Source organism: Microcaecilia unicolor, chromosome 5 (genome assembly GCF_901765095.1).
Source record: "Microcaecilia unicolor chromosome 5, aMicUni1.1, whole genome shotgun sequence".
Lineage (NCBI taxonomy): Eukaryota > Metazoa > Chordata > Amphibia > Gymnophiona > Siphonopidae > Microcaecilia > Microcaecilia unicolor.
The window spans coordinates 80,271,374-80,343,462 of NC_044035.1; the positions used below are offsets into that span (position 1 = coordinate 80,271,374).

Below are 72,089 nucleotides of genomic sequence, written 5' to 3' on the forward strand. Positions count from 1 at the left end.
CAAGAATATTGCCTCCTCCCTCAAAACACCCAGGGAAAACCTGCTACAGTACAAAGAAAACAAAGCCACAGACAGAATCCCTCCGGTAGTGACATACAACCCAGAGCTGGAAAAACTGAGGAAAATCATAAGAGACCTACCGCCTCTACTCCAGGAGGATGAATTACTGAAAGAGATATTCCCATCCCCACCAGTGCTGGTCTTCCGACAACCACCCAACTTAAAACACAAACTAATCAGAAGTAAACTCCCAACACAGACTGAAAAGGAAGACCAAGGCACATTCCCCTGTAATATATCCAGCTGCAAGCTATGCCAAAACATCTCACAGGACCCCACAGTCATTCACAAAGGAAAAATATTCAACATAAAGGAATCTTTCACTTCCGCATCTTCCAATGTGGTATATATCATTCAGTGTAAAAAATGTAACGAAGGATGCTATATTGGGGAAACAGGTCAGATGCTTAAGACAAGATTTAATTTACATAGACGTCACATGAAGAACGCTGGTGCCAGTCAGACCCCCCACCCCTGTGGGCCAACACTTTACAAGACCAGGACACTGTACCAGTGATTTCATAGTAAGAATCCTGAAAGGTAACTTTAAAACAATACAGGAATGTAAGACCTTTGAAGTCAGAATGATTGAATATTTTGACACCAGACAGGACTTAACAAGGATCTGGGTTTTCTAGCCCATTATAGACCATAAAGTTGTATTTCTCTGTTTATCACCCTCCTCTCTCCTATCCACACCCATCCTGTTAGACTATCAATGCAATGCTTTGATGTTCCCATGCATACCTCTTACCCACCCCCACCCTGTTAGACTGTCAATGAAATGCTTGGATGTTTCACTTATAAATATACTGTCATCTACCACATTTGCTTATTTCCGATCTGACGAAGGGCAACCTTTGAAAGCTAATCAAAAATGTATTAAGTTATGTCCAATAAAAAAGGTATCATCTTATTTTCTTTTCCATGTTTTATTTTGTTTGATTTCTATTGATAACCTTTAAGAGTGGACTAACACGGCTACCACACCTCTCTACTTAAAAAAAAGACACAAAACCATTTCTGTTCTAGGTGTGGAAAGGTCTCTGAAAATTGTTTCACAGTGCTTGCCATTCACAGACTTAATTCCCCTCTAAAATCTTTCTGATATTCTAGCCTGTCTCTACCTCCCTTGACTGTCTCTGTATCGTATTTTCTCTTCACTCATGCTCTACTCCACTCCAGTGTCATCCTAAATTCCCCTCTCTGCTCTAGTCTCTCATTCTTACCCTTACATCTCTCCTCTTCCCTGCTCATACCATTTTATCATTTCTTTTTGCTGTGTGAAATAAAACAAATATTATAAAATGAAATTCTCCTGGTCTCTCTCCCTATGGTCTCTAGTCCTTTTCACATCTCTTACATCATCTGTTGCCCTGTGAAAACACTTCCGAGTGGAGAAGAATCATCCCAAGAAGCAGTAGGCTGAGAATCAAGGAAGCAAGGGTTCAAATCTCACCGACACTCCTTGTGTTCTTGGGCAAGTCACTTCATCTCCCATTGTCTTATCATCACTGTATAGTGCTGCATATATTCAGTAGCACTATAAAAAAATTATGTGTTATTAGAAGCAATCTCCAGTCACTCCTGTATCAATGTGGTAGTAGAAAACAATGCCGGCTGATGTAGGCTGGCACTATCTTGTTGTATAGCAGTTATCCATTAATGTGCCAGTCTTAGGTCAGCCGATGCCATTTTCCACTTATGTACCAATAGAGCAGGGGCGACTGGGGATTACTTCTGTTCTGTGAAGATTCTTCACCTGTCAACAGCTGGGTAAGAGGATTGGGTGAAGGATGGGAGCTATGAGTAGAGGGCCCAAGATGTGTTCTTGTATATTATTCATACTGGGGGGTGGGGGGAGGTCAGGCTTATTCTGAAAACAAAAATAAAAAAATTGCATTTCTTTGAGCACTCTTTGATTCATTTTAAAACCAAAAAAGGAAATAAACATGAGTTTTTGTTAAATTCTTTCCAGTAAAAGCACACCTGTACTACCATATATAGCTTTGCCTCACTTTCTCCCAGTTGTCCCGCAGAATGCAGTCCTACCTTCAGTTCCAATTCTAAGGGCCACCACAATGGCACCACCTCTATGGACTGCCTCTGCTTTTCTTCGGACTCTCCAATCTTTAAGATCTCCAACTCTGCCCTCCCTCACTCTAGGATCTGCCATCTGTTATTTTTGTCCTTTTGAATATCTTGCTATCTAAAATAATATCAAGCTAATCACTCCATCTTGTACTATGCCTGTTTTCTTATATTTTCAGATTTCTTGGCCACTTGATAAGGCACAAATACATGAACTGAGGTTTGGCAACCCCAAATAATATATTATGGGTACTGGGGCCAAGTACATTTTGTACCCATGGGAAAGATATTTGTTCTTTTATCTTACTGATCTTTCACACAAAGCATATAATTAGACAGGATACTTACAGGTTATAATTTTCAAGAAGATACTATGTCGTTTTATGATTTAACTCGCTGCAAAGCAGAGTGAAAGTGAGAAGGGGGGTGAGGGATCCTCTGTTTTATGAGTTTATTTGAGCAGTGCTTTCACTGGGACTTTTTTCTTTTTAGACTCTCACTTATACCTAAACAAGAAAGTGCCAGCAGAGTTTGAACTCTGATTTTAAACCCAATAACCCACAACTTAAAAAAAAACTGAGGGAGAACAATTGCTGAGGAATAGGGTAGATAAGGTACACGCAGGGGCCAATAGATACAGAATTTATAGTTCTACTGAAAAGTTCAAAGCCATATCAGAAACCAAGCATTTTAGAAAGGGCATTCAATTCAGAATACGGCCACCCAGGTCGGTACGTTGCCTTACAGTCTAAAATATATGAGAAATGGACATCTATATGCTGGTGATGCTCAGCAAGAGTATTCATTTTACAAACAAACATCCAAATTAGGAACAGGCCAGAACAAGAGACATGGACATCATAGGAACATCCATGTTATAAAATGGCCATATAGGCATTGATATGGAATGGAGGAGTAGCTTAATGGTTAGAGGTACAGGCTGAGAACCAGAGGACCCTGGTTCAAATACCACTTCAGCTCTTTGGCCACTTTAAGATTGTCACATAAAATCACCCCCAAGTCCCACTCTTCTTTCATGCACAGAAGTACTTCACCCCAATATGGTACCACTCCCTCAGGCTTCTGCAGCCCAAGTGCATGACCCTGAATTTCTTAGCATTGAATCTTAACTGCCAATTTCTAGACCATTCTTCAGCTTCATTATATTCCTACCCCATGCTATCCCTATTACAGAGTTTGGTATTATCTGCTAAGAGGAAATTTTACCAGACGCTCCTTCTACAATATCACTAACATAGATGTTAGAAAGATCCATCCCATGAACCGATTCTGAAGCATGCCACTGGTAACATCCTTTTCCTCAGAGTGAATTCCATTCATTACTACCCTCTGTCACTTTCCACTTAAACAGGTTCTAACTCAGTCACTTCAGGGCCCAAACCAAGGGAATACAGTTTAAATTATCATTTACCTATGCAGAACTGTGTCAATACCTTTGCTAAATACACCACATCTAGCACTCCCCCTAAGTCTCATTTTCACCCAAACAAATTAATCAGATTTGTCTGCCATGACCTACCTCTAGTAAAACCATGCTCCTCGAGTCCTGAAATCCACTTGATTCCAGAAGCCTCATTATAATCTGTTTTAGAAGCATTTTCATTAATTTACTCCTCACAGAGGTCAGACTAACCAGGCTGTAGTTTCCAACTTCCTCCTTATATCCCACTTTTATAGAGAAGGACCACATCTGCTTTCTCCAGTTCTCCAGGACCACTCCCAACTCTAAAGAAGCATTGAAAAGGTCAGACAGTGAAACCACCAGAACTTCTCTAAGTTCCTTTAGTACCCTCGGATGTATTCCATGTGGCCCCATTCCTTTGTCTACCTTTAGTTTAACTAGCTTTCCGCTAACAAAGTTTTCTGAAAATCAGTCAAGGTCTACTTCACTTCCATTCCTTTCAGCATTGTCTTCTGCAGTTCTACTCCCAGCCCTTCATCTATGAACACAGAACAGAAATATTTGTTAAGCAGTTCCATTTTAACCGTATCAACTTCTGTATATTGTTCTCCTTCACCTTTTAGCTTCACAATGCCACCTTGCACTTCCTTCTTTCGATTACATATCTAAAAATGTCTTAGCCAATAAGGTAAAGTTGGGGGACATTTTTTCTTCCATTTGCATAGTTGCTTTCAGACTTCTTTACCAGCTGCTCTTAGCTTTTCTAGGTATTGTAGCCCGTCTCTCTTTCTGGGATGTCTTACAATTTACAAAGGCTAACCTCTTATCCCCTACCTTTGCAGCTACTACTTTTGAGAACCAAAGCGATCATTTAGCATTTAATGATAACCAGATGGTATTGTTCAATATTGATATTCTCTAGGCTCCCAAGGAACACACCATGTCGGCGAGCCCAGCGCCACATCCGGACAGCTTCCTGACACAGAGGGCGTGATCCAGTGCCCCCCCCCCCCCTTGTTGGTGTAATACACTGCAACCTGGTTGTCTGTTTGAATGAGCAAAATTTGGTGAGACAGCCGATCTCTGAAAGCCTTTAGAGCATTCCAGATCACCAGGAGTTCCAGAAGGTTGATCTGAAGGCCTGTTTCCTGGACGTACCAGGCTCCTTGAGTGTGAAGCTCCCCAACCCAGGAGAGATGCATCCATTGTCAGAACCTTTTGAGGCTGAGGAATTTGGAATGGATCGAATACTCCACAACAGAGACTGAACAAGCTCTGGAGACACTTGGATGACATCTCTAGATCTCCCATAGCTTGGCACCACTGGGAGGCTAGGGTCCATTGGACTAATCTGATCTGAAGGCATGTCATGGGTGTCACAAACTGTGGAAGCCATGTCGCCTAATAGCCTCAACATCTGCCGAGATGTGACCTGCTGACATGCTCAAACCTAAGAGGCCAGAGCAACTAGAGTGTCCGCTCTCAGTTCTGGGAGAAAGACCCGACCCTTATGTGTATCAAGCAGGGCTCCAATGAATTCCAATTGCTGGGCAGGGTGAAGATAGGACTTGGGGTAGTTTAAAAAGAACCCTAGTAGCTCTAGAACCTGAATAGTCCTCCACATGGACTCCCAATCACCGTCCGCATACATGCTCACCAGCCAATCGTTGAGGTAAGGCAATATATGCACCCCCAGCCTGTGTAGAGACGCTGCATTTGGTAAAGACCCTTTGTGCTGAGGCCCAAAGGCAACACGAAGTACTGGAAGTGATGTGTTCCCAACCAAAATCAAAGATACTTCCATCGGGATGTGTGTATATGCACCCTTTAAGTCCAGAGCGCATGGCCAATCGTGCTTCTGAATCATGGGAAGACCAGTGCCCAGGGAAACCATCCTCAACTTTTCTTTGACCAGGAATTTTTTCATGGCCCTTAGGTCTAGGATCGGACACATCCCCCCCCCCCCCCCCCCCCCCCCCGTCTTCTTTTGCATGAGGAAGTACCTGGAATAGAATCCCTGTCCTTCTTCCCCTGGAACGGGCTCAACTGCATGGGCCATCAGAAGGACAGAGAGTTCCACTGCAAGTATCTGCTTGTGCTGAGAACTAAAGTAATGAGCTCTCGGTGGGCAATTTGGAGGTTTTGTAGGGCGTATTTGAGGCAGACTATTTGGAGAACCCACCGGTCGGTTATAAGGGGCCATTTTTCGTAGAAAAACTTCATCCTCCCTCCGACCAGTAGGTCATCTGGTACAGACAATGACAGCGACTATCCTCTGCTGGAGCCAGTCAAAAGCTCTACCTTGCTTTGACTGGGGAACAGCAGGGGCCTTAGGCGCACACTGTTGACTAGAACGAGTGAGCTGGGGTTCAGCCTGAGCAGACTGGCAACAGGAGATGGTGTACCTACGTCTCTGGGAGTAGCAGCCGCCCCTCCTCAACTTGCCAAAAGACCTCCTAGCTGAGGAGGCTGATGCAGAAGGCACCTGAATGGAGAGAGAAGAGATGGTATCAGTGTGCTTCCCGATTTGGTCAGCAACCTCCTCAACTTTCTCTTCAAAAAGGTTATCTCCCCAGCATGGGGCATCCGCCAACCTCTGCTGAACCGAAGGTTCCAAGTCAGAAATACGCAGCGATGAGAGTCTGCGCATGTCAAAGGTGCCGTGAGGCGCCCATGGCCAAGAATTTACGACACGCCTTCTGCTGCTTGGTCAACTGGCGTACTGACTCGGCCTACTCCAGTGGGAGAGAGTCTGCCAACTCCAACAGCTTGTGCATCAAGTCCCGCAAGTACATACTTGTAAAGAACTGGTAAGATTGTACACGAGACACAAGCATTGAGGCCTGAAACATCTTCCTCCCAGGAGTCCACGGTCCTAGCTTCTCATTCTTGGGACACCGAGGCATAGTCTCTAGAACTCCTGGCTCTCTTGAGAGCATATTCCAACACCATGGAATTGTGAGGCAACCAGGGTCTATCAAAACCAGGTCTGCTGTGGATCCGATATATCGTGCTGATCTTCTTGGGCAGGAAAGGGACCGACAGAGGGGACTCCCAATTCCTACTGAGGACTTCCTTAAGTACCTCGTGGAGAGGGACAGTCACAGCCTCCCTAGGAGGAAACTCGTAGTCCAGGACCTTGAGCCATTTCCCTTACAAAAGAGGGGAATGAAAGGCTCTCCTGAGACTTTCTCCTTTCAAGCAGAGGGGAGGGTTCAGAGGGGATGCCATAGGACTCATCCTCAAAAAAAGTACCTTGGATCCTCCTCTGACTCCCATAAGTGTTCCTCTTCGGTGTCAAACTCCTCATGGGAGGTTTGAGACCAAGCCTGCTTTAACTCAGACAAAGATTCCTCCACTGACGTCGAGGGGGTACCAATTTGGGCAGCACTAGCGTTGGAGGCTGCACCGCAGGCTGAGGGCCAAGCAGGGCCACAATGGACGGCAAGGTAGGCGCAAGCATCCTCGATATCAATGCACACGGTCATCCAGCAGCTCAGGAAGCAAGGCCCAGATATGCTCATCGAGGGCCGACACTTGAGGAAAAAGACTGGGGTGCCGGCTCCAAGACAGGCTGCAGAACTGATGGGGCTGAGACAGGAGTTGGGTCCTGACTGCTAGGGGACCGACGCATCGGTACCTCCTGAATAGAGGGAGAATGATCCTCTTGGCGCCAATGCTTCTTGGGTGCCGAATCCCTTGACATACCTGAGCTCCTGGCACAATGTGTCGAGGACGACCAATGCCAATGCTTCTTTGCCTTCACCTGGAGCTTGGCATCGAGACTTCTCGGTGCCAATGAGGACGACGCTGAATCCTTATGTCGCCTTGGGGTCGAGTCAGACACTGGCTGGTCCTGGTAGCCCTGTCCAGCAGTTGGCATTGAGACAGGTAGAGGCCCACTTGACGCATTTAGTGCTCCCAGTGTTCTTGGGTCTCGAAGCAGCCATGTGGACCGATGCTCACAATGCAGTCTTTGACATCAATGCTGACACCACTGACCTTGATGCTGAGGACTGGGACCTGGATCTCTGGACAGCCGAGTCCTCTTCTTCATCTGAAGACAAAAGGACACAGTTAGCAGGGGTATGATCAGGCCCCAAACACTGAAGACACCAAGAATGGGTCTCTTTACCACAGATGGTCCGATTGCACCAGGTACAGTACTTAAAGTCACTGGGAACTTTAGAGGACATGGACAGAAAAAACGTCCGTAGCCAAATCAAAAGATGTGATGGTGCCTGAAAAAACAGGACAAGGCACCAGAAAAAAGGCAAGGGAAGAACCAGGCCGAAGTCAAGGCCTAAACACGGCCTAAGACACAAAAAAAATAAAGAAAACTTAAACTGGGCAAAAAGGAACTAAGAGTATGGGAAGAGGGGAACCGAGACCGGACAGCCTGAAAAAGCAGTGATAATCGCAAAAAGGAACAAAAAATACCCCACAAAGTACATAAGTATTGCCATACTAGGACAGACCAAAGGTCCATCAAGCCCAGCATCCTGTTTCCAACAGTGGCCAATCCAGGTTACAAATACCTGGCAAGATCCCAAAAAGTACAAAACATTTTATGCTGCTTATAACAGAAATAAGAAGTAGATTTCCCCCAAGTCCATTTTAATAATGGTCTATGGACTTTACTTTAGGAAGCCATCCAAACCTTTTTTAAACCCTGCTAAGCTAACCACCTTTACATTCTCTGGCAACAAATTTCAGAGTTTAATTACACGTTGAGTGAAGAAAGGTTTTCTCCAATTCGTTTTAAATGTACTACTTTGTAGCTTCATCGCATGCCCCCTAGTCCTAGTATTTTGGGAAAGCATAAACAGACGCTTCACATCTACCCGTTCAACTCCACTCATTATTTTATAGACCTCTATCATATCACCCCTCAGCTGTGTTTTCTTCAAACTGAAGAGCCATAGCCGCGTTAGCCTTTCCTAGTAGGGAAGTCGTCCCACCCCCATCATCATTTTTATCATCCTTCTCTGCACCTTTTCTAATTCCACTACATCTTTTTTGAGATGTGGTGACCAGAACTGAACACAATATTCGAGGTACGGTCACACCATGGAGCGATACAAAGACATTATAACATCTTCATTTTTGTTTTCCATTCCATTCCTAATAATACCTAACATTCTATTTGCTTTCTTAGCCACCGCAGCACACTGAGCAGAAGGTTTCAACGTATTATCGACGACACCTAGATCCCTTTCTTGGTCGGTGACGCCTAATGTGGAATGCATTACGTAGCTATAATTCGGGTTCCTCTTTCCCACATGCATCACTTTGCACTTGCTCACATTTGACGTCATCTGCCATTTAGACGCCCAGTTCCCAGTCTTGTAAGGTCCTCTTGTAATTTTTCACAATCCTCTCGCGATTTAACAACTTTGAATAACTGAGTTGCCAGCAAATTTAATTACCTGACTAGTTACTCCCATCTCTAGGTCATTTATAAATATGTTAAAAAGCAGCGGTCCCAGCACAGACCCCTGGGGAACCTAACTACCCTTCCTCATTGAGTATACTTACCATTTAACCCTACTCTCTGTTTTCTATCTTTTAATCAGTTTTTAATCCACAGTAGGGCACTACTTCCTATCCTATGACTCTCAGGAGTCGCAACTGCCATTTTGACACGCCACCCCCCCCCCCCCCCCCCCCCCCCCCGCTCTGTTTTCTCTCTTTTAACCAGTTTTTAATCCACAATAGAACACTACCTCCTATCCCATGACTCACCAGTTTCCTCTGGAGTATTTCATGAGGTACTTTGTCAAACGCCTTTTGAAAATCCAGATAAACAATATCAACTGGCTCACCTTTATTCACATGTTTGTTCACCCCTTCAAAGAAATGTAATAGATTTGTGAGGCAAGATTCCCTTCACAAATCCATATTGGCTTTGTCTCATTAATCCATGCTTTTGAATATGCTCTGTAATTTTGTTCTTTATAATAGTCTCTACCATTCTCCCCGGCACCGACGTTAGGCTCATTGGTCTATAATGTCTCAGATCTCCTCTGGAACTTTTTTTAAAAATTGGCATTACATTGGCCACCCTCCAATCTTCTGGTACCACACTTGATTTTAAAGATAAATTACATGTTACTAACAATAGTTCAACAAGTTCAGTTTTCAATTCTATCAGTACTCTGGGATGAATATCATCCGGTCCAGAAGATTTGCTTCTGAGAGAAGATGACATCTCTGTGGAGGTAGCACTGCAGTTGACCTGAATTAGGTGTGAATTAAGGTGTGAGGAAGTAGAATAGTTGTTAAGGTTATTAAGGGCAATTTGATTACTGGGCTAGCTTCAAAGGGTTTGTTTGAAATATAGTCTCCTTAGAATCCAGAGAGGAAAGGTTCCACTTAACTTTCTTTCTGAGAAGTTCTGAGAGAAGAGGACATCTCTGTGGGTAAGTGACATTATTTTATTCTGAGCTTGGTAACTTAGGGTTTAAAAGAGGAATTGTAGGATATTGATAAACATAGTTAGAATTTTAAAATTAAAAAAAAAAAAGCAAGCAAACTTTATTAGCTAGTCTCCATACCCCTTTCCCCATAGTTTTAAAACTTGATGTTTCTGATACTGCCAAAAGCTTCTCCTCAACATGGTAGAAAAACAACTGGGGTAACTGTTCTCTCACGGTGGGCGGGAAGGCATTCGTGCATGCGCGGTGGAGCTTGACTTGCGCTCTACACAAAGCTCTGTTAGCTTGTCATAAGCTCCGGACCAGGCAACACACGACCGTATTACCAAGTGTGAGAATTAATGGCCTGCTTGTCCTCGGAGATAGGATGCTTCCACTCAGAGATAGGATGCTTCCACTCATTGGCAGGCAACCAGCAGGATTTCAAGAAATGAACACTGATTTTTCAGAAATACGGAAAAATCATGTTAAGGTGAATAAGAGGCACTACGGGATGTGGAAACAGAGTAGACAAATAACCCAAGCTAATGAGAAAAGGCAAACTGCAGTGATCTAGCAACTGTGTAGAAAGGCAAAACCTCTCAGTTCTGTCTTGCACAAAGAACATGAAAGAAAGTTCAGTTTTTGAGAACATTTATTATTCAGCAATAAATAAGAAAATGCTCATAATATTTATTTAAAAAAAACCCTAGCTTACTGTGCAAACTAAACATTTGAAACAGTATTTCAAGATTAACTTCAAAAGTTGGTGGTGACTGGAAAGTAGAAACACCTTGTTTCTATATTTCATTATGGCTTGCTTTCCTTAAGCTCGTGCACCACTTGCGAACAGCAGTGCCAGCCGTACTGACTACTACACAGAGAGCTCCACCCACTGTCCACCAGGTTGGTGAATGATGAAGGAAAAGAAATTGAAATATAAATGCAAAAACCACGTCCATAGTTTTCATTATAGCCACAGGCCCAGCCTTTTCTATCTGTAAAGCTTTGGTCAGAAAAATCTGACCTCCTAAACCAAACACTGATATAAACATTAGGAACCATCTATCTATTCCACAGGAAGGTAACCTCCATTCCCTGATCACAAAGAGGGTTATGATACACTCAATGAGTCCAATGATGGCATAATACCAAATAGATAACAAATAGTGCACCGATTTTCCCATCTTTCTCAGTACAACCATGGTTGATGCTGCACCCACAGCACTTGCCACTGCTGCTAATGTTCCTTTCAGATGGTTTGTATAGTCTCCTTCAATGCCTTCAAGGTGTGATCCAAACAGAAATGGTGGCCTTGCAATAAGCACCACTCCTGTAATAGTACAAGCCATAAACCCAAGGTCCCAGATAGAGCACATCTCCTTGAGAAATATGCAAGCCAAGATGGTCGTAAAGACTGGACTGCTGAAGGTTATCACAGTAGCGTCCGCAAGAGGCATCACCTGTACAGCATAATAGAGCAGAATCATTGCACTAGAGCCAAGAAATCCCCTGAGGAAAAGGAAAATTCGCTGCCCTTTTGGTCCCAAAAATCCAGTTCTGAAAATAGAGGAAAAATGTGTCATTCTCAGTAAAGAACATGAGATTACAGAATCTACCAAAATGAGGCTTTTTATTGCAGTTTATTTATGAAAGAAATGCTAGCTAGACAGGTTAATGGTCAACAAGGTTTCTGGTGCTTTAGACTTAAGAGATTGAAAGATGAAGTAAATCTTGTACACATGAGGACTAATGGCTGATGTAACCTGTGAAAACAGTAATGCATGAGCGATACTAAACTGATGAGCAATAGGGCTCTATAAAGAAAAAGGCTGAATGTACAAGCAGCATTGCAATTTTGAAGGTTATGAAGATGATTAAAAATCAATACAAATTAAACAGAATAAAATATCAGCATGGTTTCAAGTCAACAACTGCTTGACACCTGTATTCATTTTACTGAAGGTATGCAGATACTGCATTATGCCAGAATTCTGTAATGGAACCTTGGCGCCAAGTGCCTTTATAGAATAGGGTTTCACAACATAGAACTGGGGTGCCTAAAAAGGAAGCACCACTTATAGACTTGCCTCCTTAGTGGACTAAAACAATTTCCATGCATCTGCCCTTAAAGTAACAGTCTCAAAGGTACATATACAAAACTGTGCACTATGTAGGAATTTCACTTGCTATTTTTCACCTATGCAACTGCTGGGTATAAAACAGTATGGAAAATCCAGCATATGCCCACACAAAAACCTTCCTTTTATAAGTAGGTTATCTACATACAAATAGTTAATGAGCTGCTTTGTATAATATAAATTTACACTGCAGTTCATTAGCTATTAATCTAAATAAAATTTCACACACACAAAACTACACATTAAATTTTACTCAGTATGAAGGCAAAAACCTTTCACTTCAGAGTGAAAAAAATTTCTGTCACCACAGCTCCTAGTCTGTACTATTAATGAACTGGTGGAATGGATAATGGTGGCTGTTCCCGCCCTGTGTTATGGAAGGAACTATAAAAGACCAAGCTAATCTAGGGCTTGGAGAGGTTTTGTGAGAGTCACTTGCCTGGTTGAGTGAGCTGCTGGGGCTCAGGAGCAGCTGAGAAGCAGCAAGTTGCTGTTCTCTTCATTCTTGGAACGGCTCTGAATAAGAGGGTGTATTTTCCCAGACTGGAATGGCCTACACAGTAGGAGAAGAGCTGAGAGAAGAACAGCCATTAGAAAGGTCTGGGGAGAAGTAAATCCTATATTCTGGAGCTAAATGTGTGGTTGTGTGGATGTTGCCAATGCAAGCGCTACGGTTTACTAGACCATGTGATGATTTTCCAAGAGTTTCTGAGCAGTGATGGTGTCCATTTTGCAAGGAAGGGATGACATGTCTTCAGTAACAGACTAGCTAAAGTACTAAAGAGGGCTTTAAACTAAATTTGCTAGGGATGGGTGAGAAAAGCCCCAAAGTAATTAATAATTCTCAGGAAGGTACGACATCAAATACCCTTATAGAAAAGGGAAAAAAAAGTAACATCTGGAGAGCGTTCTATACCAATGCCCGTAGTATAGGAAACTAATTTCTAGATCTAGAGGCTGCAATGATAAAAGCCGACTTGGATTTAGGGGCAGTCACAGAGATGTGGTTCAAAGAGAGCCACGAGTAGGATATAGCTGTACCTGGCTATAATCTATTCAGTAAGGACAGGGTAGGAAAAAAGGGCGGAGGAGTGGCATTATATGTTAAGAATAATATTAAAGTGACAGAACTGCAGGACGTATGGGGTAAGGAAGAAGCTCTATGGGTTAAACTGTCAAGAGGGAAAGGAAAATGTATTTACAATGGTGTAATATACAGGTCACCTTCACAGTCAGAAGAAATGGACAGAGACTTAATTGAAGACATTCACAAAATTGCTAGGAAAGGGGAATTACTGGCAATTTTAGCATGCCGGACGTTGATTGCTTCTAGATGACCGCGCAGCAGAGACGCCCCAAAGAGATCTTGGATTCTCTACAGAAGAATTATTTCAGCAGTGGATAATGGAACCGATGTGGGATAGAGCTATCCTAGACCTGGTGCTCACAAATGGGGAGAATGTTTCTGATGTTACGGTGAGAGATCATATGCATCTAGTGATCGCTGAATGGTGTGGTTAAGACAAAAGAAGGAGAGGGCTTATTCCAGACTGAAGGTCCTAGATTTCAAAAGAACTAACTTTGCCGAGATGGGGGAATTTCTCAGGAAAGAGTTAGTTGGATGGGAACAGCTGAAGGAAGTAGAAAAGCAATGGGCAAAACTGAAAGGAGCTATTTAAAGGCAACAAATTTTTATGTTAAAAAATTACATAAAAGAAAGAAGAAAAGGCCGCTCTGGTTCTCGAACATAGTAGCTAAAAAGGTAAGGGAAAGATGGTTAGCCTTCTTACGTTACAAGACAACTCAGGCAAAAATACCTGAAAAAGCTAAGAGAAGCTGGAAAAGCTGTCAGGAATGCGAAGAAGCAAATGGAAGAAAAGACAGCTGATACAGTAAAACTGAAGGACAAGACATTTTTCAGATATATAAATTACAGGAGGAAGTGCAATAATAGCATTGTGAAGATCAAAGATGAGGGGAGGAATATGTAGAAGCTGATAAGGATAAAGCTGAACTGTTTAACAATTATTTCTATTCTGTGTTCACGGATGAAAGGCCGGGGGTAGAACCGCAGAAAATAAATGCAAATGGGGGTGGATGTATGGTAGACCGGGTCTGATTCTCAGAAGACTGTGTTTGTGAGGAGCTAGCTAAAAGTAGACAAAGCGATGGGGCCTGATGGGATATATCCAAGGGTGCTCAAGGAACTCAAAGAGGTTCTAGAAACTCTGTCTGACATCTTCAATGCTTCCACAGAGTCTGGAGTGGTGCTGGAGGACCGGAGAAGAGCAGATGTGGTCCCTCTGCACAAGAGTGAAAGCAGGAGGTTGGAAATTACAGACCTGTCACTCTGACCTCAGTAGTGAGCAAAGTAATGGAAATGCTTCTAAAGCGGAGGATTGTGAGGTTTCTAGACTCAAATGGATAGCAGGACCCAAAGCAGCATGGCTTCACTAGAGGCAGGTCATATCAGACAAACCTGATTGATTTCTTTGACTGGGTGACCAAACAGATGGACTTGGGAGTTGCGCTAGATGTAGTGGACTTGGATTTTAGCAAAGTCTTTGACATGGTTCCGCACAGGCGGCTGATAAATAAACTGAGTGCCCTCAGTATGGGACCTAAAGTGACTGACTGGGTTAAAAATTGGTTAAATGGAAAAAGACAGAGGGTAGTGATAAATGGAGCTTGCTCCAAGGAAAGGGATGTTATCAGCGGTGTACCACAGGGGTTGATCCTCAGGCTGGCTCTCTAACATCTTTGTGAGAGATAGTGCAGAAAGACCATCTGGTAAGGTTTGTCTCTTTACAGATGATACCAAAATATGTAAGAGAGTGTGGATGGCATGAGGAAGGATCTAGTGAAGCTTGAAGAATGGTCCGATAATTGGCAACTAAGATTTAATGCCAAGAAAAGCAGGGTCATACACTTGGGTTACAAGAATCCAGGGGAGTGGTACAATATAGGGGGTGAAGAGCTTCTATATACGAAAGAAGAGCAGGACTTTGGGAGTGATGGTGTCTGATTACCTTAAGGTCTCCAAACAGGTAGAAAAAGCAATGGTCATAGCCAGGAGGATGCTTGGCTGCATAAGGAGAGGGATGACCATCAGGGAAAAAAAAAAAAGAGGTGATAGTGCCCTTATATAAGTCTATATATAGTGCAATTCTGGAGACCACACCTACAGAAGGATATAAACAGGATGGGAGTCGATCCAGAGGGCATCTACAAAATTGGTAAGCAGTCTCGATCATAAACCATATAGGGACAGGCTTAGGAACCTTAACATGTATACGCTGGAAGAGAGACGGGAGAGAGGGGATATGATAGAGACATTTAAATACCTCAGTGGCGTTAATGTACAGGAAGTGAACCTTTTTCAAATGAAGGAAAACTCTGGAATGAGGGGGCATACCATGAAATTAGAGGAAACAAGCTTAGGAGGAATCTAAGAAAATACTCTTTCACGGAAAGGGTGGTGAATGTGTGGAATGGCCTCCCGGTAGAGGTCGTGCAGACAAGGACTGTGTCAGAATTTAAGAAAGTGTGGGACAGGCATGTGGGATCCCTTAGGAAAGGAATAGTTAGTGGTTACTGAGGATGGGCAGACTGGTTGGACCACTTGGCTCTTATCTGCTGTCATGTTTCTAAGGAGAAATTAGGTCTTACCTGATAATTTTCTTTCCATTAGTCCTTCCTACTATTCCAGAATCTGTGGGATGTGTGTGTCCATCAACCAGCAGGTGGAGAGAGAGAGCTGAAAATTGAGCTGAAACATCTCTCTTAGCATCCAGTTCCTCAGTATTTACATAGACAAGCAGTAAGGATAAACTTAGAACAAACCTTAAACAACTCACAAACCTAACACTAACCAGATGAACATAAGTGGACCTCTCTCATCGCTGGACAACTTGTAGAGAAAAGATATGCAGGAAGCATCATGCAAGGTGATGATGCAAAGTAACGGGTTAAATAAAGACTAAACATCTCAGAAACCTTGGGCAGGCCTCTGGAATAGTGAGAAGGACTAATGGAGAGAAAATTATCAGTTAAGACCTAATTTCTCCTTCTATTACATACTTCTCACTATTCCAGAATCTGTGGTATGTATAAAAGTAGTCCCTAGAGTGAATGGTATCCTGGTGCCACCGCCCTGAGGACTGAAGCCCCATAACTGGCTTCCGAGCACAGCACAACATCCACCCTGTAGTGTATCATGAATTGCCTAGTCATCCGCCTGGGGCTAACCCTGTGATCACATGGAGGATCTTCCCCAGCACCTGCCACTTATGCTCTACACTAGCACCCTCCTACCATCGACTGGGTCACAACCACCTCTGGGCGAGTCTCCCGCTTTCAAATTATCCCCGTGATTTCTAGGTTACTGGAGGCCACACTCCCAGGGGTCCCACAGTTCCCAGAAAGCACCAACAGACCCAAAACCACCAGGATTCTTAGTCCACACAAGCACAGTGAACAATTATGTTTATTTTCATAAAATATTTAACAGTGAACTATAAAGCAGATGGAGAAAATGGCACACAGTAGTTTATATCTAAGCATTTTATCACTAAATGAATAGTGCCTGGCAAGTACAGGAAATATAGCTGCTCACCAGGTACAGAATATAACTGATCACAGGGTCTCAAGCAGAGGGGTCTTTCTCCCTCTAGTTCCAAACTGAGACTAATTACCTCACAGTTAGGCGGGGGAAAAAAACTGCCACTCCTGGTACAGCTTTAAAAAAAATAAAAAAAAATGCCATCTGCTGGCCAACCAGGAGAAACGTATCAACAAAACAACCAGGAGAAAAACATGTCATCAGCAAAACAATTCATAGGCTCAGAAACCAACTGTTTTGCCACAGCTTGGCAAAGGGATGCAGCGCTGACCACGTTTTTTGCCTTTTTTTTTTTTTAAATGTTACATTTGTACCCCGCGCTTTCCCACTCCTGGCAGGCTCAATGCGGCTTACATGGGGCAATGGAGGGTTAAGTGACTTGCCCAGAGTCACAAGGAGCCTTGCAAATATCCACCAGAGACAGTAAGGTAGTTTCCACCCAGAATGAATCCGCAAGGCCTGAGGAGCTTGCTTCCCCACAAGCAAATAAACAGACATAATAGTCTCCTTCAGTCATCTAGCAATTGTGGGCTTGGAAGTCATGAGGCTAAGCCTCTGCTTACCAAAAAGCACAGTCTAATTTGTGAAATGCATTTGTGACTCTATGCAACTTGAGAAGCTTTGTCGTCACTGCAAAAGGAAGAAAGCTCCACAGATTGGTTGAGATGAAATGTTGATACCACCTTCAGAAGAAAGGAAGAACTGTCTACAGGGAGACCCCTGCCTCTGAAAAAAGGAGAAAGGGATCCCGACAAGAGAGAGAATGAAGCTCTTAAACCCTATGTGCCGATGCAACAGCCACCAAGAACTCCATCACAGCCTTCTGGAGTGGCTCAAAGGGATGCTTCTGAAGAGCCTGAAGGACTAAATTAAGGTTCCACTCTGGACAACGCCTACGAAATGGAGGCTGTAAGTGGCCTGCTCCCCACAAGAATCTAATAATATCCAGGTGAGACGCAAGAGACATCTTATGTAGTTGGCCTTTGAAACAAGCCAAGCCACAACCTAAATTTTTTAGAGAACCCAAACGCCAATCCTTTCTGAAGACCTACCTGGAGAAACACTAGGATGTGTGCGATCTGAGCAGAGAAAGGAGAATGTCCATGCTCAGAACACAAGTCCACATTCTCTGCATTCTCTCATAAGCAAGCAAGGTAGTAATGACCAAATCACAATAACTTTTTTGTCTTAACCAAGCCTTTTCAATGGCCAAGCTGTAGGAACCAGAGGGGCATGGATCCTCCATGTGCACTGGACCTTGCTTCAGACGGAGGATGCCCGTCCAGCAGCTGAATCAGGTCCACATACCAAAGTCAATCCTGCTCTATGAGAATTATTCAACCCCAGTGCAATGTGATCCTTTTAAACATGTGACCTACAATGAGCCAAGGAGGGAAGACATACAGTAGATGTCCACTATCAGGTGAAAACCCTGGCTGGATGGCTCCCATTCTCCTGGGTCCAAGGAGTGCCTACTGATAAAGTTCACCTTCACATTCAAGGACTCAGCAATATGAGCTGCCAAGAAGCAGAGATTTTTCTCCGCCTAACTCACGAGGGAGGCTGCATCCACCGCCATCGGACAACTACGAGTCCCATCTTGCTTGATCATATAAAAGTCACTGCACCAAGAAAACTTGGACGGGGACCCTCACCAGAAAGGGAGTTAAGGCACTTAAGGCATTCTGCACTGCCCTAAGCTCCAAGCGATTTATCGACCACTGAGACTCCTATTCTATCCAGGTGCCATTTGCCAAATGGAACTTGTAATGAGCTCCCCAACCTGACTTGATGATGTCTGTCGTCACCACCTCTCATTATATTATCAGAAATGGAGCTCAGACGGTCAAATTCCTGGGCAAAAACACACAGCAAGCATCCAAGGAAGATGAAAGTTATACTTCTGTGACATTGAAGACCAGCGGCTGAGAAGAAACTCCTGGAATGGCTGCATAGGAGCCCTTGCCCATAGCACCACTTCCATCACCACTATCACTGACCCCAGACCTTGAGCCTGCCTTGACTGAGAAGAATGAACCTGTTGAACCAGCTTCGACCTCCTGTATTCCGTGAGGAAGATCCTCTCTCCCTTGCTGTGTAGAATTAGAGAATGACACGGGGCGGGAACCCACAGTAACCGTGGGGATGGGGACGGGGACAGAGCCCATGAGGATGGGGACAAACTTTGTCCCCATGTCACTTTCCACTTTGAAGCCTGTTAATGGACTGGACTGTTATTTATGTTTGATTGATGCAGACGACAATATATATATATATTTTTTTTAAAAAGCAAACATGCTGGCCACAGCTAGCAAAATTTGCGTATCTTCTAATAAGACATCTTCTATTGCAGGAGGAACTGTGGAAGACAGGAGAGCTAGACTGAGTCCTGAAATTGTTGATGACTTCTTATTCATCCACAGATTAAAAAATCATAGCAGTGCTTCATAGGGCATATTTCTCCCCTCTAGGGCATACAGAAAAGGTTGGATTAGGATTCCTTGGGGTAGTAGAAATCAGCTATTGTTGGGGTTGGAAGAATAGAGGGTGGTGGTGGTGGGAGGGATTATAGTTGCTCATTGTTATTATTGTTTTCTAGTTGTAATTTATACACAACAGTTGCACAGCATATTGCTCCTTTTTATACTTTAAATAAAAAGATTTAAATATAAAATTGTAAGTGTTCAAGGCTTCTGCAAATGAGAACAGAGCACACAGGGGCGGGGACAGAACATAAAGTGATGGGGCGGGGACGGAGATGGGGCCTGTGGGGGCGGGGTGGGAATGGAGACAGAACCCACAGGGACGGGGCATAGAATAGAATGCAGAATAGAATGCAGAATAGAATGCCCAGGTACTCCAGCATCTACGATGCAGTTAGTCTGCTCTTTTCAAAATTGATTGCTCAACTCAATGGCTGCAGAAGACGAACAACTTTCATCGAGCTAAGGGTGAACTCTGATTCCCTGGTGCCGAAGGAAGGCCGCCACCACCACCATAACCCTTGGTAAACGTTCTTGGCGCTATGGCAAGACCAAAGGGCAAAGCACTGAACTGGAAGTGACGGCTCAGCACCGCAAAACGTACAAACCTCTGATGCGGCATTCATATCAGTATATCTAAATACGCCTCGAGATTGAGGGTGGTGAGAAATTGTCCTGTTTGAACCGAGACTATGACTGCTCTTAGTGTTTCCATGCAAAAATGGGACACTCGGAGGCAGCGGTTTAGACCTTTGAAATCTAAGACAATACAAAAGGTGCCTTCCTTCTGTGGGGCAATGAAGTAGATGGCGTATCTGTCTTCTCCCTGCTTGGCTTGGGGAACTGGAACAATGGCCCAGAGTGCCAGCAAGGGATCTACAATGGCCTGAATCTCAACTGCATTGGTTCCCTTTTGACAAGGAGACTGAAAGAAGAGAGGAATGACCGAGAGAGAGAACTCCACCTTGCAACCTTCTGTAAGAATATCTAGAACCCACTGGTCTAACTTGATTTTGGCCTTCACCTCCAAAAACTCCTGAAGATGTCCTCCCACCGGAGGAAGAGAAGAATGGACCAGCCTCGCATCATTGTGAAGCTCGGGAGGCATTAGATGCTGTAGCTGACTGAGAGGAAGACTTTCTGTCCGCACAAAAGGAAGACTGGAATGCCTGAAAGCATATAGTCTGACCATATCGCTGACAACCAGGCTGGTACCATCTGCTGTCTCGAAATCAAAAGCCCCCTGAAGATGGACGACCAGAGGTCTCCAACTTATCCTCCAACAACTGCTGTGGCTTAGTTTCCCCCAGTTCTTTCATCAAGTTACTGAGATCTTCTCCAAATAGCCACTTGCCCCAAAAAGGCAGATTAGCTAGATGTGACTTTGACATTGCATCCACTGCCCAGTACCACAGGCAGAGTTGCCGATATGCCGCGACAACCAAAGACATACTGCAGGCCGTAACCTGTAACATGTCTAAATAGTATACGCCAAGTAGGCCAACCCCATTTCAAGATGGGCATTATAGCTCCTGTCTTGTGGTGAAGACTGCTAATGCCACTTCAGGCTTGCTCTAGCCACAAACGAGCTGCACACTGTCGCTTGAAGGCCCAAAGAGGCCACTTCAAAGGCTTGCTTCAGCGAGCCTTCTAGCTTCCTATCCTGTGGGTCATTTAGGGCAATCCCCCTTCCAACAGCAAGGAGATGGGTTTTTTTTGTCACTGCCGTAACCCTAGTCCAGCCTGGGAAGTTGGCTCTTCCCACTCTCAGCCCTGTGTCTGGTGAGACCCATTCTGCTGTAATCAGGTCTTGAAAGTCTGGATGCATCAGTAAGGCCTTAGGACCTCTAAACCCACTCATGATCGAAGATGAAACTCCTGACACAAAAGCAGAATGCTCCTCAATGGAAAGCACTGCCAATGCCTCAGAAATAAGACTACTGAGCTCCTCTTTATTTAACAACCTTAGTACTTTCGGGTCATCTCCCTCCTCTAATGGCTCCTTCAATGATGGCTCCTCTGAATATACCAAGGCCACATCAGATAAGGAGGGAGATGCACAGACAGACCTCCAGGAGTGGGCAGATGAGGCTAAACAAGATCACTTAGGAGTCAGAGGGGCAGCAGGGCAAGAAACTGAAGTACCTTGCAGCAACTCTGACTGTCCCTACTTTAGAAAGTAAGCCTGGTGTACAAGCAATATAAACTCCATTCCCGTGCTTTCCTGCATCAAACTGTTCACTGGCCCTGACAGAGAGCCTAAAGTCCCCAGCATATTCGGATGCTGTGCCAAATCTGAAGACGTGCTGCTGCTGACCATTTCTCCCAAAGGATTCCCAGCTTTCATGCACTGTAATGCTCCAACGCCGACCGGTAGGTCCCACAGCAGGAAAGCCAATTAACTGTCTCCACGGGATTCGCCATTACAGACAGGCACAACACAGTCCCAAGTGGTGAGTCAGGATCCTTCCCCTGCACAAAGTAGAACTTGCAGCCCTCCAAGCAGTTCCAAGTCAAACTTTAGTTGGACTTACCATGCCAGTTGCTCCTCCCTAGCTCACTGTCTCCACAAGTCTTACCCCAGATGAGAAAGAATCTGGACCGATACTCTGTCCCACGCTCTCCAGTAAACCTCTTTCCTTCTCCTTTCTTCTTCTTTTTTTTTTTTTTTAAAGGTTGTTGTGCTAGAAAAGGAGAGCTCCACGGGAATCAGGAGAGAGGTGAAGGGAGGGAACAAGTAAATTTGCGGGGCACCAGAGACAGGAATCTGAAGACCTCCATATATGACTCTACAGACTCAAGCCACCTGCAAAGCTCAACTGGGGACCAGTAGACCAAGGACCAGGAGCAAATCACTCAGAACCAGAGGCTGAAAAGTGTGTCCATCATCCATCTGCTGGAAATAGCAAATACTGAGGAGCTAGACAGGTTGCCAAGACAGAAATGTCTCAACTCAGTGTTCAGTTCTCCATTTCCATCTTCTGGTTGATGGACATATCTATCCCACAGGTTCTGGAATTATGGGAAGCTACATAATGGAAGTAGACTGTGGCATGTATCCTAGATGGTACCCAGTACAGGGTTGCCTGAGGCATGCAAGCCATATAGAATTATTGTGTACCTATGGAAGGCTGTGAGACCTATAGGGTGAATCCTATCAACAACCTTGGACATTCCCACCTAATCTGCTGGGCACTGGGACAGTGGTCCATCTTAAGCAGCTAGGATGAGACAATTTAATAATTTTGGTGTAATTTTGATTATTGGGACTTTGAAATTTCTGAGCTTCAGTTCCAGGGTTTGCGGGCATAATGAATTAATGTTTAGACCATGGCCCACAGCAGAAGGCACAGTGGGTGTTTATCTTAAGTACACAAAGATTTTGAGGAGGAATGTGTTTTGCTTGTTTTTCCAGAGGGAACAGTGAGGGAGTCTGGGGTACCACCCAACGGCCTGAGAGAAGAGAAAGCTGAGGATCCAGGAGGTAGCCTGCCTGACAAGAAAACTTAGAACAAGCTGCTAATTTAAAAGAGGAATTTCTGCTGTCCTTTTAGTTTGTAAACCATTTTTTAACTCAGCATTTCTTTTATTATAAAGCAAAATAGTGGAGCATGCTACCAAACTAATTATAAGGTCTTTCATAAATTGATAAAAACCTGGTTATTTCAAAAGCTTGTGTTGTGTTCAATTATTAGTAGTTTTATACTAATTCTTGGGTATGCCCTGTTTAATTTGTGGTATGTGCAGGTTATAAATATTTACTGTAATATAATATAGTGCACCTAGGAAAAAAAACAAGCAGATAATTATGAACTACGTTTTGGACTGAGGGACACAGTTGTTTTGGTGTATTGCCAGCGAAGGCCTTGGGGTAAACTGCCTGCCTGTGCCCACCAGGATCCCCCTTTAACCTAAAGTTGCCCTTATGGAATGGAAAATGCATAGACCCACGGGACCAGGGCTACATTTGTGAAATGTGTTCTACAGTGCAAATGAGTGTGGGTTATCACATATAATGTGCACTATTTGGGGTGAAGGTTATTGAAGGTGCTAGCAAGCCAAGTGCCATTTATGGAGTCTTCCATTTTGCAGTACCTCAGCCTTTTGAAAAATCTTTCAACAACCTATTGATGTTTAATGTGGATACAGCGCTACCACTGCACCTTGTCTCCCATTTCCAGGTTCTGCATATTTACGTTATAACCTCTTCGCCTCCCTTTTAAGACTAAGTTAAAAAGCTGATTTTTTTTTATTGTGCAAATTACTTACTTGAAGTATATTAATCCAGGCAGAATAAATAGCATTTGGAAGATACATCGGATTGCACTGATTTCCACTGAATGAATGTCTTCAATTTTTTTGACTAATAACGAGCCCACTGAGAAAGAGAGGGCAGAGAGTAGGGTGTAAAACAGCCCAAGACCTGGGCAGTTGCATTTCTTCACTGTTTCTGAAATAAAAATTGCATTTCAGTTGGGGAAATTATATTGCTTCAAATAAGTTCTGCTACCTTCGTTCTGTAACCACATTATCTGCTTTGTACTACTGAACAATTATTGTTCAGGCATTGATTTCCTCATGCTCAGCTGGAACTAGCCTCTGCTAAGGCTACAATGTCAAGAGACTTCATTCACAACTGCCTAGGGATTTTCCCTCACCTTTTAACCCCCCTCTCCCCAAGCCCCAACATTGCAGCTGTCTCTGGCCTGTAGTCACACACAGTTCATGGTCTTTCCTCAGTAAAGTTCTTTCTTCTGGGATGTTAGCTATTTCCACTTCTTGTCAAGGCTGTAGAGTTAGTACACCAAATCTTTCACTCAGACACCTCTATTTTTCTACTGTCCGACTCGCACTCCTACTATGTTTCGTAAGTCTAAGAGAAATTTAATTACAGAAACATAGGATATTTCTTTATGCACAACATTAGGACTAACAGACCACTAAATATATTTGATGCTTGAACAAAGAACCTGAACAAATACATGTAAGTATAAAATATAACTTTACCATATATTATGTTGTAAGATTTTATTTTGAAGCTAAATCGAAGTAAGTACAATTTTACTAACTTCACCGTTCTGCTTCTGATTTAACAAAACTGCTGTTACTACTACTACTACCTTCTCTTCTGTAGTGCTCGACATATATAGTGCTGTACATAAAGATGTAAGAGACCGTCCCTACTCAACAGAGCTTACAAACCATTCCAGACAAACAGGGCACATAAGGAATTAAGAAGTTGCATTTATTATAGGAATGATTAAAACAATTGACTTTGTTCCTTGGACTGGGTTCTTTTCAAAGCTCTAGTCTATTCCTGGGCAATTTACTCTACATCCAACAATAGCATTCCTTTACTCATCAGCCCACCTAAAGCACACACAGCAGGTCACTCCTCTGTAGTCACAGCTGCTATGTGATTTCCTATTTTGTTAATACCATCATCTCTTATCCATTCCAGTCTACTCTTCTCTTTTCTACCACAACATAAACCATCATTTCTTCCTCAATTGCTTCTGTCTTCTTTTTCCTAAATTTTCAGTCTGATGGGTAATGCTCTCAGCTTGTCACCTATGAATGCCCTGGGTACTTTCTTAAACCTCTGCTCTAGCTCACTGGACTAACCCTCTCTGCCTCTCACCAACAGTCCAATATGTCTTTCTCTTGTCTGTCACCATCCTCTGACTACATTCAAACACAGAAAACATGAAGCTATTTAAAAAAAAAAAAAAAAGATCTCTTTTCTACAAAGGTCACTAACATTAAAAACCAAGGAGTTGATACTGAGTAGGACTTCCTCCAGGTAGGAATAGCTTCTATGGTTAAGTCCCGCAAAGCCTATACCCATATTTTCAGCGTCATTATCTAGTCAATAATGCTGAATATACAGACAGAGCGCCTCAGTATCATCTGGGAGCTGCAAGTTACCCAATTTGCTGTGATATTCAGTCCGCTAACCAGGTAACTATCTGGACAACATTAGGACACCACAAAGCTGTCCTCATTTTATCCAGTTACCGGTCTGGATATTGCTGGTATCCGTTTAACTGTCGGCAACCAACTTAGACCCAAATATTCAACACAGGTTGACATTCAGTACCAGCTCTGAATATTTGGATATAAAATCACTGACCACTACAGGATGAATGTCAGGGGACTGATTTCCACTTTCAGTCCCACCCTTCCTCCTGTCTCTATGTTCCAATGTGCTATACTTTTCTTCCCTTTAGTCAGAGAATGGAAGAAAAGATGTGGTAAATCAGACTTTTGGGACTAATTTTATAACACATTTTACCATGTGTAAAGCATGTTAACACACGCAGAAAGGTAAAATTATGTATAATCATACCTGATAATTTTCTTTCCATTAATCATAGCTGATCAATCCATAGACTGGTGGGTTGTGTCCATCTACCAGCAGGTGGAGATAGAGAGCAAACTTTTGCCTCCCTATATGTGGTCATGTGCTGCCGGAAACTCCTCAGTATGTCGATATCAAAGCTCCATCCGCAGGACTCAGCACTTAGAGAATTACACCCACGAAGGGACACTCTGCCCAGCTCACCACCGCCGAAACGGGGGAGGGGAATTAACCCAGCTCATCCCCACACAAGTGGGGGAGGGGAATCCGTCCAGCTCATCCCCGCGGAGCGGGGGAGGGACACCACACCCGCCGATGCGGGGGGATCTGGCTTATCCTGCAACCGCAACCGCGGGAGGAGCTGACTGACCCTAACACCGCCGAAGCGGGAGGGGTACAAAGCTGCCCTACAGCCGCACGAAGCGGGAGGGAGTGCCGGCAGAATTTATGTCTCAATCCAGCCCCGTAAAACGGAGGGGAGAGGAATGCAGCAGCTCACTGTAACACAAACTCGTCTCAACTCTTGAAGAATCCAAGTGAAAGAAGAACTTGAACACGAAGTCCTCCTGAAGTAACTGAAGGCTAAACTTGAACCTAAAATTCAACCAGAATATAAACAGTACAGATATCTGGGAGGGGCTATGGATTGATCAGCTATGATTAATGGAAAGAAAATTATCAGGTATGATTATACATAATTTTACCTTCCATATCATCAAGCTGATCAATCCATAGACTGGTGGGATGTACCGAAGCAGTACTCACCCAGGGCGGGACATAGAAATCCCTGACCTCAACACTGAAGCTCCAAACCGGGCCTCCGCCCGTGCAGCCACAGTCAAACGGTAATGCTTGGAGAATGTATGAGCCGAAGCCCAAGTTGCCGCCTTGCATATCTCTTCCAAGGAGACGGATCCGGCCTCTGCCATCGAGGCCGCCTGAGCTCTCGTGGAGTGAGCCTTCAGCTGGATAGGCGGCACCTTCCCCGCGGCCACATAAGCCGCTGCAATGGCTTCCTTGACCCATCTTGCCACTGTAGGCTTAGCAGCCTGCAGACCCTTACGAGGACCTGCAAACAGGACAAACAGATGATCCGATTTCCGGAAATCATTGGTCACTTCCAAGTATCTGATGATGACTCGTCTCACATCCAGATATTTAAGAGCAGAGTACTCCTCTGGGTAGTCCTCCCTACGAAAGGAAGGGAGACAGAGCTGCTGATTCACATGGAAGCGAGAACCAATCTTGGGCAGGAAGGAAGGCACTGTGCGAATAGTCACTCCTGCCTCAGTGAACTGCAGAAAAGGCTCTCGACATGAGAGCGCCTGGAGCTCGGAAACTCTTCTGGCTGAAGTGATAGCCACCAAAAAGACTGCTTTCAACGTCAGGTCTTTCAGAGATGCCCTCGACAAGGGTTCCAAAGGCGGCTTCTGCAATGCTCTTAGCACCAGGTTGAGATTCCACGCAGGCACCACTGAGTGCAGAGGAGGGCGCCGGTGATTAACTCCCTTGAGAAAGCGCACCACATCTGGCTGCGAAGCCAGGGAAGCACCCTTCAGGCGGCCCCTGAAGCAAACCAGAGCCGCTACCTGGACTTTAAGGGAACTGAGCGACAGGCCTTTCTCCAGACCTTCTTGCAGGAACGCCAACACTGAAGAAATTGGAGCAGTGAAGGGAGAAAGTGAGCCTGCTTCACACCATGCTGCAAAGATACGCCAAACCCTGGCGTAAGCAGTAGAAGTAGAGCGCTTCCTCGCTCTCAGCATAGTGGCGATGACCTTGTCTGAGAAGCCCTTCTTCCTCAGACGCTGCCGCTCAATAGCCAGGCCGTAAGACCAAAGGGAGAGGGATCCTCCATCACCACGGGACCCTGATGTAACAGGCCCTGCTCCACTGACAGCCGCAGAGGATCGTCGACTGAGAGCCTGAACAAGTCCGCATACCAGGGACGTCTGGGCCAATCCGGACCCACCAGGATTACCCTGCCGGGATGCTTTGCCACCCGGTCTAGCACCCTGCCCAACATGGGCCAGGGCGGGAACACATAGAGGAGCTCTTGTGTCGGCCACTGTTGGAGAAGAGCATCTACTCCCAGGGATCGAGGGTCCCGTCCTCTGCTGAAAAAGCGCGGCACTTGGCAATTGGCCGATGACGCCATCAGATCTAGGCTCGGCTGGCCCCAGCGCTTCGTGATGTCCAAGAACGCCTGAGCAGATAGCTGCCACTCTCCGGGCTCCAAGGTATGGCGACTGAGAAAGTCCGCCTTGACATTCATGACTCCGGCAATGTGGGCCGCTGAAAGCTGCTCCAGGTTCGCTTCCGCCCACTGGCAAAGATTCATAGCCTCCTTGGCTAGAGGGGCGCTCTTGGTACCTCCCTGGCGGTTGACATAGGCCACAGCCGTGGCATTGTCCGACAGGACCCGTACAGGCTTCAACACCAGTACCGGGATGAACTCCAATAACACCAACCGAATGGCTCTGAGTTCCAGGAGGTTGATAGACCACTTGCCTCTGCAGGAGACTAGAGCCCTGCGCTGTCCTTCCCAAGCAGTGGGCTCCCCAGCCCATCAAAGAGGCGTCTGTCGTGACGACAATCCACTCCGGGGTCACCAGAGGCAATCCTGCAGACAACTTGTCTGTCTGCGTCCACCAGCTCAGCGCCTTGCGCACTGCTGGGTCCACGGGAAGGCGCACAGCATAATCCTCCGACATCGGAGTCCAGCGCAGCAGCAGAGATAGCTGTAGTGGTCTCATATGAGCCCTGGCCCAGGGCACTACTTCCATCGTGGCCGTCATAGAGCCCAACAGCTGCACGTAGTCCCAAGCCCGAATAGGAGAGGCTACTAGGAACTAGTCCACCTGAGCCTGAAGCTTGACAATCCGATTGTCTGGCAGGAACACTCTGCCCACTTGGGTGTCGAATCGAACTCCCAGATACACCAGGGACTGAGTCGGGCGCAGCTGGCTCTTCTTCCAGTTGATGATCCATCCCAGGGAGCTCAAAAGAGCAACTACCGGTCCATAGCTTTGCCGCACTCTGCATAAGAGGGGGCTCGGATCAACCAGTCGTCCAGATAAGGATGGACTTGTACTCCTTCCTTTAGCAGGAAGGCCGCTATGACCCCCATTACTTTGGAAAAGGTCCGCGGAGCAGTAGCCAACCCGAAAGGGAGGGCTCTGAACTGGAAGTGTCGTCTCAGGACTGTAAAACGCAGAAAGCGTTGGAGAGGAGGCCAGATGGGAATATGCAGGTACGCTTCCTTGATGTCCAAGGAAGCCAAGAACTCTCCTGCCTTCACTGCCGCTATAACAGAGCGGAGAGTCTCCATGCGAAAGTGCCTCACTTTCCAGGCCCGATTGACCCCTTTGAGGTCGAGGATAGGCCGGACAGAACCTCCTTTCTTTGGAACCCTTGCCAATCTGAGTTTTTGGCACCGGAACGACCGCACCCAGGCGGATCAGGTTGTCCAAGGTCTGCTGCACTACCACAGCTTGACCGGAGACTTGCAGGGAGAGAGTACAAACCCGTCTCTTAAGGGTTGGCAGAACTCTAGCTTGTAGCCGTCTCTGATGACTTCCAGCACCCACGCGTCTGAAGTTATAGTGGTCCACTCGCCCAGAAACGAGGACAGCCGTCCTCCAATCTGCACTGGGGCGTGGACCAAGGCCCCGTCATTGGGTACGAGACCCTGGGGGAGGACCGGAGGGAGCACCTCCGGGACGGCGGTCTCTGCGAAAGGAATGCTGCTTGGGGGAGAAATTCCTCTTGAAGGAAGAGGGGCAGAGGAACCCGACTTGCCCGGGCGGTACCGATGGGCTTCCTGCAACCGTCCTCTGGAGGTATCGGGACGAGTACTAACCCGAGCCCTGACCTCTGGTAATTTCTTGCCCTTAGACGTGCCGAGATCGGTCACGATTTTGTCCAGCTCGACCCCAAAGAGCAGCTTGCCTTTAAAAGGCAATCTAGCCAGGCGGGATTTAGAGGCGTGGTCAGCAGACCAATGTTTCAGCCAAAGCCACCGCCGCGCAGAGACTGTCTGAGCCATGCCTTTAGCTGAGGCTCTCCAGACATCATACAGCCAGTCTGCCAAATAGGCTAAGCCCGATTCCAGGGCCGGCCAATCAGCCCTCAAGGAAAGATCCGAGGGGGAAGCCCGCTGCACCATAGTCCGGCACGCCCTGGCCACATAGGAGCCGCAAACTGAGGCCTGCAAACTTAAAGCAGCTGCCTCAAAGGACGACCTTAAGGCCGCCTCCAATCTTCTGTCTTGGGCGTCCTTTAGGGCCGTGCCACCTTCCACCGGCAACGCCGTTTCTTAGTCACCGCAGTGATTAAAGAATCCACGGTAGGCCACAGATAGGCCTCACGTTCACTCACAGCCAAAGGATAGAGGCGGGACATAGCCCTAGCCACTTTAAGGCTCGTTTCCGGGACATCCCATTGAGCCGCAATTAAGGTGTGCATGGCATCATGCACGTGGAAGGTTCTAGGCGGGCGCTTCGTCCCCAGCATAATGGCAGAGCCAACAGGGGCTGAGGGAGAGACGTCCTCCGGAGAGGAAATCTTCAAAGTGTCCCTGGCCTGTAACAACAGGTTGGGCAAATCCTCTGGGCTAAAAAGCCGCGCTGCAGAGGGGTCATCCGCTCCATCCGAGCGGGGATCTATCTCCTCCAAGGAATCCGCAAAGGATCGTTGGGAGACCTCAGACACGCTGCCCTCATCTACATCGGAGGAGACAAAAGTCCTCCAAGGCCTGGAAATCAACCCGAGGGCGTTACCTCTGGGAACCTCAACCTCTTTATCAGAAGAGGGAGCAGGGGCAGCGTTTGCATGAGGAAAGCCTGATGCAGCAGCAAAACAAACACGGGGGAGAAACCCCCCAGACTGTGCACTTCCGCAGCCTGGGCAACAGCCCTAGACGCACTCTCAACCGGCGCTCGCAATAGCGGGGGAGAGACATGCTGCGCATCCAAAATGGCGTCCGGCGCGAAACTCCGTGAAGGAGCCGCGCGGGAAGAACGGCGCTTAACTTTAACCGCTTTTGTGCCGTCGCCCAAATTAAGGGCGTTCATGGCATTAATGTCTCCAACCTCAAGGGCGGCCCCGAAGAAGCCGTCCGAGCCGCGTGGCCGGCCAAGATGGCGGAGGCGAGGAGCGGGGGATGGGCGTTTATGGCGGGAAAAAACCGCCACGCCGGAGGAACGACCGGGACATTCATCGGTCACTAAACTATCACCCATCAAGGGCGAATCAGGTTGTAAAACCCCCGCATCCCCTCTAGAAGCGCTCCAGCGATCCGGGGAGCGACCCTTTGCGCCCTCGCCCTCCGACGCCATTGCCACGAGGAGAAGAATCGGGGAACCCCCTGCCCGCTATAAAAAGGTAAAATTACCTGCTTGCCGCTCCGAGCTGTAACGAACTGGTGTCCCAGTGAGTAGCTGCAATGAACGTTTAAAGAAACGTCGAATTAAACGCCTTTAAAGACGTTTAAAAATTTTTTTTTTTTTTTTTAAACGGAGCCAGCGGGAGGGGGGAGAAAAGGAGGGACCTGGCACCACCAGGTTTGCACTTGCTCAAAAGAGCCCTCAACCCCAGGCCTCAACAAAACCTAAGGATTAGGCTTGGAGGCCTAGCCAGAGCTGCTGCTGTGTGTGACCACCACCTGCTGAGATAGAGAACATACTGGGGAGTTTCCGGCAGCACATGACCACATATAGGGAGGCAAAAGTTTGCTCTCTATCTCCACCTGCTGGTAGATGGACACAACCCACCAGTCTATGGATTGATCAGCTTGATGATATGGAAATGACAATTATAAATCTGTATTGTGGTATACACACATATGTGTATGCTTGCTGACCAGAGTACCTGGGGGTCTAGTCTGGCTAGAGTTGGGATATAGTTGCAATGTATGTGCATATTTTACAAAAGTTAATGTGTCGTCAGGTCATGCTCTGAAAGCTGGTTTTAGATAGGCACAGAAGCATTTATGCTATAAAAATAAGTGTTTTTCTAGACATTTCACATCATTGCCCTGTTAGGAAATTACCCCCACATGTTTAACAACTTATTTCATGAACCTGTTGCCAATATCCACACTTCCCATCCCACCACTCTCTTACTGCCCTGACAGTCCTTTATTAGACCCAGCTTCTCACTCTTCCAAGCAAGTGTTCTCTCTTAGCACCTCAGATTTTCTGTCACATCCAGTTTTGGTCATCTTATCCTCCTATCTCCTTCCTCTTCAAATCTCTGCGATAGTATTCTTTCCAGGCTTCCAAAACATTTCTCCCTACCACTATTCTTCACTCCAACTGTCAATACATAACAACAGAAAAAATGACGACAGAAAAAGACTAAGTGGCCTATCCAATCTGCCCATCCATGCCAACTGTTAATCTCTAACATCTCTTCCTCTTCCTAACGAATCTCAGATTCAGATACGGTCCTTATCTCCTCCACCTCCATTAGCGAGCTGCTCCACATATCCAACACCCGTTCCATAAGGAAGGGTTTCTTTAGATTACTCCCGAGCCTATTTCCCCTTCATCCAATGGGTCCTAGTTCTGATGTCTATTTCTTTTTCAACTTGCCAGTGTTTCTCCCCCCAGTTCTCACAAAACCTGCCCTCAGACCAAAGCAACTTTCCAATTATCAATCCCTTCTTGTGAAATGTACAGTTAACTGCCTAATTCTCTATCCCTGTCTGGTGTGTGTCATTCTTTGCATGTTGTTCTTCCCTGCCTGCAGGGCTTTAATCCCTACCTGGCAGTCTTGTCATTAACACATTCTAATTCTAGTTCATCTTTTTGCTGCTTATGATACCTTCCACCACCATGTCCCAGTATGCTTTCCACCTACCAAACCATTTGTTAAAGTTTCCTTCCACATCAGAGTAACAAAGTAATATACACAGCAGCACCAACTGGCCCATCCAGTTTGTCAAAGTATTCCAGTAATCCATTATTAAGGATGTATCCCAGTAATCAGCAATAGAGTTTGTCTACTTGCAAGTCAGGTTTAGTTTTCTTTCCCACCGGTTCTCTAGCATCCTGAGATGACTATGCAAGATCCAAATATTTAATTTAACACCCAGCTACCCCACTCCCAAGACTTACCACCAAGCTTTGTCATAATCTAAACTGCTCCCAAACTTTGTGAGGTTGTTACCCCCTACCTACTGTACTTTGAACTACAAATAAAAAAAAAAGTTTTTACTAAATCCAAAATTCTCTCTCCTTTTTGTCAAGGGCTGAAACTTGGGAGAGGTCCAAAGCCCACCAGCAGGATGAATAATCTTCAGCTTTAAGTAGGCTTAGGGGCCCCTGTAGCATAGGGGTGCAGGGCAATTGCCCAGTTTGTACCCCATAAAACTAGCTCTAATCAGCCTCCTAAGTTGTCATAGCTTTGTTTGATGTCATCAGGTGGCACAAACCCAGCAGCATCACTAGAGCCAGATTTAAGCAACTGTGAGCTGAATTGTCACCCAGGACGCAGCCAGGAGCACCAAGCCACGTATGGAAACAGGGAAGGAGAAGATGGAGTGACAGGGCACATGAACTGATATGAGGAAGTCTCTCCCACCCCACACCAATCTCCTGCCTGCTACTGACATTCATGCGAGAACCTGCAAGTGTGGGAAGGCGCCACTGACATTCCCATGCTGAGCCCACCCTGAGAATCACCAGGCTGTTTCCTTTCTCTGCCATTTGTTTCCCCCTTATTACTTTTCCCTTGATCATGCTTGAGAGAGTGAAAAGATTGTTTGTAGGGGTCTGCAGGGACAAAATTTCCATTTCACTTTTGTTTCTTTTATTGATCATTTTCACGTCATTTTGACATGCACTATTTCTTGACAGTGCATGCTAAATGAATTGAGAATGACAGAAATGAAATGCAGACCCTTAGCTGTTGCAATACTGCTGCCATCCAACCTTGTTCCTACCACACTCAAGGACTATGACAGCAGCAGATAAGAATTATGGGATCTATCTAGTCTGCCAATGTTTTGTGGTGTAATACCACTGACCTCAACTGATCTCTGGTTTTCATTTCTTTAGCACTAAGGCTCCTCTGTGCTTATCTGTTTTTTGTGACCCCAGCAGTTTTCTCCAGCTCTTTAGTACTTCAGGATCAACTGGAAGCTGGGTTAGAATCTGGCCCCAGAATGCTTCATTCACATCTACCCACCCTACTCCTACAATACTGGGGCCATGCACCAGAGCCTCTTTCAAAAAAAAAAAACAAACTGATATCTTGGGCTCTGAATCCACCACTAGGTCTCACCCTTAAGCAGTGATCGTGACTCCCTCCCCACCCAGGGGCTCTGAAGCTGCCTCCTCAGCATTTCCAGGCTTCTTTTAATACTGTATTCTTCGACTACCTGGCACAGGAAAGCACTTTCATTCCCATGCCAAAGCTGCACAGCTATACATAGTTTCTTTCTCGTACTAACTCCCTCAGTTGTGTCTTGATATTAAATTGTTCCTTCTAGCACTCTTTGGTTAATTGCAGTCTCAAAGTCAAGGACAAGTCAGAGATTTGTCTTCTTTCTCCACCTTCTGCTTTCCCATTTTCAACCACCTGACTCACTCGTACCGTAACTGCTCTCTCCTTTGCCAAAATTCCCATATCCTTTTCAATGTACCTTTCAAACCAAATTGCACATATTTAAAATATATCAGATTAGTTTCATTTCCCTATCTTCTTCCACTAAACTCCTCATCCAAGCCCTGGCAACTGCCACCTTCATTTCTGCTTTCCTTATTCACACCAACAGCTTCTTTGATTGATCAGTACCTAAGCTTTACCTGTCTTTCTCTACCACTTACGCAACTTACATAGTAACATAGTAAATGATGGCAGATAAAGACCTGTACGGTCCATCCAGTCTGCCCAACAAGATACTTATATGCATACCCGAGTTTGATTTGTCCTTGCCTTTCTCAGGGCAAAGACCGTAGAAGTCTGCCCAGCACTGTTCTTGTACTAAGTTCTGAAGCTAATGTCAAAGCCCCTTAAAATTTACGCTCCAGCCCATCCTACTACTACTATTTAACATTTCTAAAGCGCTACTAGGGTTACGCAGCGCTGTACAGTTTAACATAGAAGGCCAGTCCCTGCTCAAAGAGCTTACAATCTAAAGGACAAAAATTGGGGCAGTCTAGATTTCCTGAAAGGTATAAAGGTTAGGTGCCAAAAGCAACATTGAAGAGGTGGGCTTTGAGCAAGGATTTGAAGATGGGTAGGGAGGGGGCTTGGCATAAGGGCTCAGGAAGTTTCAGCCACGATCAGGGCATAGACCGTAGAAGTCTGCCCAGCTCCCGTTTTGTTTCCCCAATTACCGGCAACTGAACTGATTTCCCCCTAAAACTCTGCACCAATTCAAATTACTATCTTTGTTCTTGGTACAGGTAAACTAATTCTCAAGCCCACAGGTGCTCTCTGTTCTCAGGTTGCATCCTTCCTCATACTTCAACTAACCTGCTTCAGTATTTTTCTCTAGCTGCTCCACACGTGAACACACTGTTCCCTAGCCACAAGAGTAATCCTTCCTGTGCCTTGGGGTAGAGTGGGGACACAAAAGAGAAAAAGGCCCAAGGGAAAAGAGCAAGGAAGACAAGAAGAGAGCAAGGGGCAAGAAGAGGGAGGGGAAGGAACAGGGAGTAGGAATTAAACTGAATGGGGTGGGAGAAAAAGAGAGAGACTAATGAGAAGGAAGTTAGTGACTTTCCCTCTTTCCTCCCATTTCAGTCCTGCCCCGATATAAATCCACAACGCACAAAAATTTGAATAAAATGCATCACAGAACTTTGGGGCCACCGAAATCCAAAACTGTTGCCTTGTCCCCTTAAACTTTTTTCTTTTTTTCTTTCTTTGCTGACAAAGGGTACCAAAACGGTTATAAATACCAGAGAACTGAGAACAGCTCCTAATTGATAAGTAACCTACACTGGGTCTCTTCCTCTCAATATATCCTGTTGCAAACTAGTTCAGATTTAATTAAGATCAGCTTGTTTATTCTGCACTTATTTTAAAAACTTGTATAACAATGGCTGTTTATTCCTCACTGTAAAGGTTAAATGAAGGCACATTATGTGCTAGTTTTCAATGTTCACAACTAGAAATACTGTACATGGCATTACATGTGACTCTATTGTGCTTTCTAATCTTCAAAGGATTTCTTTCAATTGTATAGACCTCTATCCCTACAAGATAGCTATGTTTTTGAATGGCAATTAAGAATGGCTTATCTGCCTTGGATGGATGAGGATTTCATTATATCAATTAAGGGTAAACACGTAATCCAGACATGTCAAAACTGCACCTGCTAGGACACACCCAGACGAACAATGACTGCTAGGGCAGAGAGCTGGTAGTTACTAGCATCATTTCCTAATCACTATTTTTGCCAAGTCATCTTGAGAAGGGAGACAAGGATAAATAAATCAGAATAGGAGGCAACAAAACACTACAAATGTGGATTATAATTAAGAAACCATAATTTTTGTAACGAATACTGAAGACAGCATCTTCGTTGTGGACAGTCACTGCTCCCCTGGGTTGATGCATGGACGTAACCCTAACTTCAGGTAACACAAGAATGATACTCATAGCAACCAAAGCCCAACAGGGCTGAAGTAACTCTTTTTCACACATGGCATTCCTCTTCAGCCCCCTATTGACTTACACAAATGAAGCTCAACAATGAATCTCTGCACACAGCCCACCTGGGCCAGTCTGCCTAGTGTGACACAATTTTGGGGGTGGGGGAGGTTGCACCAGCATTTGTTGGATTCATCATGGCCTTAGCCAGAATTTGTGCATCAGCACATCCTCAAGGCCTTCCAGATACCACCCCCTCTGCAATAAAAGTTCAGAGGGGGCAAATCCCAGCAGGTCTAGAGTATGAACTGATGACTCATCATGGCTGATGTACTACCTTAACCTTCAATAGATGCTATGAGTGCCATTACAGCACCAGTGCTGCCCCAGAAGTGATAGAAAAGGGAGGGAAGCCACCTTGCCAGGGAAGGTAGGAGAGATGCTGGAACTGGGGGGGGGGGGGGGGGGGGGGGGGGCAACAGTGATGCTGGGCACCATAGGGCTGGGAGGTAGGGAAGGAGAACAATGCTGGCCACTATGAGGAGATGGGGAGGAAGGGAAGAAAAGAGATACCAGATAACATGGGAGAAGGGTGGTAGGGGAGGAGAAAGATATTTAGCACCATGGGAGGGGGCTTAGGGGAATACTAGTTTATATGGCAGACTAGAAAAGAGAAAGGAAAGGGAGGGAGGGAGAGAGATACTGAACTGGAGGGGGGGAGGGAGAAAGAAGGACTTTGAGCTGTCCCCTAATGGACAAATACCCTTGGGGTGACACTGGGCCCCACGTGTCTCCACATCTGTGTCCCCTTCCTCTTCCTCCCTGGCCTGTCCCTGTAGCCCAGCAGCACCCACCCCAGCGGGTTTGCCAAGTAACAGTGGCTCCACATTTTCAGTACATGCTGATCCTGGCTTGGTTTTCCCCACTGTCTGCACTAGACTCGTCTTTATTAAGGAAATCAAAATTGCCATTCCTAAGAGGATGGAGGGGGCAAACCAGGACAACGTGTCCTCCTGAAACACTAGATGCCGTTGGCAATGGTAATCGTAGCAAGCCAGCCGGCTGCCAGGACAGAGAATCTCTCCAGTTACAATTTTTGCTATTCCTCCTGGACTCTGGGCGACTCCGGTCAACGACTATTGTTAAGAGAAACCGAATAAAACAACAGCTGCTACGGTGACACAGCGTGAGCCGTTATCACTCACTTTCTCCCTCGTGCCGGGTCTCTCCGCTGTTTACGGTGAAAAAAGAGCAGTTTCTCGTCCGGTCCTCCGTTGAGGTCCCAGCTCCCGGCGCCTCCACCTCGCTCTCTGCGACGATGACCACCGCCGCCGCCGTGTGCGAACCCATGAGGGCTGCCTGCAGCCGCCGTTCTGAGGGATTTCGCGGTCAGCCCCGTGTCCCCGGCGGGACGAGGAAGGAATGGAGGAGGGACTCCGACCGGGGACGGGTCATTCGGCGCCTCCCACCGACCATCGCGTGCCCGCCTTTACCGGGCAACAGCAACCACAGCGTTATACGGCGCAGCCAGCCAGGCACCAAGGACATGGGGGCGGCAGCGTCCCAATAACCCCGCCCCCAGCTCTGTGCCATCCCTTATTCCCCGCCCGCCCCAGGGCTGCCCGTATTAGCTCACGACTTTCTGTTGCTTGTAAGCTCTCAGGGGCAGGAAAGTCAGCACTGCCACAGTGCCACTCAGCAGTCCTTGGGGGGGGGGAGACCCTTCTTGGTTACCCTTGGTTACATCATCCAACTGCCAGTCCCAGACTGTCCCGCCTTCGAGCTAAGATCAGCAATCACTATCAGTGGAGTTTGCCTCATACTGCCTGGGGGAGGGGGCAGAAGGTAGGAGAAGCCGTTTGGCACTACGGGGGGAGGGAGTGGAAGATCAATCCAGCATTAGCAACTGCGACATTTGGAGGAACCCCCCTTCCCCTCGACCATGTGTGCCTTTGGCCAAGACTTTGTTTTCATTTTATGTCTATGGGGTTATCAATAGAAATCAAACAAAATAAAACATGGAAAAGAAAATAAGATGATATCTTTTTATTGGACATAACTTAATACATTTCTTGATTAGCTTTCGAAGGTTGCCCTTCTTCGTCAGATCGGAAATAAGCAAATGTGCTGACAGTGTATATAAGTGAAAACATTCAAGCATTACTATGACAGTCTGACAGGGTGGGAGGATGGGGGTGGGTAGGAGGTATGCATGGGGACATCAAAGCATATCATTGATATTCTAACAGGATGGGTGTGGATAGGTGAGGGGTGGGGAAAATGGGGGTCCCTGTAATTTTCAGTTCATTTATCTGCAATCCAATACACAGTGCCTTTCCATTTCAATCAGGTAGCCTCTTTCAACTACTGTGCATCACTGGGGCCTGCCCCTATCACTGGAGCCCTAGTTCTTGCATATTTTAAATAAATTCAGAAAAGGAATCAAATTCAAAAGTGGTGTTAAGTCACTGACCTAGCTGAAAAGAACTACAGAATAATAGTATTGTGCCTTTTCCCTTCACCTTAGAAGTTTTTGCTTTGGTTTCAAGTCAGAAATGCAGTTCTAGGACCTGGATTGGCCACAGCTGGAAGCGGGATACTGAGCTAGATGGACCATTGGTCTGACCCAGTATGGCGATTCTTATGTTCTTGTGAATTCTATAAAACATGCTATAGATTGCACACACACAAATTTGGGTGTGTGCCCAATATGCATGTGCAATTTAATTGAATAATGAGCCAATTAGCGCCAATAATTGAAATCTTAAGCAATGGAATTAAAATTTACATGTGGGTTCGAAAAGGGGGTGCAGTGGGTCATGGGCCGATCAGGGGTGTTCCTTTACATGCGTTGTTATAGAATAAATTTATTTATTTATTTACTACATTTGGACCCCGCGCTTTCCCACTCAAAGCAGGTTCAATGCGGCTTACATAGTAATTGGGATTACAAAGTATTGGTGGAGAGAAATAAGTAGAGTATTATCGGAGTAATAAAAGAAATAGGAATGCAGGGATGAGGGAAGTAGGAGAAGTATGAGCAAGGGTAAGTGAGCAATTGGAGGGTAGATGAGGCGGAGGGGAGTGGGCAAGAGTGAAAGGAATAGGAGAGGTGTGAGTAAGGGTAGGTGAGCATTGGGGGAGCAGTCGATAAGGCGAAAGGGGATAGAACAGGGGATAAGCAGGGGGAAATGGGGCGGGAGATGTAGTCTAGGTCGTTGTCATTGTCTCCTGGATATGTGATGAATAGATGGGTTTGTGGGAATTAATCTGGATCGTTTGGGTAGGCTTGCCTGAACAGATGGGTTTTTAGTGATTTCCGAAAGGGCAGATGGTCACTGAGTGATCGGATTGGTCTAGGGAGGGCATTCCAGAGTTGGCTGCCTAAGAAGGAGAAGTTGGATCCATAATAGGTTTTGTACTTGAGTCCTTTGCAATTGGGGTAGTGTAGGTTGAGGTAAGTTTGTGAGGTTGTAGACATGTTCCTGGTGGGGAGGTTGATCAGGTCGAGCATATAGCCTGGAGATTCACTGTGGATAATCTTGTGGATTAGTGTGTGGACTTTGAAATTGATTCGTTCTTTGATAGGGAGCCAATGAAGTTTTTTTCGAAGAGGTGTTGCACTTTCAAATCGTGGTTTGCCAAAAATGAGTCTAGCTGCTATATTTTGGGCAGTCTGAAGTTTTTCAGGATGTGTTTCTTGCAGCCTAAGAAAATACTGTTGCAGTAGTCGGCGTGGGTAAGTACTGTGGATTGCATCAAGTTCTGGAATGTTTTCAGGGGGAGATATGGTTTTACGCGTTTCAGTATCCACATCATGTTGAACATTTTCTTTGTAGTGGATTTTGCGTGATCTTCGAGTGAGAGATGGTTATCTAATGTCACTCCGAGGATTTTTAAGTTGTCAGATATAGGGATTGTGGTGCCGGAGGTGTTAAGGTTGGTAGGGAGGGGCGCGGACTGCTGGGAAGAGAGGATTAGGCATTGCGTTTTTTCTTTGTTCATTTTCATCATAAAGGCGTTGGCCCAAGCGGTTAAGATGTGCATGCCCAGGGATATTTTGTCAGAAATTTCAGTTAGATTAGATTTGAAGGGAATAAATATGGTGACGTCAGCATATAGGAAAGGGTTGAGACCATGTCTGAATAGAGCTTTTGCTAGTGGGATCATCATAAGATTGAAAAGGATCGGGGATAGAGGGGAACCTTGAGGTACTCCGCAGTTTGGTGACCAGGGAGATGAGATAGTTGAGGTTGATTTGACTTGGTAAGATCTTGAGGTGATGAAGCCTTTTATCCAATTAATGATGTTTCCGCCGATTCCAAGTTTATCCAGTAGTTTGGTTAGGATATTGTGATTTACCATATCGAATGCACTGGATAAATCGAATTGTAAGAGGAGGATGTTGTTTTCAAGTGAAATTTCCTGTTTGAATTTGGATATTAGGGTGAGTAGGACGGTTTCTGTACTGTGGGCTGAATGGAAACCCGATTGCAATTCATGTAGAATGGAGAATTTTTGTATAAAGTCATTTAGTTGGGAGGTCACCCTGTTTTCCAATAATTTCAATTAGAAAGGGATGGATGCGATTGGACAATAGTTGGTGACATCACTCGCTGGTTTCTTGGGGTTTTTAGGTATTGGTGTAAGTAGTATATTGCCATGTTCTTTAGGGAATGAGCCTTGTTGTAGCAGGAAGGTTAGGTGGGAGGTAAGATCTGTGATGAAGCGTTCTGGGGCATCTTTCATTAGATAGTTTGGACATGGGTCGAGATGGCAGTGAGATTTGGAGAGCTTGGTGATTGCCTTAGAAATTTCTTTAGTGGTGAGGAGGGTGAAATTTGTCCATGAGCGGTCAGCTGGGATTTCATCTATGTATGGGTACAATTCGTCAAGAAAGGTATTGATATTTGCACAATCTTGGGGTATCGTGCTGCAAATATTGGTAAAGGGGATTTATACCAAGATTTCATTGGTGTAAATGGTCAAGCCTAAATGTAGTTGCAGTTCCCAGCACAAAGCACTACTCTATAATCAGTGCCTAACTTTAAGCACTGTTTGTACACTAGTACTTACCACTATTTTTTTTGGCACCATTTATTGAATTCAGTCCTATATGCAGTTATGTTATTATTCTAGAAAAAAAAAATAGCCACCTTCTTTCCTTTTTAGAATAGGCTTCTACTAGGAGTCCTACGGGCACTTAATTGGAAGTACCCAGTTATAGAATTGCCCCCATAACAGCTGCTGCTGTACAGGTTGGTGCTGTCACGTCTGTGGCCGTGACCACCCTCAGACTTACCTTATTTCTGGGGGTCAGCTTCTAAGCTGGTTTCTGCCTATCCTTTCTGGAGTAGTTTCCCTTCTGTGTGCTGGTTGCTTCCAGCATAGCTCTAATTACTCCACTCTATTCTAATTACTCTATTTCCCCACCCCTAACTGTCTGTTCGTCTGTCCAATTTAGATTGTAAGCTCTGTTGAGCAGGGACTGTCTTTTCATGTTAATTTGTACAGCGCTGCGTAAGTCTAGTAGCGCTATAGAAATGTTTAATAGTAGTAGTAGTACTGCACCTGGGGGTGCTGCCTAAGTTAGCTCTACCTCTGTCTCCAGCCTGGCTCTGTTTGCTCCTCTGTGCTGCACATAAGTATTCTAAGTCTCTCTATGTTCTGTGTGCGCTCTGCCTGCTCCTTGGTTTGCGCTCCTCTCACCCGCGGGTGGCCAGAGCCAGTGGCTGCCATATTTTGTCTTGCTGTTCCTACCCGTTCCAGACTTTAGCCCAGTCCGGTCCAGTTCTTCCAGGCTGCCGGACTTGTCTCTCTTGTTTGTGCCTGGACAGCCTCCGTAGTTGCTTACTGATGGCTGCAGCTGCTCCTCAGGTGTTGAAGGGCTTTATTAATCACTTAGAGACTGCAGCCTTTGCCTTTGCATGGTCTAAGGTCCCTGGTATGTTTGAGTGCTCTGTGCACTGCTACCTTGTCCAGTTCAGTGTGAGTTTCTAGCTTGTTACTAGTAGCTTGGGCATAGCTTTTTTTGTTGGCTTGTGTACAGCTTTACTAGTTCTCCTGTGTGTTGTGTTGTGTGAGTTCCTAGCGTGTGACTAGTTAGCTTGGGCATAGCTTTGCTTGTTAGCTTGTGTACAGCTTTACTAGTTCTCCTGTGTTTTGCTTAGTGTGAGTTTCTAGCTTGTGACTAGTTAGCTTGGGCATAGCTTTCTTGTTAGCTTGTGTACAGCTTTGCTAGTTTTCTTGTGTTTAGTTTTCTGGTTTTCCTGTGCTTCTGGAGCTTCAGCCCTAGTCCTGTCCGCTGCCAGTACTCCTTGCTACTGGAGCTCCAGCCATAGTCTTGCTGCCTGCTGCCTGACTCAACTACTGCCTGAACCCGCATATTCTCTGCCTGTGGCCAGACCTGACTATTGCCGGAACCCGGACATTCCCTGCCTGTCGGCCTTGCTTTCGCCTAGGTGCCTGGGGGCACTTCTGTATCCTGATTCCTGTTGTTCCTGCTTGCTAGTTCCAGTTCCGGTTTTCCTGTAAGCCCTGCCGGCTGCCCAAACCTGAGGGCTCAACTCTAGGGGGAACGGTGGCTAAGCGTAGGTGAAGCCTAGGACTAGTGTGTTCCTGTCCAGTGGGTTCCGGTCCCGTGTGTTCCAGTCCAGTGGGCTCCAGTCCAGTGCGCACCCATCCGGTGTGTTCCAGTCCTGTGTATTCCAGTGCAGAACTCCAGTCCGGGGTTCCAGTCCAGCCTTGCCTCATCTCTGCTTTGAAGGTGACCTTGCCTGCCACTGCCGCTCCACGGTAGTGCTCCAAGGGCTCACAAACCCAGTGCTTCCAGGGAAGAAGCCTGACAGATGCTTTGGAATATCCAGTCAATAATTGCTTACAATCCCAAAATAGTGAAACGTTTTATTTTAGATTAAGTATTTGAGTCCAAAATGCAAGAAACACATGGTAACTCAAACCAAGTTCACTTCATTCATATGTTCACATTTACAATATTGTATAATTGTCACCCCATGAAACTTGGGCTGAATTATTCTTTTGGACAAATTAACGGTATCTGACCATGTAGTGCCAATAGAGGAAGACTCTAATTGGAAAAAAGGATGTGTGTTTCAGAATATTTGAAATGTGTAGCAACAAATACCAATTGCCCAAGGGTAATAGCTGTAAATAATTTGCGTGTTCCCACCAACTATTCTGATCTCATACTCCTCCAGACTGCTCTTTACACAGTCCAGGAAGTAACAAACTCCATAATCAGAATGACTTGCTAGGATATAAGAAGATAGTTTATTACAATCTCCCCAACAGCAGTACAGGCAAATCAGGCATCCATCTCTGGATCACACAGCAGGTGCAATCTGATCCCTCTCTTCTGTCATCTAGAGCCTTCTAGCGTGCGGTACCCTTCAGACTGCCTTTTCTTATACCATTTTGGCCCTATTCATTTCATTGGACCGTAGCTTTGTCACCAGGGCTCTTGTTCCTTATCAGTTGATCAAAATGACTTCACATGTTCCCAAACCTTCCTCTAGCCCCCCACCCCCTTTGGATGTTCACCGGGGTGCAGCTGACCCAGTACTATCTCTACATAACCACAACAATCTTGCTCATGACGTCTTGTAGGTGCCAGTCTCCTCATTGTTTACAGAGTAAATTTTCCCCACCCTCTGTCAGCTCTCAATTACCTCATTTCAGCACTTGCCACAGTGAAATGTAACTGTGTCAAAGGTGATCTCTGATTTTTAAGAGGCCTAGCTCATAGCCTGAGCCATTGGCCTGTATTTTACTGAGAGCAAGGGCTATAATATTTCTACATAGCTTCTAATTCATGACAAAGTTTTTGAGCTTTTTGTTGAACTTGTTTCAGCACTGTAAAGAGTACTAGGCTAGTCCTCTGCTGCTGGAAAGAGTATAGGGCTACTGGAACCTGGAGTCTAAATGAATTGTGGTGACCTCTGGGGTTTGCTGTTGGGGCTCTGGAGGAGTAGCCTAGTGGTTAGTGCAGCAGACTTTGATCCTGGGGATCTGGGTTCAATTCCCACTGCAGCTCCTTGTGACTGAGGGTAAATCACTTAACCCTCTATTGCCCCAGGTACAAAATAAGTACCTGTATATATGTAAACCACTTTGAATGTAGTTGCAAAATACCACATAAAGGCAGTATATCAAGTCCCATTTCTCTTTCCCTTTCCTTTCAGCCCATTTAACTATGCAGGCACCTGTACTGAATTTGGCCAGTGGCAACATAACTGCTGGCTCCTCCCCAGCTACACCCACAGACTACCTCAGCATTAAGTAGGCAGTGCCGTGGTGGTCAGAGCCAATATTGACCTCCAGGTTCCTTGGTAGCATTTGTCTATCCTATGCTGTGAATAAGGGCAATAGACCTAACAACTTAGTACCTCATTTCCAGAACCTTTTTTTTGAAATACAGTTCCCAGGAGCTGTAAGGGCTCCTACGTTAGTCCTGCAGTAACCAGTTAGTGTGTGCTAATGTGCACATTGCTAACTGGTTATTGCTTCCATATCCACTCTCAGTCCCTGCCATGCCCCCTCAAAAAATTACAAAAAAATAAAATACTATGCGCTTACCCCCAGATTCTATATAGCACGCTTAAGGATCCACTCCGAAATCCAAGCGGATTCTATAACAAAGCGCGTAACTTAACAAGCTTAACAAGCTAATGAGCACTGATAACAGCACTTAACAAACAATAATGAACACTAATTGGCACTAATCAGAAGTTACACACACAAATCACTAAGCATATTCTGTAATGCCAAACTTCTAACATGCGCAGACAAAAAGGGGCATGTAGGGAAATGGACATTCCGAAACTTAAGCGCATAGTTATAGAACATGGCCCAGTGCACGTAAATCTACGCACCGGGATTTACACCATGTTTTCGTTGATGTAAATGGATGTGTGTAGTTTTAGCGCTGATATATCAACTGAGCATATTCTATATACCATGCCTAAATCTAGGTGCCAGTTATAGAATACACTTGGCACCGATTTCAGCTCTGATTTTGTAGGCGCCATATATAGATTCTCCTCCTTAGCGCACGCAGGTGGCAAAAATAACACAGGACGCATTAACACATCCTTTGATAGGCCATTTTTGTTGCATTAGGTATGCATTAGCGCCTAATTCAGCTTAGTAAAAGGACCCCTTAATGCATGTCAAGAGAATGTCAGTTCATGAAAGCAAATTAAGAAATATATTGCTATATGGTCTGTTGCCCCTTCTATCTAACATTTTTCTTACCACGGCGGTTTAGTTAGTGGAGTGGCATGGGTTCATGTGTCATATTTTCATGGACGATATTTAGTTTTTGGTGGTGGTGGGAAGTGAGCAGGCATCTGCACTGGAAAATTTAGATGCATATCTGTATAAGCGGGTTGCATGGCTTTATATACATCAGCTAAAACTGAATCCAGATAAAACTGGAATATCTCAGGATTAGTGGGTCACACTGATTTATCTACAAGCCCAATTAGTGTTGGGATGCGACTCAAGGTCAGAGAAATGGTGGAGAGCTCGGAGACGGGAGCTAGAGGATGAGGGGTTTACTTTCTTAAAGCAAGTCATGAGTGTGGTGTGGGCAGATTTTATAAACTTGCAGTTACTCTGCCAGATTTGTTAAATTGTATAGAAGGATCGTGCTGTTCTGGTTCATACACTGATTACAAACAGATTGTATTATTGCAATAGTTTGTGTAGGAGTTTTCAGTTCATCCAAAATACAGCAGCACATATATTAACAGGCTGTAGATTCACAGACTGGATTGCCCCCATTTTGAAGTCATTGCAGTGGCTTCCAGTGAAACAGAGAACAGTGCTTAAGGTGGAGTGTCTTATTTAAAAAGTGATCGAGGGGGCTCAAGGAAATCTGTGCCAAGAGATAAGCTGGTGACCTCCCCCCCACCCACTCAAAATGGAAGGGTCTCCTCACATCTGCACTCAGAAAACCAGTCAGGTGGTTGCCCCAAGAAAAAAAGAAAGCAAAATATTCCCCTACTATATAACTTAAAAAAAAAACCCTTTTGCAATTCTAATTATACGTAACAATAATTATAGCGGTTTAATTATGTAGCCTAGGAATCTAATATAAAACATGCCAACCTGTGACACTGCCCACTGGACCAACACAGTGTTAAAATGTAAATATATATATTCTATTATAAAAAAAAATGAACAAGGTACTTACACACCAAGGAGAAAAAAGAAGACACAAGAACCACAGCTCAATTTATAACAAAGTAGATTTTCAAAGGCACCTATATTGTGAGCAGGCACTGCTAACCGCACAAGTGCCATTCAGAGGGACATTTCAGCAGCACTAACCAGATAGAGCTGCTGAATATTTCTTCTGTCTTCCTCAAATTTATCCAGACTGCAAAAAGGCTGTCCTAACTTTATCTGGTTAGTGGTCTGAATATTACCGCTGACAGCACTTTTAACTTAGGAGCTAGCTCTGTACCCACCATATCGAGGAAGCTCCTTCATTGTCTCCAGGGAGAGGTAATTTGTATTGTGCTTGGCACTGCCAATCATTTTGAAATGTTGGCACCTATAGAGTGGAGGAGTAGCGGAGCAGACCTTGATCCTGGGGAACTGAGTTCGATTCCCACTGTAGCTCCTGGTGACTCTGGGCAAGTCATTTAATCCTCCATTTCCCCAGGTACCTTTATATACTATGCAAACTGCTTTGAATGTAGTTGCAAAAGCCACAGAAAGGTGGTATATCAAGTCCCATTTCCCTTCATCTGGATCACCACTGAAACCAGACAGTCAGCCCCCCCCCCCCCCCCCCCCCCATGCTGCCAAGTACAGATTTTGAAACAGCGATCAATGCTCAAAGGAAATCAGGAAATCACATGCAAATGAGATGCATGGAAACTCTGCAAGCACATGTGCAGAACAGTTTCATGGAAAGCGTCAATGTTCTACACCAGTATTTCCCAAGTCAGTCCTGGAGTACCCCCTTGCCAGTCAGGTTTTCAGGATAGCCACACTGCCTCTATTATATGCAAATCAATCTCCTGCATATTCATGATTGAGTGTATGCAAATTGATGTCAAGCATATTCATTGTGGATATCCTGAAAACCTGACTGGCAAGGGGGTACTCCAGGACCGACTTGGGAAACACTGTTCTACACTTGCCCAGGGGAAAAAAAGTCCAGTGACATTACATGGACTTTCCTTTTTTTTTCCACAACAACTTTTTAACAGTGCTGTTACGTGCAGAACACACACACATGGCACATTGCACACACATGTTGCAAGCAGACTGCTCCACTGAGAAGTCACCCTTATACAACGACAGCTCCAGACCTGCCAGCACATTTTGAACGTTAAAGGTAGGCGCTCCTTTCTGTGAATCACATGGAAACATCTGTGCATCGCATGGCATGCTCATTTTAATACTAATGAGCTCACTGTAATACATTTGCATAGGATTATTGGTAGCTGCTACTGTGAAGGGTAAAAATGACAAAGAACCCCCTTTGTGCATTATACACTGAATAATGTGCACGCTAGACCAGCTACAACCAGTCTAAATCAAACGATGCAAACACGGTAAGCTTTGAGCATTTGGGCCTCAGTGCAGGCTGGTACTCAAGTACCAGCACTGAATATCTGGTTTTATTTTAACTACAGCAGCTGATATTTTGTCTAAATGATGAGCGATATTGGTTAAGCATCGAGCGAATTGTAACTACTTTTATTTTGATGTTATAAACTGCACTCTGGGTCTCGCTTTTTTTCTTTACGAAGATATATTCTGCATCCAAAAAAATTGCTCTCCCAACAATGGGTGTAGAGCAGAACTTTGGAGTCCAAATCAGAAAGCTACATGATAGAGCCAGGTGCGATGGTTAAGCACACAGCTTCTACTGCAAACTTAAAACTGTGCCATGCAGAAAGTATCATATTGTATGGGTGCAGAATTTGTGTAGTAATTGGGGGAAGCCTGCCGGATACATATGTACTAAGGTTCAGCAGCCACAGATGTGTTCTATCTGGACACATGCATGTTATTGCTGTTACCTCCCGTCTGTGTTTTAAAATTGGAGATACTTGTTCTGGCAGCAGAAAAAAAAATGAGGCTTTTAAATCAGAAAAAGGGCATAAAATCCTTTCAACCAACCCTTCCATGCTGCCCTGGACCTGGCAGAAAATGTATCTCATTGGGCGCACGTCAAAAGCCACTGATTCCTTCTGTGCATTGCAGCAGAATACTTAATGATCTCATTACCATGCATTTTAATGCAGTGTGCTGCCATGATTACAATGTAAGTTAACACCTTTCTGCATTGCTCAGTCAGTAACATTCGTAAACCCTGTGGTAACCATGCTGTTAGGCATGCAGTAGTTTTCTGCATCAGCCTCTAGCACATTTTCCCACAGAACTCGACATAGAATAGAATAATGTGTGATTCTGGTGTCATCTCAGTTTCAGCATCAGCAACATAAACCTTCTCCAGTACCGTACATATTAAGAAGTAATGCAAAACTCTACGAAAATTACTCAGGAGCAACAGAGAAAATCTAACACACCACAACAGCATCAACTTCCAAAACTTATACAAAGATCCAGGCCAGAAAAAAGCTGCGGCACAGATACCATAGTGAGCCCTTCAACACCCATATACCTTTTCAGAAAACTGAAATCCTAGATTCTTTCTTAGGAACTCCGTGCTAAAAGAACACCTGCCTTCAGTCACACATTAGTATAAACAAAACCTCGTAAATTACAGAATGTTACACAAATCAAATCAATTCTTGTATACCGCTAATATCCACTTTCCAGGCTTCAGTGTGGTTTACATTCTAGGTGAGACAAAAGCCGATAATGTTAGTGTGAGGTATGAGAATAATTAGAGACCATTGGTGTAATGCATGAGACCAAAAACATTATAAGGGTAATGGATGATACTAGGAGGTAGAAGTCAATGGATTGTTGTGAAGCAGTCTTTGGAAAGAGAAAGGTTTTTAGCATCTTCCTGAAGCTAAGGTAGCTGTTTTCTGTTCTGATGGCAATACGTAGAGAGTTCCACATTTTAACTCCAAGAACAGGGAACAGAGAGCTGAAAATCTTCAGATTTCGAATTCTCACCATGTTTAGCATTTCCTCTTTTCCTATCCCCTATGTCCATCTCTCCTCTCTTTCTCTGTTCCTCCTGTGTCCAGTATCTCCCCTATTTCTATACCCATATTGAGCATCTTCCCTCCCTCTTGTGTCCAGCCTCTCTCCCTCTGCCCTCTCACCCTATTCCTACCATGCTCTGCATCCCTCTCCATGTCCTTATGCCCCCTCCATATTCAGCATCTTCTGTCTGCCTCCCATGTCCAGCATCTCCTGTTGTCCTTCTTCCCTATGTCCAGCATCTCCTGTCTTCCCTGGCCCTTGCCCCCAGTCTTCAGCATCTCCTGTTTCCCTTTACTCCTCTCCTCTCCTCTCCCCTATAGGCTACTGCCATTGCCACTTCATTTGTCAAGGTCTGCAGCTGCAGTAAAATAATAATTGCTGGACCTTTGAGAGAAACATACTTAATTGGATCAAGGGCTTTCTAACCACCAGAACTTACCAAGTAAAATCAAACTCAAACATATCACCACCGTGGAAAGCAGCTTGCAGAGTACCTCAAGGATCACCATTATCACCAATACTCTTCAATGTGATGATGATCCCACTGGCAAAGTCCTTGTCCAATCGAGGTCTCAACCCATTCATATATGCAGATGATGTTACAATCCACATTCCCTTCAGACATGACTTGACAGAAATAACCAATTAAATCAATGATGGCCTGAATATCATGGACTCTTGGGCAAACTCATTCCAATTGAAACTGAACACTGAAAAAACACACTGCCTCATCCTCTCATCTCAACATAACAATTACAAACCCACAACCATAAGCACCCCAGGACACACACTCCCTACTTCAGACAGCTTAAAAATACTCGGCGTCATGATCGATCGCAACTTCACTCTCAAGAACCAAGTAAATACCGTAATAAAGAAAATGTTCTATGCAATGTGGAAGCTCAAACAAATAAAACCTTTCTTCCCAAGGGAAACTTTTCGAAACCTAATACAATCAATGGTCCTAAGCCATGCAGACTACTGTAACAGAATCTATGCGGGATGTAAAGTACAACTCACAAAAAAACTCCAAACCGCCCAAAATACAGCAGCCAGACTGATATATGGTAAAACACGATTCGAAAGTGCCAAACCCCTACGAGAAAAGTTGCACTGGCTCCCAATAAAAGAACGGATCATCTTCAAAATCTGCACTTTGGTCCACAAAATTATCTACGGCGTAGTCCCAGGCTACATGACAGACCTCATAGATCTACCAACCAGAAACAGAATCGGATCATCACGATCATACCTAAACCTACATTACCCAAATTGTAAAGGCCTAAGATACAAAACAACTTACACATCTAGCTTCTCCTACATAAGCGCACAACTATGGAATGGACTCCCAAATGCTGTGAGAACAATCCATGACCACTTAAACTTCAGGAAATCACTAAAACCTCACCTCTTCAAAAAGGCCTGTCCCACAGATCCAACGTAAATCCTCACACCCAGCAACACAGCTTAACTAATGATCATACTGGAGAATATATAATCTTCACTTCCTTTGACCCCATGACGTCTGATCCACACCTACCTCATCTGACCACAATATAACTTTGTATTTGTTATCAACCGAATTGGCAAACGCCACTACAGTACTATGTAAGCCACATTGAGCCTGCAAATAGGTGGGGTACAACTGTAACAAATAAATAAATATTTATTGTTTCCTTTATTGCCGCTGCAGACTTTGGGGAAATCAGCAACAGCAGGGGAGGAGGAGAGGCCATGGAGAGGACGCTGCCACAGCCATTGCCATCTGAAAGTGAGCCAGCAAAAGTGAGGCAGCCATCGCAGGGGTATTTTGGTGGCATTTCTTGCTGCTGCCTCCTCCTCCTCCCCCCTCCAAAAAAAAATTGCTACCTGCAATGGCTAGCTCAATGATAAAGCTGCTCTTGAAGAGGTCAGCCTACCTTCCCTGTAGTTTCTGTAGGTAGAATTGTGAATGCTACTGTAATGTGCTAGGCAAAGTATAGTGTAGATAAACAGCCAGCTTAAACCATCCCCAAGTAGAAATTTTACCAGTAGACTCTCAGTTCATAAGCAAATCGTATTTATTGTAGCACTCATAATAAACAAAGAAAATCCAACTTACAGTTAAGTTGCTTAGAAGAGAATTGTTGCCTTCTGCAAATAGAGTCTGTATCTAGCCACCCCAGACACAAGGAGATGGCCAGAACCTCAGCCCAGCTGCAAGGAAAAGCTGTAACACTCAAAGGAGAATAAAGGGAGAAACTCAGTGAAAATAAATAGGAAATTGGGAAAATGGTAGATTAAGGAGGGATTAGCCCCCTAGAACAGCTGCTGATCACCAAGGCAAGCAAGGAAGACTGGGCTCTCTCACACAACCCACAGGGACACAGAGAGAGGGCTGGCCCTAGCTCAGACCTATAAGCCAATAGGGAAAGCTCACAAGAAATCAATCACAGGATACTGCAAACTATAGGAAAAGCAGTCCTAATACACAGTTCTATTACGCAGACAATGTAATTGAATACAAATAATATGTTAAATATATATAACAATGCACCCTGCCTCCATGAATATGGGGGCAGAACTGTTACATTCATCATACCAGTTGCTATCATCTATTCCAAATTGGGTGGGGTTACAATGGACTTTTGTGAATTTTGACCTACTAGTATAGAACTCATTACCACTGGAGTTATGACAAGAGAAGGAATACCTCGCATCCTGGAGAAAGGTTAAAATGTGGCTGTATGGGGTGGCCTATACATGATTGCTGTGGGGGTGCTAGGTAAGATAAAATCTACCATGAGTTATATTTTACAAGAGAAAGGGGAAGGGGATGGGATGTATATTGTTATATTCTATTGATTGCATTATTGAGTGGATATGTGTAGAGCTGGTAGGATAGGGTTATATTGTTAAATATAACTTGTATTGGGCACATCGCTGAAGTATGTAATTAAATGTTAATTAAAAATAGGTAATACCTTATAATTTTTGATTTTATAGGATTTATTTCTGTGAAATTAGGTGATTTTCAGCATTTCAGCTAAAACACTATGAGTCACTGCCTGGTATACACATGTTAAATCTGAAAAGCAGAAGACAGATACTATGACTCAGCTTGGCTACAGGCCAGCCTTTCTGCTCCTACACTTTCATATCTGTGTGTGGAGCCCCTGACATACACGAGCTAGAAAATAAATCTAGCTGGAGAGCAAAACAATAATCTTGAGATTATATAGTAACAGTAGATGACAGCAGATCAAGACCTGCATGGTTCATTCAGTCTACCCAACAAGACGGCCAGAGCTGCACCCACCACTCTGTGCAGGTTATACTCCATGACTGAACACTGGCATCACAGCCAGGGCAGTCAGCAGTTTGTTACCATACCTATCACCTACATATGATGCCACAATACCACAACACAATGCTAATAGTCCAAACAGTGTTTTTATTATTATGGCCTCAGCATAATCATATTTGTTATCAATACATGATTAAACCAACAATCCAACCATATTGCTAATTAACAACATCTTACTCTCTAATTTCAACATTAAGATGCTTTCCCCTTCCCCACAGAGATTCACAGAACCCACACTCATAGCATACGATATGAATGTGATATAAAATATGCATACTTGATCTTGACCTGTCTTTGCTATTTTTGAGACAGACTGTAGATGTCTGCCTGGCCCTGGCCTTACTTCAACTACCCAGGTACTGGGTTGCCATTGATGCTCACTCCAGACTATTCTGAACTACCTTTGCCATATTTCCCAACTATTAGAGTTGCCACATGAGCACCACTCCTGCCCATCATAACACATCAATAGCCAAGAGATCATTTAAGTTTTGTTTTGATTCCATCTTCTTTCTATATAGGGATCCTCTGTATTTATCCTATGTATTTTTTAATTCCATCACTGTTTTTGTCTCCATGTCCTCCACCAGGAGGCTATTCCAGGCATCCACCACCCTCTCCATGAAAAGTATTTCTTGATGTTACTCTTAAGTCTACCACCCTGAAGGCTCAATTCATGTCCTCTAGTTCTACTGCTTGCCCATTTCTGGAAAAGATTTGTTTGTATATTAATAAGGGAGCTATGATGTTTGTATATTAATAAGGGAGCTGATATTTAAGTACTTAATAAACATCCAGTACCATGCTCGATTTTAAGGATAAATTACATATTACTAACAATAGCTCCGCAAGTTCATTTTTCAGTTCTATCAGTTTCTAATCCAGTTCTCCACTTTGGGTCCTAACTTCAGCCCATTCAGTTTATTTATGAGCCTCCTAAGAGGAGCCATACCAAAGGCTTAGCTGAACTCCAAGTAGACCATCTAGCAAGTGCCCCTCAATACAAGTCTCTGGTTAACTGGTCAAAGAAATCAGATTCATTTCACACAATTTTCATTTGGTAAAGCCATGCTGGCTTCGATCTTGTAATCTGTTGGATTCCATGAAGTTCACTATCCTTCCCTTTGGCAGCTCCTCCATTACTTTTCCAACCATCGAAGTGAGGCTTATCGGCCTGTAATTTCCCACTTCTCTGTCACTATTCCTTTTGCTTTTATTTATTTTCCTTACATAAAGATCTGTTGCCATTTATACAACTCCTTTCAGCTTCGACTACTGTTTTTCCACATCTCTTATATCCTCCTGTCCTATCAGCTCTTTCTTCTGGTACGTCCCCATTTTACTAAAATCAGCACGTTTGAAATCCAGGAAATACTAGACTAGTATCATACAGCAACTGAACAAGATAAACCAATTATTTCCTTTCTGTGTAATTCCTTATGAAACCTGACAGAATGGGGGTTCAGTATATCCCTGTGTGCTTAAAGATCCTGCCCCTTCTAACTAAAGACCGGAATTTCAGTTTTGGTGCTGAAAGCAGTTTGAATTTTTGATATTCAGCCAGATTTCAGTTTTGGCCGAAAATATCAATGTATTTTCAGCTGAAACTGAAACTTCATGCTCCCCCCAAATAGAACAAGCTCTGCCCACTGACTCCCTCCCTCTTCCCTCTTTGAACAGGAGCAGCCCCCAGTCTCTCTCCCCAAACCCACCCTTAGGGCTCCCCCTCTGCAGGCCTGCTTTAGAATCTCCAGTCACTCCTGCTCATGCATCTCTGCTAACAAAATGGCTACCACGACCTCCAGCAGCAGTCTTGCAAAACTGCCACTCGAGGTGACAACAACCATTTGAGACTGAAGCCAGTATGGGCAGGAGCAACTGGGGATCGCTCCTGCCCTGACTACATCACTTGACCACCAGGGTCTCTAAAGTAGGCTCAGGAGGGCCTATGGGTGGGTCTGGGGCTACTTTTGGGGTGGGAGAAGGGAAAGAGTGGAGGGATTGGAGTCTGCTACTGTTTAGCAACTGAAACAACGCTTACTAAAGTCTCCAATGATCTGTTCCTAGCCAGATCCAAAGGTCTCTATTCTCTCCTCATCCTTCTCGATCTATCTGCTGCTTTTGACACTTGATCACAGCCTACTCCTTGATACGCTGTCTGTTGGAATAATGTATTGTATTTTACATGCATTGTCTGTCAGCAATGTTTTTTCTCTGTGATTACTCTGTGACCTCTGATGTGAATTACTTAGAGAGGTCACACCCATGCAACTTCCTGTGGGGGTCAGACACAGCACATGGAGCTCATGATCTCTCCTAAGCTGAGAGGATCTATGGTGGTGTGAGCATCCATTACCATCTAAGCACATGGAAAGAGCTGATAATCCAAATGTATAGTATTATGTATATATAAGCCTGTCTGAATATAATCTAACTACAAACTGTGAGTAAACAGATGTTTTGTTACTTCAACTTTAAAGTGACTCAGCAGTGAATTATTCTGGGGTGTATGAGAGAGATGAAGAAAAGAAATTAACATTTCTAAAGCTGAAGCTGTGTGTATAAAAATCTGCTAATTATTTACTACAAATAATCCAACAAAAGGGTTATGGGCCCAGCCCAGGAATTGAAAAAGGGAGAAATATTACCAGGCAGTGAAAAAGCCAAATTTTTTTCTCTTGAGTTTTAAAAGAAAGATTCAGTCTGTCTCTCTCTCCCCCCACACACCAAAACAGAAGGCAAGGCTACAAAATGGCTGAGGGAGGAAATTCACCATTTTTCTACTCTCTCAAGGTGCCTAAATTAACTGAATTTAATTATCAGCAGTGGGAACTAAGATTCAGATGTCTCCTTCAAGCAAAGAAATTAAGTATATGTTTAGACCAAAACAGAACAGCTGAAAATATGGCTGAATGGGACAATGCAAACTATTATGTGAAGTGCATGTTTTTGGAAGCTCTCTCAGAAAAACAAGCCATATTGCTGGAAGCAAAAGATACAGCAAACGAAATGTTATATAAACTGAGAACTATGTATGCAACTACATATGCAAAACAGCAACCAATTTGGTTGGCAGAGTTGAATGAGACCAAATTAAGGGATAAAAGTAAATATAATGATCACATTATGCATCTTATGTCTTCATTTCAAAAGTTAGAACTTTCTGGAATTCCCATGTGTGATGCATTGAAAAGAGCATTTCTTTTTACCTCACTATCAAAGAAGTTTGATGTTTTTAGGTCTGTAAATGAAGCCATTGAAGGGCAATCTTTTGAACAGGCAGCATCAAAACTGAGGCAGGAATGCATAATTAATGATTCTGAGGAGATGTGTTCTCAAAGCAAGTCAGAGAGAAATGAAACAAATTTCTTGGCAAAGAACAGAGGAAGGCGGAGCTATGGGAAAACTCCACCCAAGGGCAAGCTGATTTGCTACTCATGTGGAAAGGAGGGACATGTATCTAAATGGTGTAAGGAAACACAAAACACTCCCTCTAGCTCACCTAAGCCAATGGAACAAAAGAATTCTCCAACCAGGAAATGTATGAAAGACAATGATAAACATAAGGGCTTTCTAATGGCAGAAAAATCTTTGACTATGGTAATAATAATTCAATGAAAGTACTTGGATTTTGGATTCGGGGAGCACATGCCATTTAACCAATTGTAAGGATTTCTTTCAGGAAATGTGTCCAGAAGAAGGTATTCTTAAAACTGCAAACGCAGGGACTGCTAAGATCCAAGCAAAAGGCATTGGATTCTTAAATGCAAAGTGTCTAATGAAGTTAAAGAAATTCCTGTAAGTGATGTCTTGTATATTCCCCAAGCAGTTTGCAATATGCTTAGTGTATCTACATTAGATAAGAAGGGATTTGTGATTCATTTTGAAAACAGTAAGTGCACAATCTCTAAAAATGATGAAGTGTATGCTGAAGCTTTTATGCATAATGATATTTATAACTGAGCATTTCAGGTGAAGCCTCACATATGGCGCAAGTAAGGAAGAATGATGTAAATGTAGTCTGGAAATCTGGCATCGCCGCCTGGGACATCGTGATTTTAAGGGTGATCCAGGATCTTTACAGTAAGCAACTAGCCACCGGCATTCAGATACATGCAGATACTGGTAAAATGGAGAAATGCATAGACTGTGTTACATCAAAAAGGTGTGAGACCCTCATTTCCTGCATACACAGGAAATAGGAGTAATAAAGTACTGGACTTAATACACAGTGACTTATGTGGACCGTTAATATCCCATCATTGGGAAATAACAGATTTGTGCTAATATCTTGGGATGATTTCTCTAGATACTGTGTGGCCTATTTGCTGAAAGAAAAAAGTCAAGTCACAGACATGCTGAAGAAATACGTAGCCATGGTGAGCAATAAATTTGAAAGAAAACCAAAGGTTCTTCAGACCGACAATGGTGGTGAGTTCACTTCACAAAGCATGCGCACATTTCTAGAACAAGAAGGCATTCAGCATATCACAACAGTAGCTTATACACCAGAGCAAAATTCTGTTGCAGAGAGAAAATTTAGGTCACTTGTGGAAATGACCAGATGTATGCTGTCAGATAGCAATCTCCCTAAAAGACTATGGGGGAAGCCATTCTCACAGCAGTGTACCTACAAAACAGAATGCCAACTAAAGGCGCTGAGCGCACAACCACATGAGACATGGCATGGTAGGAAGCCAAACCTGTCACACATAAGAACATTTGGAAGTACAGCATATGCTCATGTACCAAAGCAAAGAAGGCATAAGCTGGATTCCTCAACAGAAAGGGGCATTTTAGTTGGCTATGCTCCAGGACACAAAGGATATAGAATTTTGAATCTGAAAACTGGCATTGTTGGCATAAGACATGTTACATATTTTGATGAAAACAAAAGGGTTGATAAAGGCTGGATTATCCCAGATGAGCCTTATCATCCAGAATATGAAACTAGAACCATAATAGACATGCCAGTATATATAAATGCCATACCAAGGCAGATGTCTGAAAGCAACTCATCTGTATCTAACGAGGAACAGGCAGAGGAAGCAGACACAGAAAGGATCATCGCAGGAGACAGTACAGTTGGAGAAGGGGAATCAATTGGAGAAGGACTCTCAAATTTAGAGGATGCGGAAAGGTCGGACCAACCTGTTGTCAGACGCTCATCCAGGGAAAACAAGGTGTTCCACCCCCAAGACTGTCTTACCTAACAAAGTCAGCAGAAGCTCAAGAGCCTTACATGGGATGAGATTGAGAAAATGCCAGCAGAAGAAGCTGCTGAATGGCATAAAGCAGCACAAGAAGAAATTGATGCATTGCATAAAAATAATACTTGGATTCTTACAAAATTACCTCCTGGCAAGAAAGCTATAGGATGCAAATGGGTATTCAAGTTAAAAAGGAATGCACAAGGAAAAGTGGAAAGGTATAAAGCCAGATTAGTGCAAAGGGATATCTTCAAAAATATGGAGAAGATTTGATGAAGTGTTTGCACCTGTAGTGAAACACACGACAATTAGAACACTTCTGAGCATTGCAGTCTCAAAAGGCAGCAAGTCAAGCACATTGATGTGAAAACAGCATTTCTTCATGGAGATATAACTGAAGACTTGTACATGGAACAGCCAACAGGTTTCATAAATACAAAACAAAGACAGCTAGTGTGTAAATTAAACAAGGTCTTTATGGATTAAAAACAAAGTGCAAAATGTTGGAATGACAAATTGCATGAAATATTGACAAATTTAGGATTTAAGCAAGGTGAAGCAGATAAATGCTTGTACACTAGGTGCAGAAATGGACAATATGCATACATTTTAGCTTTTGTTGATGATCTGCTCATTGCAAGCGAAAGTGAGCAAGAGTACAAGGACATTGTAAAATATTTAAACCTGAATGTTGAGATAAAAGAACTTGGTAATGTGTCATACTATCTTGGTATAGAAATTGAGAAACAAAATGATGGTTCTTATCTCTAAGCCAGAAGCAGAAAATAAATGAGCTTATTGAAAGTTTAGGTATGCAAGATGCCCAAGTTGTAAGCACTCCCATGATCACTGATTTTCTGAAGGATGAAACAGTAAGAGAACCTTTACCAGATAACATCCAATATAGATCAGCCATAGGTAAGCTTTTATATCTAACTACCACATACAGGGCTGATATAGCAAATGCAGTAGGATTTTGAGCAGAAGGGTCAGCTCACCTACCAAATCAGATTGGACTGCAGTTAAAAGGATGTAAGGTATTTAAAGGGTACCATTGATTGTAAATTAAAGATTTCAGCCAATAGTAATCCAAAACTAATATGTTACTGTGATTCAGATTGGGCAGGGGATCATTCTGATTATAAATCCACAAGTGGATATGTGTTTATGTATGGAAATGTACAAATTTCATGGGCCAGTCATAAACAAAGTATTGTGAGTCTGTCTTCTACAGAAGCTGAATATGTGGTCGTATCAGAAGCATGCAGAGAACTGATGTGGATTGAAAAACTTTTGCTGGATTTTGGAATAGCTGAACAGAGACCAATCCAGATAATGGAAGATAATCAGAGCTGCATCCGACTGTCACAGAATGACAAGGTTCAGTCACGCACCAAGCACATCGCAACGAAATATCACAACGTGCGAGAGCTGGCGAAAGAAGGGGTCATCAGTCTACACTATTGTCACACCAGTGAGATGACAGCTGACATCATGACCAAACCGTTACCCAGAGAACATTTTGAGAATCTGCGAATAAAGCTTGGACTTTCTATGAATTAATAATTGCATGACAGTTATGCATGAGAAGGGGTTTGTTGGAATAATGTATTGTATTTTACATGCATTGTCTGTCAGCAATGTTTTTTCTCTGTGATTACTCTGTGACCTCTGATGTGAATTACTTAGAGAGGTCACACCCATGCAACTTCCTGTGGGGGTCAGACACAGCACATGGAGCTCATGATCTCTCCTAAGCTGAGAGGATCTATGGTGGTGTGAGCATCCATTACCATCTAAGCACATGGAAAGAGCTGATAATCCAAATGTATAGTATTATGTATATATAAGCCTGTCTGAATATAATCTAACTACAAACTGTGAGTAAACAGATGTTTTGTTACTTCAACTTTAAAGTGACTCAGCAGTGAATTATTCTGGGGTGTATGAGAGAGATGAAGAAAAGAAATTAACATTTCTAAAGCTGAAGCTGTGTGTATAAAAATCTGCTAATTATTTACTACAAATAATCCAACACTGTCCTCACTTGGATTTCAGGGCTCTGTTCTTTCCTGGTTTTCTTCTTATCTCTCCCAGCGTACCTTTAGTGTATACTCTAGTGGATCCTCTTCTACTTCTATCCCACTGTCAGTTCGTGTACCTCAGGGATCTGTCCTGGGACCTCTTCTCTTCTCCAACTATACTTCTTCCCTTGGTACTCTGATCTCATCCCATGGTTTTCAATATCATCTTTACGCTGACTCCCCCCAGATCTACCTCTCCACACCAGAAATCTCAGCTGAAATCCAGGCTAAAGTATCAGCCTGCCTGTCTGACATTGCTGCCTGGATGTCTCAGCAACATCTGAAACTAAACAAGAGCTTCTTATCTTTCCCCCTAAACCAACCTCTCCTCCTCCCCATTCTCTATTTTTGTGGATAACACTCTCATCCTTCCTGTCTCATCAGCTCGTAACCTTGGGGTCATCTTCGACTCCTCCCTCTCCTTCTCTGCACATATTCAACAGACTGCTAAAACCTGTTGTTTCTTTCTCTATAATATCAACAAAATTTGCCCTCTCCTTTCTGAGCACACTACCAGAACCCTCATCCACGCTCTTATCACCTCTCACTTAGACTATTGCAACTTGCTTCTCACAGGTCTCCCACTTAGCCATCTCTCTCCTCTTCAATCTGTTCAAAATTCTGCTGCACGACGACTCCTGGCACAATGAAGAAATAGATGTCCACCAGTAACTTCAATCTTAAGGACTTTTATTCCATGCAGGTTTCTAGTACACAGTTCCAACAGCAGCATAGCACATACCAGGATTCAATACAGGCTTACAGGCTTCAGTCTGGGCTCTTTATCCAGTGCACAATAAACAGTAATTCAATTCCCAAGACAAACAGTTCTTTCAGTTCATCATCACAGTTCAGTCACCAAGCAGCATTTTCTACCTTCTATCCTCTTTACCTTCAGGAGAGTTCAATATTTTAGGGACTCCTTCTACCCAAGGGTTTTCCCCTGCATCAGCTTCACAGTGAAGTCAATACTTTTGGGACTTCCTCTCACCCAAGGAATTTCAGCCTGCTTCAGTACTTTAGGGACCTCCCTGCCCAAGGATTTTCAGCCTGCAAATACTTTAGGGACCTTCCTGCCCAAGGGTTTTCAGCGTGCAACTGCTTCTCTCCTTCTGCTTCTCTCTCCTGAACTGAACTCCACTGCTGGGACTCCTTCCCACCTGCCTAATCAATCCCTGGCTTCAGCTACCACCACCAATCATTCTCCTTCCATTAGCTTCCTCACATCCAAACCAGCTGAGTTAAGCATTAGACTAATGAGACCAATGATGAGCTCCTGCACACAGGGTTTCCTAACTCTTTCCGCCTAGTGGCAGCCACTCTACACAACCTGCCAGCTTACACCCATGTCTTCCCTGATTGCAGCTAGGAGTCCAGTCCGGGTTCTTCATCTCCCCCTCTGGCTCCTTGCCTGCAATGCCTTCTGGGACTTGTATTTCAGACTGAAACTGCCTTAACCCAACTATCCTGGAGGTGACTTTATCACAGCATACAGTTCAAACTCTTCCTATTGACCTATAAGTGCATTCACTCTGCAGCTCCTCAGTACCTCTCCACTCTCATCTCTCCCTACATTCCTCCCCAGGAACTCAGTTCACTGGGTAAATCTCTCTTATCTGCACCCTTCTCCTCCACTGCTAACTCCAGACTCCGTTCCTTTTATCTTGCTGCACCATATGCCTGGAATAGACTTCCTGAGCCAGTACGTCAAGCTCCATCTCTGGTCGTCTTCAAATCTAAGCTAAAAGCCCACCTTTTTGATGCTGCTTTTAACTCCTAACACTTGTTCACTTGTTCAGAACCCTTATTTTATCAGCCGCACTTTACTATTCCCTTATCTCTTGTTTGTCCTGTTTGTCTGACCTTAATTAGATTGTAAGCTCTGGTTGAGCAGGGACTGTCTCTTCATGTTCAAGTGTACAGCGCTGCGTACTCTATTACACTATAGAAATGATAAGTGTAGTATTGGTTTTGGCTGACTTGGAGCGGCAATTTTCCAGCTATAGATTTGGCTTTGGCCCAAACCAAAAAAAACGGTTTTAGTCACCCTATATGTCTAACCCTGTTGATCCTGCCTCCTTTTACACAGTGTTGTTCAAGTACGCAGGTCAAAATTCTTAAGTAAAAGTAAAAATAAATTTATATTGTAATACTTAAGTAAAAGTAAAAAGTAAGCCATAATACATGAAAAATGTACTTATGCAATAACTTTTTTAACTTAATATAATACTTTTGAGTAAAAAGTAAAAGTACCCGCAACTACATGAATGCAACTATGCGAAGAGCGGTAGAACAAGAGGACATGATGAGATTGAAGGGGGCAGACTCAAGAAAAATGTCAGAAGTATTTTTTCACGGAGAGAGTAGTGGATGTTGGAATGCCCTCCCGCGGGAGGTGGTGGAAATGAAAAACGGTAACGGAATTCAAACATGCGTGGATAAGCTAAAGGAATCCTGTGCAGAAGGAATGGATCCTCAGGAGCTTAGTCGAGATCGGAGGCGGGGCTGGTGGTTGGGAGGGCGGGGATAAGTGCTGGGCAGACTTATACAGTCGGGCCAGAGCCAGTGGTGGGAGGTGGGACTGGTGGTTGGGAGGCAGGGATAGTGCTGGGCAGACTTATACGGTCTGTGCCAGAGCTGGTGGTGGGAGGCGGGGCTGGTGTTTCGGGGATAGTGCTGGGCAGACATATACGGTCTGTGCCCTGAAGAGCACAGGTACAAATCAAAGTAGGGTATACACAAAAAGTAGCACATATGGGTTGTCTTGTTGGGCAGACTGGATGGACCGTGCAGGTCTTTTTCTGCCATCATCTACTATGTTACTATGTAATGTTTTTATCCCAACAACTTTATTACTTTACAATTCAGTCCACTTTGCTTTTAGTAAAACTAAATTTTTTAAAATGACTGTCACTCATGCGAGTGCACTTGTGAATTGTCAATCCACCACAGCTAAAAAGGTTCAACTAGCACTAGCAGAAAGTGGATTGTTCAATCTAATAAAAAGTTCCTTCAAATCAGGCCAGGTTGCAATATTATGATCAAATAAATCTCTGAAACACTTGACTTCCATATAGCAAAGAATACTTTATCATCATTATTGTCATTATCATAGCCTGATGAAAGAATAAAATAATTCTGTGCTACTCCTTGGAAATCCTCGTTTCTGTTGCCTCACTTTTTTATTTTGCTGTTGCATACTCATGAGGCATAGACTTCTTTTTGTTGTACCCATTTTTGAACACCCTTTATAGAATTCCTCCCATGTTTATTTCATAAAATGTTCTTCTTCACTGAGGGGCCCTTTTACTAAGGCACACCGAAAAATGGCCTGCGCTGGTGTAGGCACGTGTATTGGACACACAGCAGAACCATTTTTCAGTGCACCTGCAAAAGGCCTTTTTTTGTGCCCGAAAATGGACGTGCGGCAAAATTAAAATGAGTGCGTCCATTTTGGGCCTGAGACCTTACCATTGACTTTGCGGTAAGGTCTCATGCGTTAACTGGGAGGTAATTGTCAGCGCATGTACACTGCCAATTACTACCTGGTCAGTGCCGACGCAGAGAAAGTACAAATTATTTTCTGCTGCGTTTTTAGACACACGTCAAAATTAGAATTACCGCCCGGGGCCACATGGTAGCTGGCGGTACTTTTAATTTGACATGCGTTGTATGAACATAGGCACCAATGCTCTCAGTAAAGGGCTCCTGAGCCTTTTATAAATACTAACATTATTTTAAACTATCAACTTAAAATGTCTGTTTCCTACCTATGAAAATTTGTAGAAAGTTATCTTATAATAAGAAGATGGACACCGTTGTAATTGGTACTCAATATGTAATTTTTATACCAGGACATTATGTGAGGAAGTCCACAAAACTGCATTTAATAGGCACTGATTTTTAACAGTTTTATTAGATGAGTCTGTGTAATTTGCTCCCTCTCGAAAGTCTGACTTCTGAAAATTTGTCACCTTTCAATTAGAACATTGTTCAAATTAAGATTTGCAGTCTACAGCTTCAAGATCCACTGAATTCTACAAGACAATGCATTCCACAAAACCTCATTTCCCTCTCCTGAAATGGGGAAAATTTGCATTTTCTGTGATTTCTTTTGTATTTTAGAAGGAGTAACCCCCTAGATTTGTTTCATTAGAGAAGTCAGTCTTCCTTATAAATGTAATCCCTAGCTACCGTGGCCCTCACACAAAACATGCTTTTCTTCACCCAGGGTTCTCTAGAGGGGATAGAAAACTGCTGGGTCTCCCTCTGGCTTGCTCCACTTCAATACAAAACACACAGATAGCAAACTAGTGGTTTCAAAAACAAAATTTCTACTATTCTTAGGTCAAAACTAAGTGTGTTGTTGTTGTTGTTGGGGGGGGGGCGGTGTCAGTAAAAAAAAATGGCAGTCTCTCTGGCATCAAAGAAATAATAAAAATACAACAGTTCCTTTTCTTGTTCTTCATGACTTCTCAAGTTGCACAAAATGATCATACAGTATGAAACTGCCTATAGGGTTCCTCCCTTTTCTAATGCTTCACTCCCTCCTTGCTAGACAAAGACATTTTTATGAGAGTACGATGATCTGTAATCCTGTCCTGTCCCTCTTCCAGGATCTCTAGGGCTCTTTCTCCTCTTTTACATGGTTGAAGTGATAAGCAGATTCATACATGTTCTTTAAGCTGTTTACAACATGGACAGGGCTAGGGACTTCTTTCTGTCCTCTAACCTTCTTCCCCTTCTCCCTCTGAGAAGCAACAAGGAGAAATATTCATCAGCCTCTTTCCTTCCCCTTCCATCTTCCAGGGGAGAAAGAAGGAAGGAAAAGCCCTTTGAATATACCAATATATTTTTTTGTATGCTTCTGGTGCTGCCATCTACTGACATTACAAAGTTATTATCTCCTATACATAAGTATATAAAGTATTGCCACACTGTGTCAAAACAAGGTCAGTATCCTGTTTCTAAATAGTGGCCAATCAAGGGCACCAGTAACTGGCAAGACCTCTAAAAGTAGCAAGATTCCATGCTGTCTCTCCCCTAGGAATAGCAGTGGCTTTAACCCCCCCCCCCCCCCCCCCCCCCCCCCCGAGGTCTACCTAAATGGTTTATGGACCTTACCTCAAGGAATTTCTCCAAATCTTTTTTTTTTTTAACCCAGCTACAATAACCACTTTTACTACCTGTTCTGGCAGTAAGTTCAAGAGCTTAATTATATGCTGAATGAAAAAAATATTTCTCCAATTTGTTTTAAATATGCTACTATGGGGCTCTTTTTCGAAACAGAAAAACGTCCAAAAAGTGTTTTAAAGCAGTATTTGGATGAATTTCTTCAAAACGTCCAAATGGAATCCCTGACCTTGCCCCCTATCCTGCCACTGGCATGCCCCTTTGATATGGATGCACTGCAGATGAATTGCATAGATAAACATCTGTGTTGCAGAGATTTATCTATGCAATTCCTCTGCAGTTTGTTCAAATGACAAAGGGGTATGGGGGGGGGGGGGATGTCAGAGGTGGCCTTAGGGCATTCCTAACACTTAGACATTTTATAGCCATAATGGAACAAAACAAAATCGTCTAGGCCTTCAACTTCAATGTTTTGGTCTAGACCTGTTTTTATTTATTTATTTGTCACATTTGTATCCCACATTTTCCCACCTATTTGCAGGCTCAATGTGGCTTACATAATACCGTAGGTGTACGCCAAGCCGGTAAGTAACAAATACAAGGTGGTATTATGGTAGAATAGGTACTTGTGTTACGGACATATTTGGGAATCGTAGCGAGGAGGAGTTGCGTTGAGTCCAATTCTATCTTTAGTTAGTTTTGTAGCAGGGTTCAGCCTTTTAGGTTATGTCAGTAAGGTATGCTTTTTTGAATAGGTAGGTTTTTAGTGATTTCCTGAAGTTTAGATGGTCGTATGTTGTTTTCACGGCTTTTGGTAGTGCATTCCACAGTTGTGTGCTTATGTAGGAAAAGCTGCTTGCATAAGTTGATTTGTATTTGAGTCCTTTGCAGCTTGGGTAGTGAAGATTTAGGTATGTTCTTGTTGATCTGATTGTATTTGTGGAAGGCAGGCCTATAAGCTCTGTCATTTTAGACCAAATAAGGCACAAAAAGGTGCCTTAAATGACCAGATGACCACTGGAGGGAATCAGGGACGACTCCTTACTCCCCCAGTGGTCAATAACCCTCTCCCATCCCCCAAAGATGTGAATAAAAACAGTACATACCAGCCTGTATGACAGATTCAGATGTTATAGCCAGTTCTATTAGAGCAGCAAGCAGGTCCCTGGAGTACTGTAGTGGTCAGTGAAGTGCACTGTAGAGAGGAGGACTCTGGCCCATATCCCACTCTGTTGTACTTGTGGTGGAAAGTGTGAGCCCCCTCCAAAACCCACTAAAAACCTATTCTACCCACATATAGGTGACACCTTCAGCCAGTGCCGGTGTTAGACATGTTGGGGCCCAGAGTAGAAATTAAGGAGGGGGCCCCAATCCCCTCTCCTCCCTGCCTCGATTTCCTCACCCATCATTACTACCACACATAAAACAACCTTAAATGACTTCTTCATACACAAATTACAGACTTTCACCAAATACAGAACAAGGGATCACAGATTAGAAATATGAACACTAAATGGAACTGGGAACCCCAAGAAGTTAAACTCGGGAAATACTGCAACATGAAAATGAAAATAGAAATGCACTTCATTTTGTACTGAACACAATTGCTGGCATAACCACAAATGGGGGGAGGGGGAAGAGGACTTAGACCCCCCCAAAATTAACATATCTGGTGCTGTGACTGGTGGGGTTCCCCAAGCCTTGCTAGCTGATGACCACCTCCTTCCCCTTCTCAGATCCAGTGACCAGAACTCTGCAATCTCTGTAGCTAGCAGCATTTCAGATCTGCTGCTACTGCCCCCCTCCCACCTGCTCGTCTTTCACACATTCATAAAACCTGTGGAGGGAGGGCAGTAGCAATTTGGGGATACTGCCACCAGCTGCAGAGTTTGGAGATTTCTGGCTGCCAGACTGAAAGAGGAGGTCTTCTGTTGACAGGGCTTGGGGGATCCCCACCAGCTCAAGTATTTATATTTTGCATTTGGGTGGGGAGAAAATTTAGTGCCCACCCATTTTGGGCTCAAGCCCCCTCCCTCCCCCAATCAGCCATCTGGCAATGCCACAGAATACAATACAAAAACCATCTGTGATGCACTCATTCCAAAGCTAACATATTCCAGTTAATAAATTCAAATAAAACACTTTTTTTCTACCTTTGTTGTCTGGACATTTTGCTTTTCCATCATCTTGGTTCCAGTTTCTCTTTTTCTGCTTTCTTGTCTGTCTTCTGCTAATTCTCTTTCCAGTGTCTTGTCCATTGTTATTTTCTCCTCTCTTCTGTCTTGTTCCATTCCCTCACTACACCTGTCTCTAACATTGATTTTTCCCTTTCAGCTGTTTCTTCCTTTTTTTTCTTTTCTTTTCTTTTCTTTTCTGCCTCTGTCCACTCAAATTTCATTCTCTCACCCTTCTTCTTTTACATTTTCCATCTCCTCTCAGTCCCTAGCTCTCCCATTTCCTATCTCACTCCTTTCCCAGCCTTCTATTTCCTTCCTTCTACTCCCCATTACCACATTTCTACCTCTGTACTGGCTATTCACCTCTCACTCATCTTCTTGCCACCCCCTTTGACTTCTCCCGTATGGTTCCCATCCCCAGTACCAGCTTCTTTCTCTTTCTTTAAGAATGCCCTCCCATCTAGCATCTCTCCCTCCTTCCCCACCACCCTGGGTCCAACATCTCTCCCTTTATCTCTTTGCAAATGCCCTCCCATCCAGTATCTTTGTCTCCCTCCCTCCGCACCACCCCCATGTCCACCACCTCTTCCTTGCTCTCCCATCCAGTATCTCTATCCTCCTACCTCCACACCCCAGGTTCAACTTCTCTCCCTTTCTCTTGCCTCCCTCCATCCTACTGTCCACCATCTCTCTCCCTCTCTTCTATTTTCAAACCCATTATTTCTTTCCCTTCACTTCTCCCCCATCCTCGTTGTGGCATCTCCCCCTCTCTTTGAACCCTTCCCCCCCCCCCACAGTGTAGTACAAAAACAGCTGCTCCAGGGTGACTCCATGGGCCAGCATGTCTTCCCCTTTCTCTCCACCCCCGTCTGGAATCTCCTTCACCTTCCCAGTCTAACTTAAAAAAAAATTCTAAGCAGAGGGTTTCTGGCATGGGAGTGATTCAAATATGCTGCCTTTGGCCTCAGCACTCTTCCCCTGCCACAGTCTGCCCCACCTCTGACGCAACTTCCTGTTTCCACCTGTCAATTAATTTTGACAGGTGCCATTGTCAGCAATTCAGAATCGAAGATCCACCCAAGCCGTGTAAACACCCCACCAAAGGCACACTTATTCCCCATACCTGCCCCATTCCTTTTGATGACATTATAAGCTGATCCATCACAGTCATGCCTAAGCCCCTCCCCTTTACTATAACCCACTCCCACCCAAACCCCACCTCTTTTCGCATAGCTCTGCCCCTTTCAGTGGCATCACAGGAAGTGATATTAATAACTGCCCAGACCACACCCCTTTTTAAGATGGCAGTGAATAGTGGACACCTCCATGGGCACTTACTGTTTCACACTACTTGCCACTATCTTGGATGGGTCATGTGATTGGAAGTGACATCAGTCATTACAGCCTTGGAGGAGTGTGTGCAATTTATTTTTCCTAACACTTAAAACTTTTTTTTTTCTGTGTGTGATCAACTGCTTCCTCTCAGAAAATCATAGGTTCTTACCTGTAACGGTAGTTTTCCGTGGACAAAGGATCTTCTAGCCACACCTCTAAATATACGCCACAGTGATGTGCATGACCCGGCTATCCAATAGGAATGCTTAAAAAGTAAACATATTAGAATTAGCGCATTCCCGCCCATACATACAGTATAAATATCATTGACAGCTCAGAACAGTCAGTTAAATAAAATAGCTATGACAACTAGGGAGGGTAGGGAGGGATAGTATGGCTAGAAGATCCTTTGTCCACGGAAAACTACCGTTACAGGTAAGAAACTATTATTTTTCCATGGACAGGATCTTCTAGCCACACCTCTGAAGACTCCCAAGCATACACAGGTAACCACATGTGATATATTAAAACATGAAGTACCACCAAACATGATTTCAGCAAGTGTTACCTGTGATAGGAGGAGGAGGAAAGTTGTCGTTTACATTGCCTCCCGTAGGATTGACAGTCCAAACAGCGAATCTGCTCGAGATGCTGCATCAAGACAGTAGTGCTTTGAAAAAGTATGGAGAGATGACCATGTATCTGCCCTACAAATATCTAAGAGAAGTGCACTATTCAAAAATGCAGTTGAGGTAGCCATAGCTCGCAATTTATGGGCTGTAACATGAGGATGTGAATCTTGCTGATGATAACAAAACTTTATACACTGAGTAACATATGAAGAAAGTATTCTCTTAGAGACTGGTTGTCGATTTTTCATATTATAAGAAAGGAACAGCTGTGACGGTCTATGAATATCTGACGTACACTGTAAATATATTGATAGTGCTCTGGTACAATCCAATGTATGCAACCTACTGTGTAGAGTAGATTGATGTGGAGGTGGAAAAAATACCAGTAAAATAATAGACTGATTGATATGAAAAGAAGACACTACTTTTGGAAGAAACTTTGGATGAGGTCTTAGTATCGCTTTATCATGTAAAATTTGAGTATAAGGAGAGTAATATACCAGTGCTTGTAGTTCTCCAATTCGTCTAGCTGAAGTAATTGCAATAGGAAACAAAATCTTCCAAGTAAGAAATTGGAGGGAAACCGAATGAAGCGGTTCAAATGGAGGATCCATGAGCTTTTCCAAAATCAAATTCAAGTCCCATACTACCGGAGGTATCTGACGAGGAGGGTGAAGATTCATTAAACCTTTCAAAAATCTCTTTCTGATAGGATGTGCCATTACTGTACATTCATCGACTGGATCATGAAAAACAGCAATAGCTGCAATATGAACTTTCACTGAAGAGGCAGCCATCCCTGAATCAGATAAATAAAGAAAATAATTCAATAGAACAGAAATTGGACAAGAAATTGGATTTACTTGATGTATATTACACCAACATTGAAATCTTTTCCATTTAGCTGCATAAACTAATCTAGTTGACTGTTTCCTGGAGGCCAATAATACATTCAAAACTGGTTGAGAGAAAACTGAAGAATCTAATGGTTTACTTGAAGTAACCAAGTGGTCAGGTGAAGTTTGTTGAGATTTGGATGTAGCAGCTAACCATTGTTCTAGGATATGAGATCTGGAATGAGAGGAAGAAACTGCGGCTGGAACATGGCTAACTGTGTTAGCACCGGAAATCACGTCTGTCTCAGCCAATATGGAGTTATTAGTATCACAGACGCCCTGTCCTGAATGATTTTCTGCAATACTCTTGGAATGAGAGGAATTGGAGGAAAAGCGTAAAACAGAGAATGTTTCCAAGGGAGAGCAAAGGCATCTGCCACTATCCTTTGAGTTGAAGGCCACCTTGAGCAATATTTGCGACATTTGTTGTTCTGTGGGGATGCAAATAGATCTACCTGAGGCCAACCCCAACTCTGAAAAAGAGCGTGAGCAACTGTGATCTTGAGAGACCATTCGTGAGGTTGAAGTTGTCTGCTTAAGACATCTGCGATGTGATTTTCTCGTCCTGGTAGATAAACCACTTGAATCACCGAATGGAGTGATAGAACTAACGACCAAAGCTTGACCGCTTCTCAACACAGGCGAAGGGAGCTCATACCTCCTTGTTTGTTTATGTAAAACATTGCTACCTGGTTGTCTACATGAACTTGAATCACCTGTGAATGAAGGAGATGTTGAAAAGTATGAATCGCCAATCTGAGTGCCCTCAATTCCAGGAGATTTATGGAATAGCAGCTCTCTTGCATCGTCCAATGATCTTGTGTTGACAAGTGATCTATGTGTGCCCCCCAACCAATCTTGGATGCATCTGTGGTAAGAATTTTGGTTGGGAGAGGTAATTGGAATGGAGCTCCCACCAAAAGATTTTGTTGATGTGTCCACCACAACATTTGTAGTTTTATACGATTTGAAAGAAGTATCCGTGAATAAAGAGGTTGTCGATCCGGAAGCCATCTTCTCTTTAAATACCACTGTAGAGGACGCATATGTAGGCGTGCGAGGGGTAGAACAGCAACTGTTGAAGCCATATGCCCTAACAGAACTAGAAGATTGCGAGCAGTGGTGATTTTTACTGATAGAAAATATTAGACTAACTTTATCAGAACATGAGCCCGATTGAGTGGTAGCTTCACTAAAACCTTGCACAAGACAAGATCTGCTCCTATGAACGTCAGTCTCTGAGTGGGGATCAAATGTGATTTCTTGTAATTGATCACTAAACCTAACTCTTCGAGAAGAAGAATGGTCCTCTGCAAATGGTAACGATTCTGCTGTGGAGACTGAGCTACAATCAACCAATCATCGAGATATTTATTTATTTATTGCATTTGTATCCCACATTTTCCCACCTTTTTGCGGGCTCAGTGTGGCTTACAATAGGATATGAATAATAGAAATACATTTGTTACAGCTTGGTTATGGATTACATTGTGCAGAGTTGTGCGAGACATTCGAATATCAATTAGGAATATGACAATGGGACATCAACATAGAAATATTGGAAGGAGACAATGGGAAGCTAAAGGGCTGTGTTAGACAAAGACATATGGTGTACATAGTTCCGTGGATAAGTTTATGATTGACTGGATTGCGGGATGAGGGATCAGAAGTGGATGTATGTTGCATTGATGAACAGTGAGTATGGACTCTATGTGTTTTAGCTCTTTCCGTAAGTTTGTTCAAACAGGTGAGTCTTCAGTAGTTTACGGAAGGAAGCTTGATCGTTAATCACTCTTAGGTTACGCGGTAGTGTATTCCAATCCTTCGTGCTCATGTGGGAAAAGGTTGACGTGTGTAGCGTCTTGTATTTCAGGCCCTTGCAAGTGGGGAAGTGGAGGTTGAGGTGTG

The 72,089-nt window shown here is 44.0% G+C and overlaps 1 protein-coding gene across 1 annotated transcript; it reads right to left on the reverse strand.

Moving 5' to 3' along the window:
• Window positions 1–10,657: 10,657 nt before the first annotated feature.
• Window positions 10,658–37,760, reverse strand: SLC35G1 (solute carrier family 35 member G1). The gene is made up of 3 exons (XM_030204819.1): window positions 37,410–37,760; window positions 23,505–23,685; window positions 10,658–11,550 (listed from the first exon to the last, which is right to left on the reverse strand). The coding sequence occupies exons 1-3, from the start codon at window positions 37,552–37,554 to the stop codon at window positions 10,791–10,793; spliced, it is 1,086 nt and encodes a 361-aa protein (XP_030060679.1). The 5' UTR covers window positions 37,555–37,760; the 3' UTR covers window positions 10,658–10,790.
• Between the last annotated feature and the right edge of the window lie 34,329 nt (window positions 37,761–72,089).

Excerpts from the sequence above, each read along its gene's own strand:
- SLC35G1 (XM_030204819.1), bottom strand. The coding sequence starts at position 37,554 with ATGGGTTCGCACACGGCGGCGGCGGTGGTCATCGTCGCAGAGAGCGAG. Across the intron at positions 23,686-37,409 it reads GACCCGGCACGAGGGAGAAA|AAACAGTGAAGAAATGCAAC; the intron begins GTGAGTGATAAC and ends TTTTTATTTCAG. Across the intron at positions 11,551-23,504 it reads CCTGGATTAATATACTTCAA|AACTGGATTTTTGGGACCAA; the intron begins GTAAGTAATTTG and ends CTCTATTTTCAG.